This window comes from Berghia stephanieae, chromosome 1 (genome assembly GCF_034508935.2).
Source record: "Berghia stephanieae isolate SIO BIC M18660-M18661 chromosome 1, UCSD_Bste_1.3, whole genome shotgun sequence".
In the NCBI taxonomy this organism is placed as follows: domain Eukaryota; kingdom Metazoa; phylum Mollusca; class Gastropoda; order Nudibranchia; family Aeolidiidae; genus Berghia; species Berghia stephanieae.
Genome location: NC_088360.1, coordinates 44,135,163 through 44,207,251, shown reverse-complemented (window position 1 = coordinate 44,207,251; position 72,089 = coordinate 44,135,163). Strand labels below are relative to the sequence as shown.

Genomic DNA, 72,089 nt, shown 5'->3' with positions numbered 1-72,089 from the left:
ATTTTTCAGAGACGTAACGATTCTTCTGTATTTGATACTAGATAGAGTAATGAAAACTAAACGCTCGTTATGATATGACATATCCTTGAGTTCGAGAAACCTTACTGTCGCTCGTCTTTGATACTGGACTTCAGACACTGCTCCCGAACATATGTCTTATGATACCTTTAAAGAAACAATAGAGACATGTTTTTGGCCAAATAAATAAAAGAAGTGTAAATGAGTCCCAACGTGCGAGCGCCTTTAGTCCTAAAATATAGAAGTGCACATTGATATCCAAACAAGACTTTCAATTGTGAGAAGCTTCTCATTATGTGATTCAAAATAAAATATCAATACATTGGCCATCACCAATCACGATATAAGAATAATGGACAGGATATCACTTGCTGTGTTTTTGTCCCCTTAATTATATGTTGTCCGAATGACCTGTTATCTCTGTCTCGGAATTAGATTAATTGATTTGTCCTGACACTGGTCGGAGTCATGGCTACGGGGAAACAGTCAGATGTATAGTATTAGTTTTAGCAGTATATGTTTATTATTAATTTTTATGTCTTCCATTGTAAAATAATCTCTCAATAATGAATTGTAATACTTTTTTTTCTTTCTTGGTTCTTCTATTTGATATGATTTGTTAAAAAAGTGTTGTATTTCACTTGTTAGGACCCTTTGCTTGTGTCTTTGACTTCTAAGCGATTTCTATCTAAGTACACCGAGGGGTGCTCTTGGTGCCCTATCCGCACCATTTACCTTTGCCTTATTTATCCACAGGTGCCTTTGAGAAAAGTATACTTTTAGACTACCTTATACATTTTCTGTTCTTTCAATGCGTCACAAACGCCGTAAAATTCTTAAAAACAAAGAAACCAACCCTTGACATGGAATAATTGAAGTACGCAAGCTTGATTCGCTCTAGACTATATCAGTACGGAAAATTACTTAAATGTTTGTGATATTCTAAAAGATTCAATTATTTGTCTTTGGGAATTAATTCTGTAATTCTACCAAACAATACGTTAAACTAATATGTCTAACTTCTAGGCAATGTTCGCAAAATACAATTCTTCTAGACTTTTTATCATCGATAGAATGTGTTAAATAAGTGGTGGGCTATTTATTATGTTGGAATTTCCCCGAAGATAAAGATCACCCAGACCAAAGCATTTTGGAGCACCTAGTATTACTAAAAGTCAAAAACAGAATTACCATGATATAATCCCTATCTTCTTAACTCTTTAGTTGCCACGGTCGCTCCACGGCGACGAGTCAATGACCGCTATTATCGAGGCGAATAATTAATTCTACGAGCAGTAATTAGACTGTTGAACTGCCATATATCTCAGTGATGACTATTGACAGCATTATCTCGTGCATTTATGATTTAAATTCGATTTTTACACTGTTTTTTTTTTTTTCGTAATTTTCCGTTGCCAAGGCTTTGTTTGTATTCCACAATGGAATCAGATGAAGAGATTGATGTGGATAGACATGATAGTGACTCGGGAGATGAATTTTTGATCAGAATTGGAGATTACGGACATTGAATCTAGTTCGGGGAGTGACGAGGAGGGTCAGACAGTGATTTTAGTGATGTTCCAGGGGATCGTGGGGACAATGTACAGAATGTAAACAGAAGGGGGCGTGGCACATTTGCTGTAGGTGATGGTAACCAATGGATTTGGAATGTATTGACACATAAGAGACTCATAATCCAGCTGAATGGCTCATTGAGGTTGAAAACAATTCTGGAGTAAGGAATGTTGGGTTTAATGAAGAAAAGGTTATGCCTGTGAAGTATTTTCAGCTTTTTCCCCCCGATATTTTGAAAGAGAAAATATGTTACTTATTTTTCTCCCTCCCATCCCCCCACACAAAGAAGAAAAAGACACAGTAAATGAAGAGATATCAATATGATATTTTCTGTACCTGTTATTCAATCATTACTCAACAACATACAACAAGAAAAATACATTTTTATTCGTATATGGCGAAGATACAGGCCCATAAACAGATAAATGCATGAAAAATGAATATTAATTAGATATCCAAGATGGCCGCCAAGGTCATGTGACCTAATTTGCATATCACATTACGTCAAACTGTACCTACATCTATTCTTATATACTTATGAAAAAATGAAGTATGTGTGATGATTAGTTTTTTTTAGTGATTTTTTTTCTGAAAGCACTCAATTTTTGTCCATTTTGGCCAAAAGGCTTGGCAACTGGGATTTCTTTTACTGCCAGAATGCTTGGCAACTAAAGAGTTAATTGTCAACGAATGGGATATAAGCGTGGTCCTCATTTACAAATACAAAACTAGATATTATTGCTGTGGCGCTTCTGTTATTATTATTATTATTATTATTATTATTATTATTATTATTATTATTATTATTATTATTATTATTTTTTATTATTATTATTATTATTATTATTGTAAGTATGGGTGGTATTACAATGTTGTATTTTTATGATTATTTATGGTATCATTTATGCTTTGGTTTCATTTACCTTTTTTTCTCACTTTCATGTCTGTTGTCATCAAATTGTATGGATTATTGATTAAAATAAAAGTTATTTTTGTTTGTCTTATTTTGACTATGGAACTGATACTTATAGCAGACCTGCCTACTTGAAATAGGAAAATGTAATAAGTAGTTTTCAGGGTAAATAACATCGTAGACATTTTAACTACGGTACCCTTAAAAATCACCAGTTTGTCCTTATAATGTGTGGGGGAAAATATTTTTAACTCTATGTGATAGCTCTGGGACCAGAACTTCGTTTTCAAGAAATGACATTTAATTAAAAACCTTTATTATATCCAGCTCGGGATTTAGCCGTAGTACTACGGGAATTTTCGTGGTAGTGAGGAGGTCTGTTGTGATGGGTAACAATATTTTATTTTTATTTATTTATTTTTTTTAATGAGAAAAACTGATTGGAAATGTAAAAGTGATGGTGATAGTGGTAGTGATAATGGTAATGGTGGTGGTGGTGGTAACGGTGATGATTGAGGTGTAGTGATGATGGTAATATTATTATTGTTATTATTATTGATATTCTTCTTCTTCTTCTTCTTCTTGTTGTTGTTCTTCTTCTTCTTCTTCTTCTTCTTATTATTATTATTATTATTATTATTATTATTATTATTATTATTATTATTATTATTGTACGCATTGATGGTATTACAATTGTTGTATTTTTGTGTGGTGTATCAGTTTATTTTTTGGTTCCATTTACCTTTTTTTTCTTTTTTTTTCACTTTCATGTATGTTGGCATCAAATTGTTGATTTATTGGCGAAAGCCTAAGATTGAATAAACTTTGAAACTTTGAACTTTTGTCTTGGAATGAGATTACTTGGTTTTGTCCTGGTCCTGGCCAGATCCCCTGGCTGAGAGGGAAACAGTCGAATGTATAGTTAGTTTTGGGAGATTATATTTTTTAAATTGTAAATCATCTCTCTGTTATGCACTGTATTATGCTTTCTTTATATTATATATGATTTGTAAAACATTTGAGTGTGTTCCACTTAGCGGGGACCTGTGCTTGTGTCTGGATGAGACTTTTAGTGATCTCAAACTAAGTACTTTGATAGAGTGCTTTTGGAATCTACACCTGTTTCTTATTTGAACCAATTTCCCTTTGTCTTCCCTTTTCTTGGATGCTTTATTGTAATTCTAGAACGTTTTACTATCCCATTTTCTTCCTTTTTACTGGCGCTGATATGACCTTAATGTGTTGAAAGCGCCGTAAAACCCTTAAAAACAAAAACAAAACTGTGTCTTCTATCCCCCTTTATCTGTTTTCCAACTGGCTTTCTATCTTTGTCTTGGAATGAGATTACTTGGTTTTATTCCTGGCACTGGCTGGGAGGGAAACAGTCAAATGTATAGTTTTGGGAGATATTTTTTTTTCTTGTAAATCATCTCTCTGTTATGCACTGTATTATATTTTCTTTGTATTATATATGATTTGTAAAACATTTGAGTGTTTTCCTCTTAGTCGGGACCTCTGCTTGTGTCTGGATGGACTTTTAGGTGATCTCAAACTAGGTACTTTGATGGTATGCTCTTGGAATTTATATTTATTTCCTATTTGAACCAATTCCCCTGTCTTACCTTGTCTTGGGTGCTCTGATTGTAATTCTAGAACTTTCTACTAACCCATTTTCTTCCTTTTTACTGGCGCTGACCTGGGTGGGGTTCCTGACCTCCCATAGTGGGCAGGGAGATACATACTGCGTCTTCTATCCCCTTATATCTGTTTTCCAACATGCTTTCTGTCTTTGTCTTGGAATAAGATAACTTGGTTTTGTCCTGGCCCTGGCCGAAGCCCTGTCTGGGAGGGAAACAGTCAAATGCATAGTTATTGTTTTGGGAGATATTTTTTTCCATGTAAATCATCTCTCTGTTATGTATTATTATATTTGTTATTTTAAATGTATAATGTAAGCATTTGAGTGTATTCCTCTTTGTTGGATTTTGTACTTGTGTCCGGATGAGACATAGGTGATCTCAAACTAAGTACATTGGTGGTATGCTCTTGGAATCTACATCTGATCCCTATTTGTTCCCAGTTCCCCTTTGTCTTACTTTCTCTTCGCTGCTTTAATTGTAATTCTATAACTTTTTACTATTCCATTTTGTTCCTTTTTACTTGGGCTGATATAACCTAAATGTGTTGCAAGCGCCGTAAAACCCTTAAAAAAACAAAAACAAAACAACTGGCGCTGATATGACCTTAATGTGTTGTAAGCGCAGTAAAACACTTAAAAACAAACAAACAAACAAACAAACTATCCCATTTTCTTACTTTTTCTGGCGCTGTTATGACCTAAATGTGTCGCAAGCACCATAAAACCCTAACAAACTTACTTATCTTACTTATCCGAACCAGCGACCACCTGAGCTCTAGCCCTTCGGTCTTGTGCCATGAGTAGAAGTTAGATGTCTTTTGTAGTTGTTCCAGGTGAATATAAAGTGTGTTACTGATGCTTGGATTTGGTGGGAGGAATGTGCATCTCAGGTCTTCAAGAGGTTGACATTCAAGCAAGTGGTGTGTTATTATTTCATTAAACCCTAAAAAACAAAATCAAACATTGTGGTCCTTTGCGAGTCTTGGGGAGCGTTCACATATTACGTCATCAGCTAGGGGGGGAGGGGGGGTCTACCAAATGTTGACATGTGTTGACATGGGGGAGGGGGGGGGGGCAGACCCAAGATGATGTCATCAAAACAGGCAAATCGACGTCATCAGCAAAGTTAATGGACAAATCAAACCCCTAGTATTTGTTTCAGTGGATGGTGGTCCAGATGAGGCTCCAAAAAACGGACAGACACTCGCCGCTTGGGAGAGACATTTCAAGGCGCTGGATATTGATGCTGTATTTGTCTTTACACACGCCCTAGGTTTCAGTGCTTATAATGAGGTGGAAAGAAGAATGGCACCGCTTTCAAAGGATACAGCATCTGTCATCTTACCATTTGATATTGATATTCATGGACGTCATCTTGATGGAAGCAACAAGACTGTTGATGTTGATCTGGAAAAAAGGAACTTTGAAGCTACTGGAAAAATATTAGCCAATATTTGGTCCGAGTGGATAATAGATGGATACCCAGTAGTTGGAAAATTCATCCCTCCACCTGAAAATCCAAGACCCAAACTTCAATTTCAAGAAACAGATGATTGGAAGATAAAACACATTCGTCAATCCCAATATCTGCTGCAAATAGTGAAATGCAGTGACAACTCATGCTGCAAACCTTAGCGTACCAGCTATTCATCTTTTTTTCCAGAGCGTTTTCTGCCACCACCTGTACCACTTGCTTCATGTGATGATGGTTTGGAGATAGGCAATAATGGAAGATTTGAAAGCCTATTTCAAAGTTTGTTCCTTTCAAAACAGCTAAAGATAAATTGCTATGATGAGTATTGCCCATCTCTCAAGAAGCAAGATGGGAAAGGGGTATCACTTCTCAAAAGGCGAACTTGCCCTAAATGTTCATTGTATCACTCCTCGATCACAGCAATGAAAGACCATTAACGAAAATGCGGCATACAAGAAGAACAGCAAGTGGGAGAAAGTGATGACGATGAAGATGAAATTGATGATACTGATACTATTTATAGTACATTGCCAGAGGTCCAAGGCAGAAACATTTTTGAATCAATTAATTTTATGTTTGGAAATTGAAACAGAAATTCATTCCACTAAAAGACTAATATGCTATAAAATAATTTGCCTCCTATACTATTTTAAATTACACTTTCTGAAATTTTTTTAATAGCACCTGCACCAAGTAGCCTAATTTAAATAATGTTTGTTAGATTTTATCTTTGCAAATTTAAATTTTATGTCCCCATTGTATCGTAAAACATAAATTATCAACAGTTTCTGAAATTAATAAAATGTCTGAATGTGTTTTATCAAACGTTGATAATCAATGTTTATGGTTTGAAAAATGAATGGGAGCGTTCACATATTACGTCATCAGCTAGGGGGGGGGGGGGGGGGGGGGGGGGGGGGGGGGGGGGGTCTACCAAATGTTGACATGTGTTGACATGGGGGAGGGGGGGGGGGTCAGACCCAAGATGATGTCATCAAAACATAGGCAAATTAAGCCTATTTCAAAGTTTGTTCCTTTCAAAACAGCTAAAGATAAATTGCTATGATGAGTATTGCCCATCTCTCAAGAAACAAGATGGGAAAGGGGTATCACTTCTCAAAAGGCGAACTTGCCCTAAATGTTCCTTGTATCACTCCTCGATCACAGCAATGAAAGACCATTCACGAAAATGCGGCATACAAGAAGAACAGCAAATGGGAGAAAGTGATGACGATGAAGATGAAATTGATGATACTATTTATAGTACATTGCCAGAGGTCCAAGGCAGAAACATTTTTGAATCAATTAATTTTATGTTTGGAAATTGAAACAGAAATTCATTCCACTAAAAGACTAATATGCTATAAAATAATTTGCTTCCTATACTATTTTAAATGATACTTTCTGAAATTTTTTTAATAGCACCTGCACCAAGTAGCCTAATTTAAATAATGTTTGTTAGATTTTATCTTTGCAAATTTAAATTTTATGTCCCCATTGTATCGTAAAACATAAATTATCAACAGTTTCTGAAATTAATAAAATGTCTGAATGTGTTTTATCAAACGTTGATAATCAATGTTTATGGTTTGTAAAATGAATAATAAATATTGTGAAATTAAACTTATCTTTTAGTTTTTATTAAATTAGATGACGTCATCTGTTGGGGGAGGGGGGGGGGTCAGGTCAATGATGACAAGTGATGACTTGGGGAGGGGGGGGGGGGTCTAAAAAGGGCAAATTTTTGATGACGTAATATGTGAACGCTCCCAATAATAAATATTGTGTAATTAAAGTTATCTTTTAGTTTTTATTAAATTAGATGACGTCATCATCTGTTGGGGGAGGGGGGGGGGTCAGGTCATGATGACAAGTGATGACTTGGGGGAGGGGGGGGGGTCTAAAAAGGGCAAATTTTTGATGACGTAATATGTGAACGCTCCCTTGCTTGCTGGGGAGGGTTCCTGGCCACTCATAGTGGGCATAAAGGTCACTTAATGTGTCTTCTATACCCTTCTCTCTGTTTTCCTGATTGCTTTCTGTCTCTGTCTTGGAATGAGATTATTTGTGTTTTGTCCGAGCTCAGGGCGGAGTCCTTGACGGGAAGGGAAACAATCAAATGTTTTGGGATATGTTTTTTTCCTTATAAATCATCTCAAATAGTGTTACAATTTTTGTTTTAAAGTATATAAGGGTTTGTATTCCTCTTAGCGGTGGCTGTTCTTCACACTTATACTGTGTGGGGTTCCTGGCCTCCCATAGTGGGCAGGGAGGTACTTTCTGTGTCTTCTGTCCCCCTATATCTGTTTTGTCAACTTGCTTTCTGTCTTTGTCTTGGAATGAGATTACTTGGTTTTGTCCTGGCCCTGACCGGGGACCCTGGGTGGGAGGGAAACGGTCAAATATATAGTTAGTTTTGGGAGATGGTATTTTTTTCCTTGTAAATCATCTCTCTGTTATGCACTGTATTATGTTTTGTTTATGTATTATATATAATTTGTAAACATTTGAGTGTATTCCTCTTAGTGATCTCAAACTAAGTACACTGTAAATCGATTAATATGATATTTAAACTTCACAGTGTGGCATGAATAAAATGTTACCTATCAATACCATGTACATTCTGCTGTTCATTGAAATGTTTTTTCTTCATTTTGTCAGGAAGTCTCAGGTTTCAATTTTTGCTGTTCCGAATGTTCAGGTTTTCAGGGCCAAAATAAACTGAAAATTTTAAGGCTAAAAAGAAAAAAATGCATTTTTTGTCAGAGCACAGCAGTCTAAACTACGATGTTTAAACACAAAGTACTGAGTCCGGCGTCATGTATCATATAAATAAAAATTATGATAACTTAATAACAGCTATCACTGGTTGCACTCTTGTTATTCTTTAGGCTAGTTTCCTTCATTTTCCTTTTTCCAATTCTGCCTTCGGACAATTTTGATATTCTTATTGCTGGTGCGGAAGCGATCCTAAACTGTACATTTTCTGTAAAACAAAACCACAACACTGATTCTCTACATGGTTTATTTCAGACTGATCAGTTGGAGTCCCACCTACAGTCAGTTACTAGAAATAGAAACATTTACAATAATACAATAATAAGACAAAAGGAAGAACAGAGTAAATACAGGATATGTGAAATGTCAAAAGATTCACACATCGTTTCTTCTAGTGATTTAGAACATACTTCTTCGTCATCTCACTCTCAATCTGTACACAGGATTTCCGAAGTAATTGAAAAAACACAAAGACAATGAAAAAGGAGTAAGACAAGTTAGTGAAACTTTACAAGCAGACAATACCAAAGAATGTCCACCCAATGAAATTGTAACAGATAGAACTGCGAATGGAGTAGAAACATTGTCTGGAGATAGCATGAATGACAAGCAAAAATCTCAAATTGAGCCTTCCATAAGTTTGCAGGATGGTGATCTTGACCAGTTGCTAGATATGGAAATAATTGGACAGGAAAAGGACATTGATGCTGGAAAGGAAGATACTCGTAATAACATAAAGAGTGGTAATGATAACGTGAGGAAAATCTCCAATGAAAAGAAAGGTGAGTGGTTGTGTTTAGTTTGCATAATGTGAATAATAAAGAGAAAAAATAGATGATAATTATTTCTTTTTAATTTATTATCATCATCATTATTATTATTATCATCATCATCATCATCATCATCATCATCATCATCATCATCATCATCATCATCATCATCATCATCATCCTCATCATCATCATCATCATCATCATCATCCTCATCCTCATCATCATCATCATCATCATTATTATTATTATTATTATTATTATTATTATTATTATTATTATCATTATTATTATTATTATTATTATTAATACATTTTGTATTATTATTATTATTATTTTATTTTCATTATTAATTATTATCATCATCATCATCACATCATCATCATCATCATCATCATCATAATAATAATTATTATAATAATAATAATAATAATAATAATAATAATAATAATAATAATAATAATAATAATAATTATTATTATTATTATTATTATTATTATTATTATTATTATTATTATTATTATCATTATTATTATTATTATTATTATTATTATTATTATTATTATTATTATTATTATTATTATTATTATTATTATTATTATTATTATTATTATTATTATTATTATTATCAATATTATTATTAATATTCTAATTCATCTTCTTCTTTTTCTTCTTCTTCTTCTTATTATTATTACCACTATCATTATTACTATTATCATCATCAATATTATTATTAGAACTATACTATTTTTATCTACCACAACCCCCCCCCCCCCTCCCCCTTCTCTCTCCACGCAAATATATTCCACAACACATCACATACACTCATGTATACACCACATACACACACACACACACACAATAAGAACACACTACAACATGTCACAGCATAACAATACTAATCACCACCCATTCAATAGCATACACACCAGAACAAAGAATAAGGACGAAAAACAGCAACATCGAACTCATTTAAAAAGTACACTACGGATCTATTGTACTATTGTCGACTGAGGAGATGGAAACTCATCAAAACGATTGTATCGACATAAAAATGTGAGTGTCGTTACTTATTTTACATGCTCTAGCCAACATTATCGAGCACTCTCGTACCTACAAGTACCCACCAACACTCATAAACACACACACACACACACACACACACACACACACACACACACAATATATATATATATATATATATATATATATATATGTATATATATATATATATATATATATATATATATATATATATATATATATATATATATATATATATATATATATATATATATATATATATATATATATATATATATATATTTCAACACGAAGAATATGATAAAATGACACACAAACAAATCCATATATAAAAAAATACAGAACACACAGAACCGAAGAGATCACAAAAGAAGATAAGAATATAGCGAACAGACTTGACCTTAGCGATCGAATCGATACAGCACCAAGAAGAGAAGCGTTCATCACATTAAAAGATCACAAGCCTGACTTCAAATATAATCCAAAATGTAGACCATACAAAACTGAAATTGGATAAATCAGCAAAAAGATATTAGAAAAAAATAAATAAAAACGTCAAAGAAGCAACTAAATTCAACCAGTGGAAAAACATCGATGAAGTCATTGAATGGTTTAAAAATATCCAAAACAAAGAAAATTGCACCTTCATCTCTTTCGACATTTGCAATTTTTACCCCTCCATCACCCAACACTTACTAAACAAAGCATTGGAATTCGCAGCAAAATACACCAACATCACAGAAGAGGAAAAACACATCATCAAACACACCAAGCACAGCACACTATACTATGACAACACCCCGTGGACAAAGCGACATAATGATTTCGACGTAACAATGGGTTCGTTTGACGGTGCTGAAACAGGCGAACTGGTCGGACTCTACATCCTGTCACAATTGCAACATACACACACATACATCGGCCTCTATAGAGATGACGGACTCGCTATAACCAACAAACGACCAAGAATGAACGAAAACATCAAAAAACAAATCTGCAAAATATTCCAAAACAACAATTTGAAAATCACGATAGATGCAAACAAAAAAAACCAGTTCACTTCCTCGACATCACATTCAACATAAAATCCAATTCATTCCAAACGTTCAGAAAACCATACAACACCATTAGCTACATTAATTAAAAAAAGCAACCACCCCCATTCCGTCACTGAAAACATACCAAAAAACATAGCACTGAGGGTGAGCAAACTTTCGGAAAACAGAGATATTCAACGTCGCAGCCACCCCCTACAAAGAAGCACTCACAAAAAGCGGATACAACACACCATTTGAATACACAGACACCCCCTTCCCCCCCCCCCCCATCCCCGCCTTCTCATGTAGACCTCAACACATAAGTGAAGGACGCAAAACAAGAAAACGACGTATTACTTGGTTCAAGTTCAACCCACCTTTCGACAAAAACGTCAGCACAAACATTGGACAGCAGTTCATGAAGTTAATTGATACACACTTTCCAAAAAACCACAAGCTACAAAAAATTATCAACAGGAATACCATAAAAATAAGCTACTCGTGTATGCGCAACATAGAACAAATAATTTCAAGCCACAACAAAAAAATATTAATAAACCAACCGACAAGAGCAAAACCCACCCACCAGAAAATGCAACTGCAGAAATAAGGAACATGGACCGCTAAACAAACAATGTTTAGAAACAAGTTTAATTTACCAAGCCACAGTCACCAAAACTAAAACAAACAAGCAAGAAAAATATGTAGGACTAACGGATAATACTTTCAAAACAAGATACAACCTTCACACCTCATCATTTAGAAACACTAACAAAAAAACATCCACAAAACTCAACGAACATATTTGGAAATTAAAAGACAACAAACTAGACCACAACATTTCATGGAAAATTATATCTAAAGCAACGGGATACACACCAACATCAAAACAATGTAGCTTATGCCTGGAAGAAAAATATACCATAATCAAACAACCTCATGAAGCCACACTCAACATGAAAAATGAGATCTACGGAAAGTGTCCCCATCGGCGCAAATCCCTCTTAATTAACTTCAAACCAGAACCACTTCAAGAAACAACAACAGTCAACAAAACAACTCAGTCCTGAAGATTGCAAATTAAGCCTGAAACATCGATGTAGACTGCCCCAAACATTGTGGTAAATATTTTAAAATAATATAATATATATATATAATAGAGAGAGAGAGAGAGAGAGAGAGAGAGAGAAAAGAGAGAAGAGAGGGAGAGAGAGAGAGAGAGAGAGAGAGAGAGAGAGAGAGAGAGAGAGAGAGAGAGAGAGAGAGAGAGAGAGAGAGAGAGAGAGAGAGAGAGAGATTTTAACCTATATATTATCTCTTCTGACCTCAAGCCCTATAAATCTGTAATACATACTTTATCATATCAAGTCATTGCATAATTATCAGAGCAAAAAATGGACCCATTTATTGGAAATTATAAGATTCACAATCAAAGCAATATTCTCCTTTCAAGAAAAAGCAAAACAAAATAAAAACACCAACCCCCCCCCCCCAAAAAAAAAACAAAACAAAAAAAAACAACAAAACAACTAAACAAAAATGAGCTTTTACAAAGTGCAATATCCACTAAATGTGTTCAAAGTGTTTTACAATGAGTCCCTAGCCAACAGCAACATTTAACATGTTTAACGAGGCATGACAACTGTCCTGTTAGTGTTAGGCTATATCACAAATTTTTTTCCGACAGAGACAATGTTGTTAACGGCCAAGTAATCATTTTACACCTGAATGCGCCGAGAGAGTGTGAGTAAAAAGCTTTTTCCAAATGCTCAGCTATGCGCTGCTCAGAGCGGGACTTGAACCTAGGACCTTCAAATTCGAAAGCGAGAGTCAAACCACTAGACCACATAGCCGCAAAAGTTGATTGTGTTGAGAAGGCAAGGGGGAGTTAGGACATTATGTCCCACATCTCCGCGTCTCTTTTTTTTTTTTTCATTGACTCGAATCTCAACACTAGTATTTTCAGTATTGTTGGTGATTTATATAAGTTTAAATACTCATTGTAAACATTTTCTTATTTTTCATGTTTAAAAACTTATTCACATTGAGAGAATTTCTTTATGTCTTGACTTTTTTCCATCAAGTATGACTCATGTGCATTAGACGTGCATTGTGATGTGAATTGTTTGTTTTTGTTTTTACGGGTTTTACGGCGCTTGCAACACATTTAGGTCATATCAAATCCAGTATAAAAAAAAGAAGAAAATTAGATTGTAAAAATATTCTAGATGTACAATTAAAAGGACTTGATGAAAAAGTAAGACAAAGGGGAATGGTATAAATAGGGAACAGATGTAGATTCCAAGAACATACTACCAGTGTACTTAGTTTGAGATTTCCTAAAAGTCTTATCCAGAGACCATCACAAGATCCCACTAAGAGGAATACACTCAAATGTTTACAAATCATATGTTTAAAAAAACAGTGCATAACAGAGATATGAATTACAAGAAAGAAAAAAAAATCTCCCAAAACTATAACTATATAATATATATTTGACAGTTTTCCTCACAGCCAAGGAATCCAGCCAGGGTCAAGACAAAACTAAGTAATCTCATTCAAGGACAGAAAGCAATTAATTGGAAAACAGATACAGGGGGAATAGAAGACACAACAAGTACCTCCCTGCCCACAATAGGAGGTCAGGAACCTACCCAGATTGTGATCTGAACAGATGTATCTTATGCTCATTTGATGCGTAGAGTGTAGTAAGACGCCTGGCATAGGCAATAGCAGTTGTTGATATTTTTTTTAATCTTCAGAAAGCTGGAGCAGGAACAAAAACAAAGCAAGGTGAGATTGAATTTACAAAGAAAAGACTAGTTTCACATATCATGGGCTAGTCGAGGTAAATAATGTGGAAGGTGAAATGAGTTTCAAGTATGTACCTATTTTGATCCATCCACCAGTGTGCCTATTTATACATTACCTAAAACTATAAAAGGTAATAAACAAAAATGAATATAACAGCTTCAAAAAGAACAAAACGCCTAACACGGAACATTTCGGGCTCAAAACCCTTCTTCAGCCAACAAAAAAGACAGAAACATATATTGTAGGGCCCCTCTGTAGAAAAATCTTGGAAAGTAATTTTTAAAAAGTGATATTTAACTAAGGAGTTCCAAATAGAGCAGAATTAAAACAACGCATAAAATTTTGGTGCGCAAAAAAATAGGGAAATCCTGAGTAGTAAAGAAATACAGTGGACTCCGGATAAGACGATGCCCAGGGGAACCGAGAAAAATCGACTTATCCGAAAATCAACTTAACCGGAGTGTAACCAAATGAGCAAAAACGCATGTGAACAAAGCAAACCAATCTAGAATAAGTATGTCCCTTCATATCGCGCGGTTTCTGTAGTGGTCATGAGAGGCTCCTACCCCAATAGCCCCATAGAGGAATCAAATTACATAAAAATCGGAATTTGAGATTTTAAAAAAGCGGAATCAACTTACTGTTATTGACTATGACATGCTTGGCAACAGAAAATGTAATAGACAATCCAAAAGTACACTCAAATGATTAAAAATATAAAATGTGTAAAAATGTACAGATTGCGTAAAGACTAAGAATGGGGTCAAATAATAATAGAGAACACACAGGTCCTGGCCGCCTGAGAGCAAAGCATTGAACGGATGGATTTAACCTTGTCAGGACCCTCCCCCCACACCTAAACAAACAAACGCGCGTGCCGTTACACACACACACACACACACTTACACAGGGCTAAAATTAAATAGGGGAAGAAGCTGACCATACTCAATAATATTATTACCGATTGAAGCCAACATATATTACCAAGGTCATTGACCTCACAAATTGGAGTCACCATAATAATAATAATACTTCGGTCAACCCCCCCTCCCAAACATATAATATTATCCGACATCAGCAGAATTTGAAGGGACTAATCAGACACACAAAATGTGTGTTGATTGACCATAGGAGATGCTGACGAAATAAGCCATAGCTCACTTTTTTTTTCACTAGAGATTTTTTATTTTTTATTTTCCTCGATTGGAAAGGTGAAAAGCGGAATTTTTGCCTTGAATGTGGAATGTATACCAATTAAGTGAAATTATTCCGCGAAAAGGGGAAGGGTAGGAGCCTCTAGGTCAAGGTCATGCTTCTTGTATATCGTCGAGACAGAAATAGCCGGTATGCCAATTTCCTATACGATGATTTTCTGTCGCATGCCAGACTTTCCATATGCATCGAATCTTCCTTTTGCGCGATAGGTTTGCCATTCTAGATGTACAATTAAAGGGACTTGATGAAAAGTAAGACAAAGGGGAATGGTATAAATAGGGAACAGATGTAGATTCCAAGAACATACTACCAGGGTACTTAGTTTGAGATTTCCTAAAAGTCTTATCCAGAGACCATCACAAGATCCCACTAAGAGGAATACACTCAAATGTTTACAAATCATATGTTTAAAAAAACAGTGCATAACAGAGATATGAATTACAAGAAAGAAAAAGAATCTCAAGTTGTAGACTTGACTTGAATTCTTGATTAAATTAATACTAATTAAGAGGGCCATTACATAGGATGGCCTGGGATTATTGTTTTTGTTTGTTTTTAAGGGTTTTACGGCACTTGCAACACATTTAGGTTATATCAGCGCCAGTAAAAAGGAAGAAAATGGGATAGTAAAAAGTTCTAGAATTACAATTAAAGCACCCAAGAAAAAGTAAGACAAAGGGGAACTGGGAACAAATAGGGATCAGATGTAGATTCCAAGAGCATACCACCAATGTACTTAGTTTGAAATCACCTACAAGTCTCATCCAGACATAAGCACAAAATCCAACAAAGAGGAACACACTCAAATGCCTACATTATACATTCAAAATAAAAATAATAATACATAACAGAGAGATGATTTACAAGGAAAAAAATATCATCTCCCAAAACCATAACTATGCATTTGACTGTTTCCCTCCCAGACAGGACTCCGACCAGGGCCAGGAAAAAAACAAGTAATCTCATTCCAAGACAAAAGCAGAAAGCATGTTGGAAAACAGATATAAGGGTATAGAAGACACAGTATGTACCTCCCTGCCCACTATGGGAGGTCAGGATCCCCACCCAGTGCCTGGGATTAGAACCCAAAAAAAAATCTTGAACTTGAAGTTACGACAATGTAAAATTTGAGATGGAGAAATTAAAGTTATTCAATACTGCTTATGTACATTGAACACGGACGTCAGGCAAAGCACCTACATCACATCGATGTGCGCCAATTGTTCGCGGATATTCTTAACTACTGAAAATTCTTACTGGTAGCTTTTTTAACCAATGGAAATACTTGTTTATTTGTGATTTTATTGTAGTCATGAGTGATAAGAACATCGACTTAAGCGACATCGACTTATGTGGAGTTTTTTGTTTTTTTTAATAATGTTATATAGGAAGAAGGGGGAGGGACCAAGAAAAAAATCGACTTGGGTAAAAATCGACTTATGCAACGTTGACGTATCCAGAGTGCACTGTAGCTGTAAAATGTATCTGTGCAATAAATCCATTATAGTTATAGTGGCGAAAATAATAATCCAGAAGCATGAGGAATGCACAGTAATCCTTAAGAAATGGATTGATCATGAATGTGAACTAATCTTGGTAATATCTACTCCAACAATGAATGAAATAACACAAATCTGAGAAATATAATATAAAAGTCAGAAACACCTCAGAGGCAATAATTAAGTAATATTCCAGTCTAGTGTTGAGTCCTCGGGGGTTGAAACATCCAAGGGTTTTAATCTGGCCCCGCAGTTTTATGCATTTTAAAAGTGAAAAATATGCGTCAAGAGTAAGTGAATATGCATGCAAAAAGGAGCAAAATATGCAAAAAATATGCAAATCACTCGACCTATAAATTGCCCAAAAAATCGCATGCGCGTTCAACCAAACATTCAAAGGTTAAGGGGGCTCGACACCCAGAGACAATTCCACCATTTCAACATCTTTTGTCCAATCTGATCCAACTTGGAATATACTTGGTAGTGTTGTTACAAATAGCTGGCTAGTTAAATCGTATATAGTTCATTGACTTTTCATTTTATGAAAATTTTTAATAATTTGCCCCAAAAAGATGCAGAAATGTGAAAACTTTCTGAATATAACCATTTTTTTTAAAAAAAAGAAAGAAGCCATTTATCACAAACCTAAATAGCCAGCTATTTGTAACAGTAGTAGGAGCAAACACATGCCAAATCTCAAAGCTCAAGCTTCGAAGTTTCGAGAAAATCAAGTCCAAAGATTGAACTACAATGCTATTTGAGAAATATGCGTTTACGTATATCAATAAACTGGGTTCATATTGATGAAACATACATTTTATGTTGCAAACAAGAAAATACTTTGTATATTGCATTCCATTTTAATATTTTTTAGAACAGTTTAAAAAAAGCGAAGTCCTAAAAATCGAGCGAAAAATGGGGGGAATTTTTTTTTTGTTTTTTTTTTTTCAATGGCTAGTAGAGGGTCATAAATGTTCGAATTTAGACATTTCTGTTGATTTTTATGTGAAAGTACAATGTTTTTATAATTCTAAGATATCAATATGTTCCCTAGTACAAAAATCTCAAAATCGAAGAAACGACATAAAAAAAAAAATAAAAAGATTGTAACAATGCTACAAGTGGTCCGAAAAGAAGTCAATGACAAAAAAAAAATTACAACAAAAAATCACTACCCACAAAATTATCACGGTCACAATTCTATACGGTCAGGCTATTCTCAGTATTCAGCGGCTAGGCAAGGCGTCTTTAATAAGTCAGTTTGGCAAGGGAAGCCACTCGCAATTACCCTTTTGCTTTGTTTATTGTAAGTTTAGCATTTATTGTTAAAATTATTTCGTATTTTTAAAGCAATATGTGCGCATATACAGAGGAACACAAAAATGCAAAAAATATGTGATGGAAGGCGAAATATGCGGCCGCATTTTTCTGGAGGGCCAGTTTAATCAGACGTCTTTCCTGTTTGCGTTGAGATATAGTGTCTGTGTAGCAGAATTTCAATACACAAACTTGAGAGGCCTTGGTGCCAGGATGGCCAGGTAGGTTGAAATGTCGGGCCACAGCTGTATCCGATGTGTTGGCAATGTTCCGTAGATGTTGTGCAAAGCGATCACCCAATCTTTTCTTTCGTCTTGGCAACGTAACATGTTACAATGTGCGCATCTATGGCATACACAAAGTTGCAATCAGTACAAGTACAAGTAAAAGAGCTTGTGATGGTCCAATCTTTCTCCGGAAATATAATGGTCTTGTCTTCATAAAAGTGCTCACATGTCCTACATTTAGGCCTCATACATCTGTGGGCTGTAGGCCCATTGTCTTGAGGTGGCTCAAGACGGCTGCGTCCCAGCAAATCCTTTAAGTTTCAGTCTCTTCCATATGCTACCAACGGCAGTTGAGAGAAAGCCTTCCGGGGGTCCTCATCAGCTTGGAGGCCATAATTGTTCATCAAAATTTTTTTGACTAGGTTAGCATGAGGATGATGCATAAGGACCAAGATGGGGCGCTTGTTTTGGGTGGCTGTTCATGCTTACAAGGCTGCAAAACGGACTCTCGTTATGCCATGAGTTTTCCCAATGTCTCTTCTAATACTAATACTCGGTCAGGGTAATGGCGATCCCTGAAGAAGTCTAACAGGATGTTTCACTGTCTGATGAATTCCTCATTATCCTGACATAGTCTTCTAAGACGGAGTATCTGGCTAAATGGAATGGAGTCCTTGCATCTTTTCGGGTGGCACAATCCATAGAGCGTTTCAGATGTGTGATACCAATTCAGTCGTCTAAGTACCTTTTATAGAACTCAGCCATAGGTCCAATGTACTGCAAAGCAAACGTCTCACATTCATGATCACTCCATTTCTTAAGGATTACTGTGCAATCGTCATGCTTCTGGATTATTATTTTCACAGCTATATTGGATTTATTACAGAGATGCATTTTACACTATTACTATACTACCCGCGATTTCCCAATTTTTTTGCAAACCAAAATTTTATGCGGTTTTAGTTCCGCTCAATTTGAAACTCCTTAGTTAAATATCGAACGTTTTTTTTTTTGTTTACTTTCCAAGATTTTTCTACTGAATACCTACAAAATATCTCTGTCGTCAATCTGGAATTTAGTAATGTATTTTATGTCTTTATTGTTTTTTGTTGTTGACTGAAGGTCATTGAGCATGAAACGTTCTGTGTTTGGTAATTTGTTCTTTTTTTAAGCTGTTATATTCATTTTTGTTTATTTCTTTTTACAATCCACAGCTTTTAGCAGCCTAGTATCACTAAAACTATAAATCCCATTGAGGCACAAGCAAAGGATCCCGCTATGAGAAACACACTCAAATGTTTCCAAAGCAAACTATATTCAAAACCATTAATTGTGTATAATAGTACAAAACAGAGGGATCATTTGCAAGGGGGGAAAAATCATCTTTCCAAAACAGGTACTCATTTTACTGTTCCCCTCCCACCCAGGGCTGGGGGGAAAAACCGAGCAATCTCAATCCATAACAAAAGACAGAGAGCAACTTGGAAATGGAAAACAGATATGGGGGATAGAAAACACAGCGTGACCTCTCTGCACATCATGGGAGGTCAGCAGATCCCACCCAGACTGTGGAGAGCAAAAACAAAGAAAATAGTTATACAAATTTGCATATTTAATAAGAATGTGAAAAGTTTATAAATTGCCTTTTCTATTTTGAAGCAGTATGGAATCAAAAAGTTGCAATGTGCTCATTTTGAAGACGTGAATTAAATTAACAAGTTAGTTGTAACAAGATTTATTATATCACATTACATAAACTTCATTTTTGACATAATAAACACAAACTCTCTCTCTCTCTCTCTCTCTCTCTCTCTCTCTCCCTCCCTCCCTCCCTCTCTCTCTCTCTCTCTCCCTCTCTCTCTCTCTCTCTCTCTCTCTCTCTCTCTCTCTCTCTCTCTCTCTCTCTCTCTCTCTCTCTCTCTCTCTCTCTCTCTCTCTCTCTCTCTCTCTCTCTCTCTCTCTCTCTCTCTCTCTCTTTTCTGTGGATATCGGCACCCTACCAGTTGGTCTTATTCTTTCAAATTCGTTGTCTAGATCTGATGCATAGTGGTGATGTGAAATTACAACTGCAGGTGTTCTAAAAATAAATCTAATTGAAAAATATTTTGATAAATTAATTGTAATAATTACAAAGTAATGTGTTCACTTGAATTTATTTGCGCTGGCGGTGGAAACAACCGGGCCCATTCTTATATGGGAGGACTAAGGACAGTCCCTGACTTAAGAAAAAGACTTCCCCAGGTTGTTTCCCAACTCCTCATAACAGGTCTGGGGCATAATAAAGTTATGAGGCCGAAAGGCGAATTGCAATCGCGACAAATCTACTTCTGGCAAAGACTATAAAACCGCATTTTAAACTGCTGAGAACTATAAATTAGTTTGTTAGAGCAGAGGGGCACTCCATCCTAAACGAGGATAAATTAAGAACAGTTGGATTAGCAGCCCTTTACATGCTTTAAAGTCAGCCAACATTGCTGATGGGAAAAAGCTGAAATTTCTGGCAATCTTCAACAGGACCTTGATAAGGCTATCTGCATTTTCACATGATCTCCAGCGAAATGCATTTATGTGTACATCAAGCAGCCTCCTGTAAGTTATAGATTTGACAGATTTGTCATACTGACTTTGAATGCCACCATGGGATATAAGTTGCCTTCCCCTCAATTGATGTTTTATGTTAACCTCCCTTGCCTGTCTGTTACTCTTCACCAGTGGAGTTAATTTAGTTCATTTCACAGAGCCTTTTCCTCTTCCAGAAAAATATGCATTTGTTTACAGGAGCAGTGCATGCGATTGAACCTTTTCATCGCCTTCAAAGTCAAACTTTGGTAAGTGATCCAATGATTATCTTAATTTCTAATGATGCTTTTAGGCCTACTATTACCTGTGAAAGCTATATTTTCGCTTTATTTAAGATATAACATGCAGATATATTTTTTCAATTTTGTATGTGACAGATCTGTCATACTGAGCACTATGATCAGGCCGATGTGACAGATCTGTTATACGGGGCAGTGAAGGTAGCATGGTTTTTAGATAACTTTTTGGAGAGCGAATTTATGTATATTATTCTGTAATAATGGTAATGATGAGAATGATAATATTCCTTCTTAAACCCTTTAATAAAACTGTTTTTTCTATTTCTTTTCCTTTTGTGGGCCAGATTACAACTGACACCATGGAAATTCATTCTGAAGTAGACTTGATGCATTTTGTTGATCCTAATACAAGTGACTTCTTTGAAGATTCTGATGATGAATATCAACCTAACAAAGATGACTTTGATGATGACAGCGACGATGATCATCAACCCAAATGAAAGAGGAAGAAAACAAAAGCCTATCCCGCAAATGCTCAACCCTACTTGAAAGTGATAGTGATTCTGAACTAGTTGACGAAATGCTATTGGCAAGACTACGAGAACACTTTATTTGAAAGAAAGAACGAGAAGTCGACATAGACGCGGAATGCCAACTGCTAGATGAAGAGGTGCCATGGTGGATGGATGGTGATTTGTTCCTATTTGAGAAGTCATTTAAAGGAGCTGTAGAAGAAGCACCGTAAAATCTTAAAACACTGCACCAGTATTTCTGTGAATAAGTGACAGATGAAATGATTAATAACACTGAAGTCCAAAGCAATGAATATGCATTGGGTACATTTGGGATTGAATTAAAAACAAGTGACAGTGAAATTCGAAAATTCATTGCTCTATATTTCAGAATGGGGTTGATGAAAGTGCATTGCACTTGTGCCTACTTGGCAAATGGAACACAATATCCACCAATTGCCGATTATATGCTGAGAAATCGATTTGAACTACTGTGTAGGACAATTCATTTTTGTGACAACGATAAACCTAGCAATGAAGATCGAATTTGGAAATTGAGACCATAGCTCCAAGATTTGAAAACTAGCCTGACAAAGATTCCATATGATGAAATGCAGAGCATTGACGAAATCATGATTGCCTTCAAGGGGAGAAGCAATGTGAAGCAAAATATTTTTTAAAAACCCAATAAATGGGGAATCAAATTGTGGGCGTTCAAAGGAGGAGGACTTCAGCGTAACTATTCTGAATGCTTTGTATCACACAAAGTCTTCCTGCGTCCTCGTCACACCCAGAACAATACTGCCAACCAAAGGCAGAGCGACGTAATGGATTATAATCTAATTCTTTAAGGTTATTTTTAGTTACAGATTTGCTCTCTAAATTGATAGATAAATTTTTAATTTCCTCCCTTTTTAAACAGGAGACAAAGCTCGTCTTTTCATATACAAAAAGGAAGTCAACAGATTGACAGATGCCAGAATTCAGGACTTTTATTCCAATGTAACAACATATGACCTGCCTGTTGTAGAGTACCTGTGACCTAATCTGTCATTTCAGGACTGTCATCTGACGCAGATTAGTGTTTGTGATCCATTACGAATGCCGGTTTTGTTAAGGAAAGATAACATATGGTGACAACAGGGGTAACAGTAACAAAGACAAAGGCAGGTTCAGATGAATTTGACAACCTGGTTTAGTCATCTAAGAGACTTCATACATATGGACATCATTGTTGATGCATATGTTTCCACAGACGGCTATGTAAAGATGTCCAAAGTCCTGACATTGTTGCATAAGAAAAATAAAACGAGGATGACAGCAATGATGAAGATGAGCCCATCGCACAACCACCACCCACATTAAAGGAAGTGAAGAGGGCTATTGGTACCCTCCAACCTTATTTAGACTTGAAAGTGAAAGTAGAGAAACAACAATCTGTAGAATTGAGGTTCTAAGTTTTTTGGTTTGTATGTTTTTGTTTTGATTTTCTAATTTAAAAAAAAAATGTTTTTATGCACTCCGTTCCATGTTACTGAAATATTTTAAGACATTATTGCTTGTAACTACAAATATCAAAATCAAATTAAACCACCCAAAGTAAAAAGAAAAGGAAAAAAAACCAACAAAGAAAAACACAAAGCAAAAGAACAAAAAAGAAACTCCCGACAAAACCAATTAATAAAGAATGGCTACTGACGCGGTTCTTGTCATGAAATTAGGGAGACAACCTTATGTAATCAAAATGATTCAAGATAGGAAGAGAGTGCTTTAAAAATAACTTATTGAGGTATGCCTAAACCGAAATGAAATACCAAGTCCCTTGCATTTTGGTTTAACCCATTATTACTGCGTGAGCTTTCAAAACTTTAAATTTAAGAGGAAAAAAAAGCCATAAAAATACAATTTATGTCACTCAATTGATGAACAGCTCTCCTCCTCTTGCTGAGTAAATGCCAACATTCCCCCTTCCCCAAAGCCTTTATTCTCGTAAAATCAAAAATTATTTACTAAACCTCCAAACTAGCCACTGTACATCAATGAAAATCATAACTTTATACCAAACTATAACCAGATGACTATCAAAATCATGAAATATAACCAAACTGACTACATAAATTATGACTCTTTCACCAAAGTGCAAAATAATGATGTAGAAGTTGAAAATAAACTTCTTGTTTAATCAACGAAGGCCATCCGGATGATTTAGGTAGCCCAATTCCATTCCTTAACAGTGTACACAAATGATGAGTTCAACTTGTTCAGATGAATTCAACATACATCTGATAATCAGCAAACCTATCAGAATCTTGCAATTTTGCCTCAGATAACATTTGGTATCAATCAAGAATGCTGTCTAACCAGTCCTCTAGCTCATCTGCCTCTTTATTTGCAGCATCTGTGAAAACAAAATAAATCACAAAAATAATCACCATCCTTAAGATAAACATCAATCTGTCACTAAAACATTCCATCCTAAATACATTAATTATCTTACTTATGATTCCAGTGCTATTTTAATTTAATGTTTTTTCCTTATCATATTGATTAAATATTTCACACATTACATTATTCCTATAAACATGATTTTTAAAGGGCAATGAGTATTGACTGTGTCCATTGAAAAAGCAAACAATTGCAACCGCACTTGCTGCTACCACCAATCCTCAAACAGGCTGAAATATTATGGGAACATACCATAATCTCTTAGGGTAACAATAGCTAACTGGTAAAAGACTCAACTAACATGCAAAGGGACCAGTATCAATCCTAGGTGAATTCAAAATTGTTTACTGACCCCTCTATCCACTTGGCAGCTACTGGGTAGCTGGTTCATTTGATCTGGAGGAAAGTTTGCAAGCCAGTGTGTCATATCATATCCAAAGATAGTGAACTATTGCTACTATCCAATTAAGGCTCCAGAAACTTGGATAAAAACCAGCTCGAAAGGATGTTCTGTTTTTGTTTTCAAGGGTTTTAAAGTGCTTGAGACACTCTTGGGTCATGTCAGCGAGAGTAAAATGGAAGAAAATGGAATACAGTGCTCTCCGTTTATAAGCATACTCGGGAGACAAAACAGAATTATTACTAAATAAATTTACCCCTTTATAAGCATGCTCACCAAAAAGACTCCACTTATAAGCATGATGTTGCATTACTTTGAAGCACGAGTGCAAGTAGGTAAGGCCAAAAAAGCCTGAAATCCAATTTTTTTTTAAATCAAAAAAAGCCGGAAGCTTATTTCGAAATGAGACCTATTGCCTCAAAATGTTATTATGTTGAGATAATCTAGATGCCAGAAATAAATTAAAATCCATTTCAAAAAGCCGGAAATCCAAATTAAGCTGGAAATCTTGCACCCATGTTCAGGGTTCCATCGACATAGGCCAAATTTGGAAAAAGACTAAAAGCTAGCACAATTTTTCTTTATGTCAAGATCCAGCGTTGTGTTCATAAAGAAAACAGATGAATGTTGCATCACTTTCAAGGTTCAATTGTGATAAGTCAACATTGGAAAAAAGACTAAATAGCTGGTAAGTGTTGCATGGAAGTTTTGCAACATTCATAATTTTTCATTTTCTATTTTTCCTGGATATATACATCAACTATAATACTAATACTGTTTGATTGAGACTGGATTTATAGAAGAACAACACTCCATGCTGATTTATAGAATGAGGTATCAAGTTTACACAAACAGCATTCTCTAAAACGTGTTCTCTTATTCTTTAAAAAAGATAAATTAAACAAATTGGCTAATCTCAGTTAAATTTCTGAAATTTAATCAGACCCCTTTTACTACCACAATCATAACAGCAACTAAAACAGCAGCAATAATAATAATAACAATAATAATAATAATAATAATAATAATAATAATAATAATAATAATAATAATAATTTTTTTTTAAAAATAATAACCATCTTTTTTTCTCTATATTATTCACCTTATGCAAACTAAACACAACCACTCACTTTTCTTTTCATTGGAGATTTTCCTCACGTTATCATTACCACTCTTTATGTTATTATCTTCCTTTCCAGCATCAATGTCCTTTTCCTGTCCCATTTTTTCCATATCTAGCAACTGGTCAAGATCACCATCCTGCAAACTTATGGAAGGCTCAATTTGAGATTTTTGCTTGCCATTCACGCTATCTCCATTCGCAGTTCTATCTGTTACAATTTCATTGGCTGGACATTCTTTGGTATTGTCTGCTTGTAAAGTTTCACTAACTTGTCTTACTCCTTTTTCATTGTCCTTGTGTTTTTCAATTACTTCAGAAATCCTGTGTACAGATTGAGAGTGAGATGACGAAGAAGTATGTTCTAAATCACTAGAAGAAACGATGTGTGAATCTTTTGACATTTCACATGTCCTGTATTTACTCTGTTCTTCCTTTTGTCTTATTATTGTATTATTGTACATGTTTCTATTTCTAGTAACTGACTGTAGGTGGGACTCCAACTGATCAGTCTGAAATAAACCATGTAGAGAATCAGTGTTGTGGTTTTGTTTTACAGAAAATGTACAGTTTAGGATTGCTTCCGCACCAGCAATAAGAATATCAAAATTGTCCGAAGTCAGAATTGGAAAAAGGAAAACGAAGGAAACTAGCCTAAAATGTCCTAAAGTAGGTGTAGAAATGTTTTATAGCTCTAGTCTGAGATCACCCAAAAGTCCCACTAAAGCATAAGATCTAGATTTCCACCAAAAGGGGTGTGATCAAAATGTTACAAATAATTGCTCACCTGTTCATACAATATTTAACAATAACATCCTAAAAATGATGATTATCACCATACAGAAACAAGCACCAATCTTAGTCTTCCTCTCAACAAAAGACCCCAGGCAAGATCCAGCCAAAACCAAATGATCTCATTCCAGAACAAGAAAATGAAACCATGCAGAGATTAAGGGAGACAGAAAAGACAGTAAAGATGAGCAAACTCATAAACTTCTGGTCGACGGAAAAACCACTTTCCAGCATCAAAGGGATTTCACCCATTACAAACAGCATTATCAATATTAGTTAAGTGCAACAAATAAAAACTCAGTAAAATATTTTTTAAGAAAAACAAAATACAAATGTAGCTTACTGATGGGCAGAAAATTGTTCTGAAATACAATGCCAGAAGAAATTGGAAGATAAATACTCGTATTGAATTGAAAATGATCATTTTCTGAGATAATTTTCTCCTACTGCAATCAATGGCATTTTTTCTGGCATTATCTATCAAGTGATCAAAAACTTTTTTTTTTAATTACAAGGTGACAATGATGCACTAAAATTCATTACTTACCTTTATAATATTCAGAAAGAACAAAATTCATCAAAATCAAAATATCAATGTATAGTTTGTTTAATTACATTAAAACAAAACAAAAAGGCTTTGATATACTTTAGACTTCAAAGATAGGTAAATCAGCATCATTTAAGACTAAATTCATCAGATACTCACGGGAAATAAACTCTGATCAATTCCTAACAGTCTGTGTATGGGAATGCATGACATAGAGGAACTGATCTCTGCCAAGTCTACACCAAAAACACCTGATCCACCTAGATTCTCGTCTGTTCTGTCTCCATCTCCCACTTTAATAATGTCTTCTTCCCATTCAAGTTCATCCTTAAAGCGAAAACGGGACATGGCTTCGCCTGTCATATGATAAGAAAAAAAAAAAATTTAATGCATCATAGTATCATGTATTGTAATATATTGGAGTTGTTCGGCTGTGTGTAATTATATTAGGATCCCTTATAGAGTTATGCATTTTGTGTTGTGCATATTTTGCATGTGAGTATGACTGTTGACTGTGCAAACGTTTAAGCACTCTTTGTTCCTTAGGAACATTGTTATACGATTGTTTTGTTTTAGTTACTGAAAGAACTCCGTCCGAGCTGGTCGTAATATATATGTATTTTAAATTAACTATATTATGATTGATAATAAATAAATTGAATTAACAAAGTCTTAGCGGAGTTGTTACATTCATACCCAATGACAAAAAGTTTCCCCAAATCAATATAATTTTCATGTTACATAAAAGCAATTCACAATTTGGTAAAAAAAAAAAGAAAGAAAAAGAATACACTTGAAGCGTAAAATTGTCAATTTCTCAAAACTATCAATGATTTTCTGTTAAAATTTAATTTCTTAAAAAACGTTTTATTCTTTAGCCTGATAAAGGCAGTTCTTTATATCTATAAATGATGCCACTCTTTTCATTCTTTCAATTCACAAGGACATCAAAAGGGAAGAGATAGAAAATGGAAGAAAATATAGATGCTCCAACTAGAGACAGATAAACAATAGTGTAATCGAAACTTTTAATTGAATTACAGTAGATAAAATGCTTAGTATAAAAATGGGCTGAACATAAGGAGAGGTAAAGTGTGGCTCAGCCGTACGGTCTTTGCTTCGTACCCAAAAGGTACCAAGCTCTATCACCCGCCGCTGCGCTGTGTGGCCTTGAGCAAGCCATCTCGCCCTTGTTCAATTTGCGGCGCTGCACTGCGGCTGATGCCTGGGTTACTCCAGTCTCCCCTTGGAATAGACCCTAGAGAATAATTTCCCCTGTGGGATGAATAAAGGGAATTTTATTTTATTTTTATTTATTTTATAAAGTTACACTACATCAACAACAACAACAAAAAAAAGCTTTATGACACTTTACAATTAAGCACTTGAGTAATTGTGATAATAAGCCATTAGAAACTGTGTAGTGTACAAAGTAATGAACAAAAATGAATATAACAGCTTCAAAAAAGAACAAAATACCAAACATGGAATGTTTTGGGGTCAAAACCCTCATCAGCAAACAATAAAAACATTAATACATGACTTAGAATACAGACAGCTGATAAGTATTTGGTATGTCTTTTCTGCAAGTAATTGGATCTTTAAATGTATACAAATAGAAGTGTCTGCATGGCGCACTTGTGCGGAATGTAATGGATTATCAAACAATGCATAAATTTTGGTGTGTAAAAAAAAATAGATGAGTAGAATAAGTGTCAACAATATGAGTAGTCCATATGATCGTAGTTTGAAATGTCCTTCCCAAGGAATAACAATCTCTGCAATACTATAATAAAAATGAATCCAATAAAGCAGTAAAAATCACAAATGTACTGCATGATATGAAAGATATATAAAAATATAATGTCAGTCTTGATTGAAAAAAAAATAGGCTAATGATCATAAATACAAAATGTAATGCTACTCTTCACAATTAAGGAAATATCACAAACTTAGAATCCAGCTTTAGAACTTGTTTCTCAGAAACCATGATTTTATCCAACAAAGGAACTCCTCAAGATAACAACACAACTGGTGAGAATAACTCACAAAAAAAAGGAGAAAAATTTTCTTCAACCATTGTGATAGAGAATAGCTTACCAATTTCTAAATTCCATTGTTGATGCTGGTGGTGGTTTGTAATAGTGGTGGTAGGGGTGATGGTTTGGTGGTGGTTGTAGTAGTGGTGTAAGAAAGATGATGTGGTGGTGGTGGTAGGAATGAGGAGGTGTTGATGGTTGTAGAAGTGGTGGTAGGGATTATGTGGTGGTGATGGTTATAGTAATGGTGGTAGGAATGACGATGCGACAGCGGTAGTTGTGGTAAATGGTAGTAGGAATGATGATGATAATGTGGTGGTGGTGGTGTTTATTGTAATGGTAATGGGAATGGTAACGTGGTGGTGGTGGTTGTTGTAGTACTAGTGGTACTTGAGATGATGATGTGGTGGTGGTGGTTGTTTTGTTGTTGTAGTAGTGATGGTAGAGATGATGATGTGGTGGTTATTGTAGTAGTGGTGGTAGGAATGATGATGTGGTGGTGGTGGTTTAGTAGTGGTAATAAGGATGATAATGATGTGATGTCACAGTAGTTCATGATTGTATTAACTTCTTAATTCCAGATGGTAATATAATGGCAGATTTTTTAAATTTCCAGGACAAAAGGAAAACTTCTGTATTTTCCGGGACAGCCTTTTTATTTTCAAATTTCCCTGACAAATCTAGAAATTCCAGGACGGTAGGAATGCTTGCATACTTGAGTCCTTGGAAAAGGCTCTTTACTCACATTCTCTCAACATACACAGGTGTAAAATGAGTAACTGGCAGTTAACAGCGTTGTCTGTCAGAAAAAAATTGTAATATCACCTAACAGGTGTCATGTCTCGTTCTACATGTTATGTTTGCTGTTGGTGAGAGACCCTTTGTAAAGCACTTTGAGCACATTTAGTGGATAATGCGCTATATAAAAGCTCAAGTTTGATTTTTTGTTTGCTTCTTATTATGGCTGATATTCTGATTTTTATTACAATTCCATAATCTGTCCACGTCTGAGTCTTTTGTTATGGTCGGTTAGGAAGGAGTGAGCAAAAGTGTTTATTTCAGTCTTTATGCGTGGAATGTCTGCCAACCTTCATAAGGAAATCCCTTTCTTTGGTTTCTTGTGCCTCAGTGGATTAGCTAAGTATTCTAAGAACACATCATCATGATCACCTGAGTCAGACTACTACTTTATGTTCTGGATCAAGTTAGGGAAGTTTGTTAAGAGCAGATTCAAAGTTGAGTTTTGTCTTGTATTTCTGTAAATTACTTGTAAATATAAATCTTGTGTTGAAAAAAAGATCCTTTGTTTCCTTGCTGGATGTATCATATGCGCCTTCCTCTCAGTTTATAAAGTCCCCACCAATGTGGAAGGAGTATTTATTAAATTTAGAGAGTCTTTTTAATTGTTGTCATCATCATCATCATTGCCTTTTTCACCCTGGGTCAGGGTATAGGCCACAGACAAACAGTTTCCATCCTTCTCTATCCTGAGCCAACTTTTTTATCTCATTCCAGGTCTTACCACTTCTCTGTATATCAGCTTCTTTAATTCTTCTCCATGTTCCTCGTGGCCTTCCCCTTGATCTTCTGCCCTGAGGGTTCCAGTCCAATACTTTCTTTGTTATAGTTGAGTCATTCTTTCTAAGCGTGTGTCCAATCCACCTCCATCGTCTTCTTCCTATATCCTCTCCTACTGGTTTCTGCTGTGTTCTTTTCCATACTTCTTCATTTTTTATTCTATCCATCCATTTTATTCTGAGTAGCTTACGCATGCACCTGTTTACAAAAATCTGTACCCTCCTTATACATGCCTGTGATGCGTTCCAAGTTTCACATCCATACAGTAGGACAGACTTCACGTTTGAGTTGAAAAGTCTTAGCTTTAGTTGAAGGGAGATATCTTTAGTTCTCCAAACTCTGTTCAAAGATGTGAATGCAGCCTGTGCCTTTCCTATTCGTGCTTTCACCTCTGCTTCCGTGCCTCCATCCTTGTCAATTATACTTCCGAGATAGCAGAAAGTGTCTATATCTTCGAGTTCCTGATCTTTTACTTTGATCTGCTCCCTTTGACGCGTACCTATCCTCAAGACCTTTGACTTTGCAGGGTGTATTCTTAGACCAATTGATTCCGAGAGGCTGTTTATAATTGTGGTTTTTGTTTGCATCTGGTCCTGGGTGTGGGACAAAAGAGCCAGATCATCTGCAAAATCCAGATCATCCAACTGTGTCCAGGGGGTCCACTGTATCCCATTTCTTCTCCCTTTGGAGGTTTCCTTCATTAGCCAATCAATGGCAAGGATGAACAGGAATGGAGAGAGCAAGCATCCCTGCTTGACACCAGTCTTAATTTCAAAGCTGTCAGTCAGCTGATCTTCATGTACAACCCTGCAACTTGATCCTTCATACATTTCCTTAATGAGGTTTACTATCTTTTCAGGGAGTCCATAATGTGCCAGAATTTTCCACAATGTTGCTCTGTCAATACTGTCGAAAGCCTTCTCGTAATCCAGAAAGTTGACAATAAGAGGAGAGTTCCATTCTATAGACTGTTCCACTATGACTCGCAGAGAGGCAATTTGGTCGGTGGTTGAACGGTTTTTCCGAAAACCTGCCTGTTCGTCCCGCAGTTTAGCATCTGTTGCATTCTTAATTCTCTCTAAAATAATACGGTTGAAAACCTTTCCTGGGATAGAAAGAAGAGTGATGCCTCGATAATTATTACAATTACTGAGGTCCCCTTTCTTTGGAAGCTTGATAAGATGTCCTTCCTTCCAATCCTTTGGGAATATCCCGTCATTCCAGATTCTCTCAAATAGTGGGTGCAGGGCCTCAGCATTTCTTTCCGCATCAACTTTTAGAGCCTCCGGTGGAATCTGGTCTGGTCCAGCAGCTTTCCCCCTTTTCATCTTGTTAATGGCACCCACAATCTCTGCTATCGATGGTGGATCACAGCTAATTGGTAGCTCATTCCTTGCAGGCAAAATTTCTGGCTGGTTGTCTGGTGGTGGTCTGTTCAGAAGGCAGTTGAAATGTTCCCTCCATCGTTCAGATTGAGCCTCTTTTCCAAAAATAGTTTTCCCATCTTTGTCTTTGACTGGTACCTCTGGTTTCCCATATTTTCCAGCAAGTGTCTTGGTAGTTTGATAAAGGATCCTCATGTGTCCTCCAGTCGCTGCTGCTTCTGCTTTCTCTGCAAGTCTGTTCATGAATGCTTCCTTGTCTTTCTTCACAGATCTTTTGACTTCCTTAGCTATGGCTCGATACTGCTCTTGTGCATCCAGTCTTGAAGCCCTTGTTCGGCTTGCATTCACTTGTTCCTTCCTTGTTCTCCTCTTTTCAATAAGGTCCAAGGTGGTTGGACTTATCCATTCTTTATGTTCCGATTTCTTTACCCCCAATACCTCGTGGCAAGTTGTTATGTAAACTTCCTTGATCTTTGCCCAATGTGACTCTACATCTATGTCCTCCTCGAGCTCAGTAAGAGGTTGGAATCTATTACTCAATTGTAGTTTGAATTCCTCATTCTTTTCCCCATCAAGTGCATTCACCTCGAATTTTCTTCTTGTATGTGATCTGGCCCCGTGTTTTCTGAGTCGGAGCTTAAGCTTTGCCAATAGCAGGTGGTGGTCTGATCCAACATCTGCCCCTCTCCGTACTGTCACATCTTCCAATGAACGTCTGAATCTACGAGAGATACAAAAATGATCAATCTGATTCTCTGTCACACCATCTGGTGAGACCCAAGTTGCTTTGTGGATCCTCTTATGGGGGAACACTGATCCTCCAATCACCAAACTGTTGAATGCACAGAAATTTGCAAATCTCTCACCATTATCATTCATTTCTCCCATGCCATGACGTCCCATGATACCTTCATAGCCTACGTTATCCTGTCCCACTTTTGCATTAGCATCTCCCATCAATATGTTGATGTCTTTCCTTGGCAACTTGTCAATGACTTGTTGTAGCAGACCATAAAATGTATCTTTGTCCTCATCTGTTGCATCATTTGTTGGGGCATAGATCTGTACAATGTTCATGCTGATCTTCTTACTCCGTGTTGTAAAGGACGCCATGATGATCCTTTCTCCGCATTGTTCCCATCCTCTCAGTGACTTCTGGGCAAACTTGCTTAGAATTATTCCTACTCCCTGTGTATGAATCCCGTCCCCTCTCCCTGAATATAAAATCTTCTCCCAGACTTGAGGTGTTTCTGTCCGGATTGTATCCAGTGGGTTTCGCTTACTCCAAGTATATGCAGCCTGTATCTTCTCATCTCAGTCACAACTTGAGAGCTTTTTCCTGCTTCATACATGGTGCGAACGTTCCACGACGCAATTCGAAGCTGCTTGTTTGGCGAAGACGTCATCGGGTCAGCAGAGTCCTTTCGGCTTTGTCTGTTGTCCTTCATAAATTCTGTAATTCCAGAAACTCTTCGGTCGCCCAAGCTAAAAAAAAGGATTTGGTTTGTCTGTCTGTGTTTCTGTAACGGTTTGAGTTTAACGGAAAGGGGTGTTAACCCTTTGCCAACCCCCAACCTGGAGGACCAGGTGACTCAAAGATGGGGGAATCACACACCATTAGTCGCCTTTTACGACACGCTGGCTTGGCGTTGGGCTATTCTTGACCCTCTCAGTTGAGGGACCCCGGACACCACACGGGGATTTAATTGTTGTACAAAGCTCAATACTGTTGATGACAATAAGTAAAACCCACTATTACTAATTGTTTATTTCTATTTATTGTCTTTTTTGCAGTCTAAGTGTTACTCTCAAAACATATTTTCTCATTTATAGGTGCTCTTTTTATATTACTGTTGTTTATAAGGAGCAATATATGGCTATATCATCTCACAAAATATAGAAAATCAAAATGTGCTTACCTGCCATAGTAAGTAATTTCTCAAAGTTTTCACCCTTTGATGTGACTGTCCCCTCCTCATTTTCAGGCTCTAAATCATACTTCCTCCAATTGCTGACTACTTCCCTCCGTCGGAAACTTTTCTTTTCGACAACCTTAAATGAAATAATATAATTTCTTCGATCCATTCTTACCTCGCCTTATTAATTTTCTATTTTCTATTAGTTATAATTTGATTTTTCAGATTGATGCCATGGTAATAATCTCTGTCCTTTTCACTGCCACCAATCTCAACCTCTTTACATGGCAAGAGTGTATAATAGTCACCAAAAGTTATGTGTCAAATGAAGTCGAACTTATGTCAATCAAAAGCAGGAATAAAGAACCAGGCTTCCGCCATTTTACTTTACCCATTATTCCATTATCTTTTCTTGTGCTATTCAATTTCATATGGCATGTTAAAACATGAATGTTAGAAGGTTGTTTTATCTTTCTTACTTTTCATTTAAGGACATAGGCCTATTGATCAGTGGAGGTAATATGTTTTTTGAAAAAAAATCTTCTGAAGAACAAAAGCGCTTGAGTGTGCTGAAAAATAAAGAGTCTGTAATGATTAAATAACATCAGATTTTTACCCCCTTCCAACATTTGCTGTCATGTTCCTTCAAATTCTTTTGATGTGTCATTGATGATACAAGATTAGGCAAAATCCACATACAGTTTAGTAAGCAGCAGCAGTGAGAGTCAAATTGTGACCCAACTCGCCCTAAGAAAGTTGTGACTGGAACTTGCTGTTCGCATTTAGGGGGGTTCAGTTAAAGATGCATAACTTTGTTATAAAGAGGAATGTCGCAGATATTTTGGTATCAGTTTTTTTAATCTTTCAATTTTCTTTTAAATGGTAACAAATAACGAAAAATCCATCTAAAATCTCAGGAGTTATATGAAGTTAAAATTTGGCAATTTTCAAATTTACTGCGTTTGTTCTTGTTTTGTTTTTAAGGGTTTTACGGTGCTTGCAACACAATACGGCGCCAGTAAAAAGAAACTGGGATAGTAAACAGTTTACAAGAATAACAATTAAAGTACCCAATAAAAAGGAAGACAAGCAAGCAGGCAAAGAATACATGTGGAGCAGCAGGGATTATGAGGAATCAATTGCGATGATGGACTAAGAGTAATCCTAAAAAGTTTTTCGTATATTGCAGGGCAAAGACAAAGTCAAAAGATGGAATATCTGATTTAAGAGACGTTGATTCAATGGCTTCTTCAAATCTTGAAAAAGCTAATGTGATTAACAGATCCTTCAGCAGTGTTTTTACGATTGAAGCTTTCAATAACGTATCTACAAATGAAAATTAATCCTTTAGGAGTGCATTGGCAGATATTGAATTTACTAAAGACAATGTGAAAAATAAACTAGACAATCTCAACCAAAAACAAATCACCGGGCCCTGATATGTTTCGCCCATGCTTACTGCACTCATTATCAGACGAACTCTCTGAACCATTAGCTATATTGTATCAAAAATCACATGATTCTGGTATACTTCCATCTGATTGGAAAGAGGCTCAAGTGACACCATTATTCAAAAAGGAGATAAGACCAATCCGGGGAAACTACAGTCCTGTTAGTCTCACTTCTATTGTGTGCAAAGTAATGGAAAGTATTGTCAGAGACAGGATCATAGAACATTCAGTCTAACAGTCAACAAGCTGCTATCAGATTGTCAACATGGTTTTGTCTCTGGCCGTTCATGCTCTATCAACCTCTTAATGACACTAAACGACTGGAGAGAAATGTCAGACAAAGGATCATCAATCAATACAATCTACCTAGACTTTGCTAAGGCATTCGACTCTGTCCCACATCAAAGACTCTTAAAGAAGCTGGAAACATATGGCATTCAGGGGAACATTCTAAGGTGGGTTAGACACTTTCTTACAGACAGAAAACAGAGAGTTAGTGTACAAGGCATAGTATCTGACTGGGCAGAAGTGGTCAGCGAGGTACCACAAGGTAGCGTCCTTGGATTGGACCAGTCCTCTTTGTCATTTTCATTAATGATTTATCTAGTGTCCTATCTAACTAATCCAAGTGCTCAATGTACGTTGACGACACAAAGGTAAAGCAAAGTAAACAAATTGAGCGACAAGGACAATCTGCAAAAAGATATTAACAAGCTAGTTGATTGGGCAGATCAATGTCAACTGAGGTTCAATGCTGGGAAGTGCATGGTACTACATCTAGGAAAGAAAAACTCTCATCTTAATTATGAAATGAGAAATCACCACTGTAACGACACAACAGCTCTCAGTAAATCTAAATTCGAAAAAGACCTGGGGGTGTAACGTTGACAGCGAACTTCATTTTCAAAGCACATTAAGACCCAAGTTAATAAGGCCAATAGAATCCTTGGACTCATTAGAGTCTAATTCTAAATTAGACAGTCCTTTACACTTCTCAATTTGGAGTCCATGACAATAGTTTTTGACTGCCATTATTCGGCCGTACGGTCAGATAATTTTTCTCATTATTCGGCTGTACGGTCGGATTATTTTTCTCATTATTCGGCCATACGGTGCGATAATTTTTCTCATTATTCGACTGTACGCTAAGACAATTAAATTTTCTCATTATTCGACCGTACGGTGCAAAAATTTATCTCATTATTAATATGTTCAGGCGTATGTTGTGATGATATATAAAAAGTAATAGCCCATGCACCACTCCATTATATAATTCGACCAATCAATTTTTTTTTAGAGATTAGGTATCTTTAAGATTGCTGTAATTGTAATCTGAACTTATATTATGGGGCTATGTGGTATGACACTCGCTTTTGGATCGGGGGTCCTGGGTTCGAGCCCTGCTCGAGGCATTGTTGAGTTCTTGGAAAAGGTGCTTCACTCACATTCTCTCACCGTACTCAGGTGTAAAATGAATAACTGACCGTAAACAACGTTGTCTCTGTTAGAAAGACTATAATATCGCCTAACAGGCGTCATGTCAAGTCCCATGTGTTACGCATGTGATGCTGTTGATCAGGGACCCTTTGTAAAGCACTTTGAGCACGCTTAGTGGATATTGCTCTATATAAAAGATCAGGTTCTTTTGTTTTGGTTTTAATCTGCAACTAGATGTTGATTAATAGAGATAATCATTTTAATTCCCTCTATTATCTCTTTTTTAAATACTACTACTACGACTACTACTACTATGATGATAATAATAATAATAATATAATAATAATAATAAAATAATAATAATAATAATAATAATAATAATAATAATAATAATAATAATAATAAAAAATCATTATTGCCCACAAAAATTGAAATCTTTTGGACGTCAGCTAAGACCAACATAACCTTAGAGTTTTTGTTTTTGTATTCATGGGTTTTATGGTGCTTGCAACACATTTAGGTTATATCGGTGCCAGTGAAAAAAAAAAAGAAAATGGAATTATAAAAAGTTCTAGAATTACAGTAAAAGCACCCGAGAATAAGTAAGACAAAATGGAAACTAATTCAAATAGGGAACATGTGTAGATTCCAAGAGCACACTATCAGTGTACCCAGTATGTCCCTTCTCCATCGCCATTTTGTGTCTCTCGTTCCTATATCACCTTTCCACCAGATGACTTCCGCTTTATTTTTTGGTGATCTAAAAATAGTAACGATACGGTCCGATAATTTTTCTCATTATTTGGCCGTACAGTCAAATAATCACTTCGATGATTTTTAATGCTTTTATTCGGCCTCACCTGGAATTTAGCAACTCAGTATTGTCACCAAAATATGAAAGGGACAAGAAGATTAGAAGGTGTGCTCCACAGAGCAACCATAAAAAATAAAGGCTATGAAGAACCACTGAAAATGATTGGAATCCCCAGTGTGGCATATATCCATAGGCGTATCAGAGGCGACATGACAGAAACATATAAATTTGCACATGGCCTGTGCGATGTCCAGAAGGGATTATTTGTGTTTGTTAGCAGTAAAAAATGCATTACACCATGCTCTTTGAAAGGGTCTAATAAATCATTTTTCATGAGAAACATCATCAAATGTGACATTTCTTAGAAGAAGAATAGATAAACTTTTAAGTGATATAATTTTTATCCCTGTAACTTAAATAGAAATATAAATAGCTTCAAATGAAATTGGATGAAAACTAGAGATTTTCAGGTCCGTTACACAGAAATGGATCGGTCTGGAATACCTACTAACACCAGAGGCCACAGTTATTTAAAACGTAGTGTTTTTATGCACCTCCGTTGACGGTGTATCTTAACGGATCGTTTTTATACACCTCCATCACGCATGCGCATCCCACCCAATTTCATCAGCGATATTGTGTTTCTGTATTTGGACATGGCGAAAGTTATACTGTGACATCTGCAGGATGTTTTTGTTAATAAATTTATATAAAAATAACAACAATTTTAAAAATCGAAATATAAAACCAGAAAACAGAAGTTGCATAAGGTAAAATAATGTTTTAGAAAGACCTTATTAAATGTGATGAAGTCAGGTGGCTCCGTAGCGCAGTGGACAAGTTGTCAGACTCTAACCTTGAAAGTACTGGGTTCGATTTCCATTGTAGACATTTTTTTAAAAAGTTTACTTTATTGAGGAAGACATCATTTTTTGGGGGGTTTTTTGTTGTTTTTTTTTTTTTGTTTTTTGTTTTCAAAAACTTTTTATCGTGTTTTTAAAAAACCTCGATTTTAATTTTCTAAAATTATTTATTTATTTGAGATCAGTATTGGTGTGCCATGTTTCTTTTTACTTTTGATTTTTTTAAAATATTGTTATTATTCTTTAATTTATTATCATTGTATAAACGTACATGGATAATCTACTATAGTTAATCACTAAAGCAGCCTGCTAAACTACAATCTAAAACTATTTAAACCTCATGGACGCATGCAACAAAATTTTCATTAATTTACCATCACCGTCAGCGGAGGTGCATAAAAACTGCGTTTTTGTACACCTCCAATGGAGGTGCATAAAAAACGCCACCTATTTAAAAAAGGAAATTGAAAGACGAAAATAATGATACCAACATATCTGAGATATTCCTCTTTAAAACGAAGTTATGCATCTTTAATTGAAACCCCCTAAACGCGAACAGCAGTCACAACTTTCTAATAGGGAAGTTGGGTCACAATTTGACTCTCACTGCTGCTCTCTGCTGACTCTGTCTATATCTCTACTCTACACTACTACGTACTAAACTGCCTACTTAAACCTTAACTAGATTAAAGCCTAATTAAGTTTCAGTCCAGAAAGGCCGGTTGATATTGTCATTGATTTGTTGTATACCAACACTAACCTCTGTTTCACTCCCACTTGATTCATTAGAAGCATGCGTTTTCGTTAAATTTTGAACGTTTTTGAAGTTTGAGTTGGAGGCATGATCATGATGATGGGGCTCGTTCTGCTGATGTTTTAGCCTGTGTTCCTTCTTCGCCTTCTTGTCATCGGGTACCGTTGCATTGTCTGTTGCAGACGGAACTTTGTTACCGATGCCGTGTTTTTTCTTGTAAGCGGCACTTTTTTTCTTTTTATGTTCATCAGGTCTCATATTTGTTTACTTTTTTTTTTCTTTTCCCAATATTATCAATATTGAGAACTAGAACAGGGTTGCCAGATTATTTTTCAACAAAATGCCAGGGGAAGACTCAAAAAATGCCAAAACACTCCAAAAAAAATGCCAAAGTCTGTTGACTCCCACCCCCACTAAGAAAAACTACTCACTTTTGATAGGCAATTTACTATCATATCCTGGTGGCTTGCGTGTTTTCTTTTCTTTTTTTTTTTTTGAATTATACTAAATTTCCTGTTTGGGTAATTTTTTACCTACTGACTACTAAGTGGAGTGCTAAACCACGGTTGGATTTTAAGAATGAAAAAGAAATACATTAACATGAAAGGTAAATACGTAAACAGTTAAATAATTATTGACAATTAAGAAAACTTACTGTTTCGTGTTTCTTATGATGTTTTTTGTTGAATCTGGTTCAAGTGCAGAGTCCAAAGTTTAGAAATAATTAAGAAAAGGTGTCATTTGAACTATAATATACAAGAAAAGAAAATGCCAAATGAAAATGCCAAATGCCAAATGATTTTTCTAATGCCAAACGGTTTTCAAAAATGCTAGATTTTTGGAATCTGGCATTTAAAATGCCAAACTGGCAACCCTGAACTAGAATGGTTTCCCTTGACAAATAAAATCCGACGGATATGACCTTTTATAGATTGGAATGCCAGATTGCCACGTTTTAAGTTTGGTAAAATTGGCTACACATAAAATCGTGGTTTTATGTTTAATTATTTTTGTTTGTTTTGATTTGTTTTAACATATTTAGTCTAGTTAATCTTAAATACAAATAAATGAGATTTTAATTAAGGGTGTCAGAGAGCAGCCTTCGAATTGTTAGCAGTGTTTGGCTATGTGAGATTATATTTGGCAACTTTTGATCTCTAAGTGCTTCTTGTCACTTTTCACTTGTCACTAGTTCTTGAATTTAGAAGCCCGTAAGATGTAAGGCAAGGGCTTTAGCCTGTTACTATTACAGACACTTCGCTTTATTTTTGGCAAGTTTATTTGATTAATTAAATAAAATTGACGTCTTTGGAATATTAATTCATAAGGTCCAGTTTATTGTAGGTAAGTGGGTTATTAGTAGTTAACTGAAGTGAGTGAAGTGGGTGTGGCATTTGATTTTGACTCTAGACGTCTTCTGTCTTCTTGACGTCTGTAGTCATCTCTACTCTATAGATTCTATGGCTGTCTAATCTAATGGATCTGCCTGTCTCTGTGTACTGCAATTGTTACAAAAATAAAGAAAATGTTTTCGAGATATTCTCAATTATTTTGTCAACGTCTGTCCAATCCAATCCAACTTACTTAATTTTGTTTTGTTTTGGATTATATTTGTATTTTTAAATTATAAATTGACCCCAAGTTTTATGTTTGTGACAAAACCGTCACCAGCATCAAGCTCATCTTGACATAGATAATACTCTAGACCATCTAATCCTTTTTTGGGAGGGTGGGTCACATATAGTCCGTGATAGATGATTAAATTTTATCAAGGATAAATGTGAACAAATAGCTTTCTAAAAGCTAAGGTTTCAATACATTTTGGATAGGGTTATTCTAGTGCCGCGCTGAGGACCGGTTCCAAAGTGGAGAACCGTTGGCGGTCCTATCTTCTTATAACCTTTCAACAGTCAGAGCGATTCTCACGCCATACTACTGCCGTTTCTTTGTCCCAGCGATTCTTTGCCTAGGCTCTTTGCCTTCCTCCACCAATCACCACCCATCCCACTTAATTAAACTAAAAGGCACAAACAACTATCTCCCACCTCTCCGCAAACCGCCCTTTCGTGTAGCCTATGGGATGGGGGAAGCAGGGGTCGAATGACAATCATCAACGCCTTGGACGTTTCCATTATACGGGGTAAATTTCAAAATTTACTGCACCATAATGGTCGCAATGACAATGATCTATGATGAAGGCATGACCCCTCTTCTCTAATGGGTTATTGTTTGAGATGAATGTGACTACTAAAGATGTGTGTGTGTGTGTGTGTGTGTTTCGAATCTAGCAAGTCCGATTTTTTGTTTTCTTTTGTCTATCTCTTGTCACCACTCCTTTTTATCGCATTGTTGTCATTAAAAATAATATAATAATATTAAAATTTTCAAATAATGTGACTTTCACATATTATATCTTCCTTCCAAAATAACAGTTATAACGTATGGATTTTTAAAAACCTCAATATAATATTTGGGGGGCCCAATAGATCAGTTGATAGAGCACTCGCTTCACACTCATAGGGACAGAGATCGATCCCGGGTGCAGTAGAGATTTTTTCTGATCTCTCTGTATACTCAGCAGTGAATGGGTAGCTAGATCTGTTAGATCTGGTGAAAAGTACTTTGCGATAGACGTGCGTCCTATCCAAAGGTAGAAATATATATTTTTTTAAACAACAAAAAACCTTGAGCTTTTATATAGCGCAATATCCACTAAATGTGCTCAAAGCGAATTACAAAGGGTCCCTGACCAACAGCAACACGTAGCATGTAGAATGAGACATGAGACCTGTTAGGCGATATTACAATTTTTCCTACAGAGACAACACTGTTGACGGCCAGGTACTCATATTACACCTGAGTACGATGAGAGAATATGAGTATTGAGTCGTTTCCAAGGACTCAACTATGCGCCGAGCGAGACTCAAACCCAGGACCTTCCGATCCGAAAGCGAGTGTCATACCACAAGACCACATGCCGCACAAAAAGAGGAGAAAAAAAAAGGAATGGAGAGGAAAAAAGAAACAAATCAAAACAAACTCGTCCCATACTTTCGGTTCAGCATGCCACAGACACAAAATATATTAATAATCCCTTTTCTTTTCACTCCCTAACATTGACCTGACCAGCTCCATCAGTCTTCGCACACAAACACACACACACATGCACACACACACACACACGCACTATTTTTATGTTTTGAGGCAACAAGCCTTCTCCGCTCTCACTTACATTTAGCAGTTCTACTGTCAACTACTGCAGGCACGGTCCCCATCGTTTGACGGTCCCAACGATTCCTTGTGAATGTCTAATGTCGAAAAAGAACCGGTTCTTGGAACCGGAACTGGTCCTTGCGGCTCTTATTTCTCAGGAACCGTAAAACCGCGGTCCTTAAACATGATTGGTACAGCTCCGCACTAGTCATTACTAAGGAGATTATTCTAAAAGTTTGGGGACATTTTAAGCAAGCATCCACTTAGCGTCCCTAGAATCCCTTGCTGGAGACCGGTTGCTACAACACCAATAACACAGTCTTCCATTACGATCGGTGTCTTGCGTCCCAATCCTTTGATTTCAAGACCATTGAGGAGAGACTAACAGATGCCATGGAGACACTCTGAGTATTATTGTGTAAATGAAGTCGCACCTGCTATAACTTCGATTGCAAATAAGATGGACAGTGTTAAGTGTTAGGAAGACTTACAACTGCTGCACTCAGAGGGAGAAGGCATCTGTGCAACCTCAGTTAATTATGAAAAAGACCTTGGTGCTCGAGTGACCATCTGTAAATCCAGACCCCAATCTCTCTGAGATCTCCTCAAAAGACCGAGAAGGGAACATCAATGCCAAGCAAGGAATGCTTACGAGCTTTAGAATATTGTTGAATCAAATAGAATACATCACAGCAGAATGGCATAAACCCCTTGATAAACTCTAGAGGGCAATTTGTCTGAGCAATGATTGGAAATCGTGATTTTTTGCATCGAATGTGTCCTCTTTTCCCGAAGCAGAGCAACAAAACTTGTGTCTTGGGCTGTCGTTACTTTTAGGATTATGCATGTGTTGATGAAATTTAGATCATATAAATTAAAGATACTACTGATTTCTGTGATATTACATTTATTTAATTTTGTCTCTTAAAACTCAAATAAATTACTTCAAAACAAGTGTAAAGTTATTTCTGCACATGTGTGTATAATTTCGACTCTATTTGGTGCTTTAAGATCTTTTTAATGTTTTAATGATTTTTTGGTTAGTAAAGGTTTAATGAACAATTTCTGTCAACAGTTTGTCAAAATCGAATGTTATCATCAATTTTTAAACTCATGTGATTTAATCTACACAAAATAAGAATCAAATTCAACTCACAAGCAAAATATATTTATTTCTATCACCTCTGTCACCTTTTCTTCTCCTCACAGCTCATTCACTCTTGTTTGTTCAACTATCGTTTTCACACCAACTCGCAACTTTGTGCACATCACTTAACAAATCATCACATGTCAGAAGGTCACATATTCAAATTATGCTTAAAAATCTCTATTGCATTGTTTTTACAAATATGCTTGATATATTTTTTTTTTTTTGGTGATATGAATTTAAGTTGGAACACAGAATGGTTTTAGAGTTATGGCTACTGTCAGTCAATATTTTAACAGTGAAGGATTCTAAGAACTTGACAAGTAATTTCTTGATTTACTGAAGCACTTTTGAAATCCATTGAATTTAGATGTTAATCTACACAAAACTATCTTTTTAATATGCTCTAATCTTTTGGTTAACTAAAGTTCTTAGGAATATTATCTTAAAAGCTAACCAATTTGTCCACTTTTCGTCTTAGAGTTCTTAGACTTCAAATTCAGTCACTTATTTTCATCATGGCTTTATGAATGTCATAAACATACATAAGCAACTATCAACCTTAGCTTTACAAGAGCTCGTCTCATTTAGTATGGGAGACAGTCAACTCAGATTGACTTAATATTAATACTGTATCAAACTCTTTAAAAATCAATTTTTTTTTTTTCACAACCTACGAACAAGGGCTACTGCAGAACTGGAACAAGGATGGATGATAAAAAGTTGGTGAGATCAATATCTTAAATAAGACACTTATTTAACTCATAGATGGTTTTATTCAACTGTCATAACTGTTGATTACTAAAATCTCAAACTTTTTTGATATGTTGAGAATATTGTTTCATTCCAGACTGACCATTTAAATATGTCAGACACCAATGTATTAAAGGATGAAGATCTCGTAGAAGATGAGGAGGATGGTTATCTTGCTCCTGGAACAAGTCATCCATCTGGTTTGAGAATGTCTGCAACTACTGATACTTTAGACTCTGTTATCTTGGAGACCTCACCTGATGATAATCCTGAAAAGGTAGAATGATTCTTTAGTAATTTCTGAACTTGTTTAATTAAGTTTTGAGATTCTCTAGAGAGTTAAGATAATCTGCTAGATGATTTCATGCTACTACCATTAAGTACGGAAATGCCACACTCCACCAGATGTGAATTGATTCATAAATTAAGGTTTATTTACTCATATTTATATTTCAGGAGAGAAGTTATTTCTGGGCTCATGTTGGAGATTGGTAAAATCCAATAACATAAAACCAAATCAAATGGTTCTTATAAAATTTGTTTTATTATTGCAATCCCGAGCATGTAAATCAACATGAATAATACAGCAGAGAAAGGATAGATGTTTTATGTAGATAAAGTGCAAACCTTCTATGAGGACATCCACTTTCTAGCGACATGATGCCCAAGTCCCAATTTTTCCCTATATATATATATGTATATATATATATATAATATTATATATATATATATATATATATATATATATATATATATTAGTAATAAAAAATCTTACCATTATGGCATTTTGAGTAAAAACCCTGTATTGATATGATGATAATCATCACTTTTAATTCCACAATTAAGGCAAAATTTCTTGTTTAAATGATGATACACCTCTGTTTGACACTATTTGATGGATCTGTAAGGATATCAATCCGTATACAACAGCTTGTGTGCTATTTTACAAGAATTGAGGAAAAAAGCAAAACATATGGACATCTATTAAGTGTATTTTGATATTAACACTACAAATATAATTGTGCCGGGATAAACTCCAAAGGGAAAATGGCATTCAAACATTTTGTACTAAGTGGAAAACAGTAATGTTAATCATTTGTCATGTCTTATTAATTTGGCCTAAGATATTCCACACATTGAATTGTTGCTTTTGTTGGTACTTTCACCAACCTGTTTTTGGTTGCTCTGTTATAGTGATAACTCTTTGTAATGACATTATTTTCTAAAATTCCAACAATGTTGTTATAGAGAGGTCGCACCGTGCCTTAGGCCATAATAATAGAAAACTAAACTCTTTTATTCAGAGCCTTCAACAAATGTTTCTTGCTTCTTTTTTTTTAAAAACTTCATGGGTAACTGTATTAATTCGTAGAATATAATCGTTTTATGATAAGCAAATCATTGTTACTGTAGAGAGCGCGTTTCATCATATTTTCAACTCAAGTCATCATTTTTTCTTTAGATTTTAAGTTGATTAGAATGATTATCGCTTAATATACATGATCGGTTTTTTTCTTGGTTCATTCCTTCATATCTACTTTTTCTAACGACACACAATTTACAATGAAGAGAAATTTCTCTTTTGATTTACTCTTTTTTTTTTTTTAATCAGCAGGATGCAAATATATTATCTCTGACAGAAAAACATGAGCAGGCTGATCACTCTACATTAAATGCTAAAGCTGAAGACATTCAACCAGTCATTATCAGCTTAGGAGCAAAAAATGTATGTTGTATTTTACACTTGTTGCAACTTTGTTGTAATAAATTACACCACGCAGGAAAATATGAATTAAGTGTTTATATGGAACACTATCACTCCTACATTTTTTATAATTTATTTTTTTTAATTCAATGTGCCTTTTCCTTTACTTACTCTCTCACTCACTGGTACTAACTTACTGGGGGTACGATGATGATAAAGGATCATCCATCTCTGTCCATAATAAACATCCTATTGGATTTCCAGGTCTGAACCCTGTCTTTTGCCTTGAAGTTGTTTCGCTTCTTTGTGGAAAATGTCTTGTCAAAGTGTCGAGGAATACAGTGCTTTTTATCACCCATTTATTTTAATACTGTTCAATACCATCGAACAAAATCACACTTAAGGGCCCACTTCAATTTACATTTATTGTAGAACTGTGAATTGTAGTATAGACATTATGTGATATATAGTGATAATTTTAATTTGTTACATGTCATTTGTAAATTGCTTTTTGATTTATATCTCATTAATATCCCTTTTTTTTTGTTGAAATATCTTCCCTTTTGCAGGAAACTGGTGATGACATTAAAAATGATGGCAATCCAGCCTCAAATCTTAGCAGCTATTTTGGTGGGGCTGATTCTGGTGACAACTTTTTTGACTCAATTGGAAATACAGGTGAAAACGATGATGGGAAATTAGGCAATGACATTTTCATGTCTATCACTATATCCAAGTCTGAAGAAGACATTAGATTGTCAGAGATGAATGCAAGGGAAATAAAGGAATCGGATGTTGTCTCTGAGGGTAATAAGTCCATTGACACAGACGACTTTCCAAATCTGAGTAGAAATCAATCATTTCAAGATGTTTCAGAGACATTGAGTATTGAGAATCTGGCTTTGAAAGATGGGGAAACTGGAAATATTGACCAGGTTCAGGAAGAGGGAGAAGAAGAGGATATTATTCATATTCATCACAGAGAACACAAGTCATCCACGTCAGAACCAGAGCCCATTTCTTTCGAAGGTAATTACTAAAAGATAATTATATAATTCAAAATTTTGTCATTTACTCATCCTTTTCTTTATTAACTGTACTTTGGAAAGACACGTATTTAAACATTTGACCAGAAAACTTATCCTTCAAATATAGATCGAAATGACCCTCATCTTGGCCTCCAGTACACTAATCATCCCGAGGTCCCCAGTTTGAGAGGTTTTGCCAAGGTGAGTGTCAGTTAAATCAATCAATATTTGAAGAAGTTTTCGGGCCAAATTTTTTCATATGTATCTTTCCAAAGTATGACAGTTAACCGGTTAATTATGGATAATTATTATAAGAATAGAATCATCTGGTGGAATTATACAACTGAGTGTTATACATCTGTGTATTTATGAAAATTTACGGTAAGGTGTTCCACACGGATGGCCCAAAATGAGAAAAGGATCTCATTCCAGCTATTGTGCATATTTGAGGGACAACTAATTTGGTGGAATCACTGGCCGAATGTAAGGGAAACAATTTTGAATATTTTTCAATTAGTTTAGTTATTATTATTCTGTTTTGTTTTTTTGTTTTTTTTTAATTATTATTATTATTATTACTGTTATTTTTATTATTATTATCATCATAATCATCATTTTTATTAACACCACTTCAAAACACAAAGCTAAACCATCCTCAGGTGGGGTTTAAAAATTTATTTTCTTTCCTTCAAGGTGAATCAGATACGTTTAATCCTGGTCAAGATGGATCTACCACATTAACAGATCTTGCAGAAAATAAAGAGTTTGAAGAGATTGTGGCTCAAGCAGAGGATATAGTTCAGCGACCAGATTACACAACTCAATTGTCTTCAACATCAGACAAATCTGAATCACCCCGTCATAGCACCACTGGCCAGTTTAGTGTGCCCAATCTTGCTCCTTCGTCTTCTTTACCATCTACTGATTCCAAACTCCATCCCGCCGGTCCTGTTGTTGGCACAACACCATCTCAGATGTCTCCCATGGGCACACCAGTCCACCAGTCATCACATGATACAACAGCTACAGTGACAGGTCCCACATCTCCACAACCTGTAGATCCTCCTGGTTACCACTCTCAATCATCTGTTCCTGGAAGCCCCTTTCATAATCCAATTTCTCAAGACGTTGGGAGCGGCAATAATTCCTCAGTTTTTACACCCTTTGGCAACACTTCTGGGACAGATGATGCCTTTTCGTCTATTTTAAGCATGAGTGATTCTGACAGACGCCATGATGCCTGGATTCCGTCAGACGCAACCAGTCATATTTTGTACACCATGGCAACTAACCCACCAGGAACATTCATCCCTGCTCAAGAACAGCTCAGTACTCCAGGCATTCTAAATAATGAAAGACAGGTAATATAATAATAAATCTGTCTTTTGTCTCCATGTTTTTGTTATTCTGTCTATTGTACAGATGCCAAAATTCCAGTTTCATTGGGAAAAAATTCTGGTTTGGAGCAAAAAAATTCCATGTTATGGGCAACTTCCTTCAAATTCTGGTGATGGCGTATGGGTCAAAGGAAAGCCTCCATGACTTCCAATGTCATCACAACCACCGGAGCATCATCTTCACTGCCACCATCACCACCACAATTATCATTATTATCACTATCACAACTACTGTAACCACCACCACATGATCATCATACCATCGCTACGAAAAAAAACACCATCTACATATTACCACTACTACTGCTAAAACCATAACCACCACATCATCATCACCACCACCACATCATCATTCTTTTCTAACACTACAACAACCACTACTACATTTTCATCACTTTCTCCATTACTCAAATTACCAATACATCATCATCACCACCATCATTTCAACAACCACCATATCATTATCATCATCATCATCAGCATCATCACCACCGCATTATCTACTCTAACACCCTTACTGCAACCACCACTATGAAAACAACCACCACATCATTATGACTTTTACTACCATCACCACCACTACTGCAACAACAACCACCACATCATCATCACTACCACAACTACTACAACCACCACCACACAACTTCTACAACAACCTCATCACCATCATCACTACCAAAACTACTACAACCTCCTTCACTACATCATCATCATCACCATTACTTCCACCACTAACGCAACAACCACTACTTCATCATCACTACCACAACTACTACAACCACCACAACATCGACATGATGATTTGGTAAAGATTGTTGTAGATGACGATGTGGTAGTTGTTGAAGTTGTGTGAATCACACAATGCATCATCATTACCACCATATCATCATCATCACTACCACCACTTTTATAAACTTTGCCACTACTACCAATCATCACCATCACTACCACCATCATCATCATCAGAACCACCACTACTACAACCACCACCATATCATCATCATCACCACCAACACTGTCACAGTATTCCTCTGTGGGGTTCCAGACATCCCATAATGGACAGGTAGGTCACTTACTGTGTCTTCTATACCCCTATATCTGTTTTCCAACTTGCTTTCTATCTTGGCTTGCAATGAGATTACTTGGTTTTGTCCTTTCATTCGTCAGAGCCCTTGGATTGGACGGAAACAGTCTAACGTATAGTTTAAGTTTTGCAAGATATGTCTTTCTTTGTAAATCATCTCTCCATTATGTAGTTAATTATGTTTTCTGTTTTGGACATATTATTCTGTAAGAATTTGAGTGGGGTCATGTGCTGGTGTCTGGATGAGACTTTTAGGTGATTTCAAACTAAGTACACTGATGGTGAGCTCTTGGAATCTACATCTGTTCCCTATTTGAACCAGTCCTCTTTGTCTTACTTTTTCTTTCACTCGTAATTCTAGAATATTTTTTCATTATCTCATTTTCTTCTTTTTACTGGTGCTGAAATGACCTTAATGTGTCGCAAGCGCCATGAAACCCTTAAAAACAAAAACAAACTACTACAGTATTCATTTGATTTTTAAATTTTATGACAATATTGGGTTGGAAGCTTTACTTGATTTGATAAAAAAAAGGGGTTTTGATGTTGTGTTTGCATATCGTATAGTCCTAAATAGATCTGAAATTTCTGTTTTGGCATTGAAATTCCTTCAAGCGACGTCTGAAATTCTTGCAAACCAAATTTTAAGTTGGGTCTCTACCATTGGAATGTTTTGCAACTATAGATTGATACGAGATGAGGTCAAAAGTATTGGAAGTATATCTGTAACAGCCACGTTTTTGAGATTTGGAGACACAACATTTTTTTTCAATAAATAGGTTTCTTACAATTCAAATTTTCTTATTGAATTGGTGACTTCATTTCATGTACAAAGATCAAAATTTTGTTTTAATTATTTTTTTTTTCAGGCAGGTCAGTCATATAAAAAACTCCTCAAATGAAGATGAACGAATCAAACATAGAAAAAGAAATTATAGAAAGATCATTAGGCAAATAATTATGGCCATGGGGGGGAGGCATGCATTGTGTGATTCACACAGAATTCTACTCCGAGGGAGGACTATAAACTCAAGGGCGTACAATCAGATAGTTAAATGTCTGAAATCAGTTGTGATTTTAAAAAGTAGAGCATTTATATAGCGCAATACCCACTAACTGTGCTCAAAGCACTTTACTAGAAGTCCCTGACAAACAGCAATGCATAACATATAGAACGAGATATGATGCCTGTTAGGAAATATTACATTTTTTTACAGTGACAACACTGTTAACGGCCAGGTACTCATTTTACATATGAGTACGGTAAGAGAATGTGAGCCTTTTTCCAGGACTCAACTATGCGCTGAGCGAGGCTCGAACCCAGGACTTTCCGATCCGAAAGCAAGTGTCATACCACAAGTCCACATAGCCGCACTTAGAAATGTGTTTGTGTTAAGTGCTTTTTCGCATGACAATGCCTGTCATATTTAAGTTTATTGACAAGGGAGATAGTTGCTTTAGTTTGTCTGAGAATCTACCCAATCCATCAGACTTCCTTTTGGTTCAAAGGAGCTATGAGAGATCATTGATACGAAGACAAAGCTGTCAAATCTGCTATCGAAGACTGATTGAAAAACCTATCTAACTAGCTTTACAAAGATGGCATACATAGCCTTACAAAAAGGTGGAATATGACTCTTTTGTATAAAGGAGACGATGTTTGAAAAATAAAAATTTGACCCTTAAAAATTCTCCTTTTGTTTTTTACATAATACTAACTTACTTAAGCCTCTTGATTCTTTGTGGAACATAGGGCTGCACGACATAATACACTTGTTCCTTTATTATTTAGATTTCCTTAGAAACCAAAATCCGTCATATTTTGACTGCCCCTTGTTGTAGTAAATAGAATTTCCTATCTTTGATAAGAAAGGATGTGGGATCAACTTTTTTATAATGATGGTTTAAATGTAGAATGTTCTTGTCATTTCTTTAAGCAAAAAAAAAATTTAATTAACCTAGACCGGTACATTCAAATGTAAAGTCGCTAAAGAATGAGAAAGAAAATCATGTATATATGTGGAATATACTTGCCAGTCAATTTATGACCAGAAAACTGTTTCAAGGTTAATTTTGATAAAATAGAATGATATGCATATAATAGATCAAATATGTTTTAAAACATAAAAATTTATTTTGCATGTCTTACCATAGGGAGATCCTGTGAGAGATTTAGTCCTGCGATACATGGGAGAACAAGAAGCCATAAAGCGATCTGTCCTAACTGTTGAAAGTGTCACCCATGATGTTGATGGATTAAAGAAGCTTATTGTGAGTGGTAAAAGTGTAAAATGCAAATCTTGCTGCTTGATACTTGGGGAAAAATATGGAGGAAGTTGAATATTAGTTCCAGTTTTAAAACACAGAACATTTGTATCATTTGTCTGTTTATATAAAAAGGAAAATTACATTTAATTTCATCTTTTTTTTACCTGGAAATGCCAATAAACTTCTTGCCACAAAAACTCAGTAAACAATCAATCTTTATCAATAGTCCTTGTCCGTGTACATGTCATAATGTAAATTACAATGTTCACTTTGCTTAAATTCTCCAGGAAGCTGGTTGTTTACGTGCAGCCATTGACTTGACAGGGAAACTATTGGAGCAAGTGGGCCAGGGATATGGGAAAGCAAACACACTAACAGTTCACACTCCTCACTCCCTGCAATTATGGTTTGTTCGACTGACTTTAATGGTCAAGCTGAGGATGTTTGAACAAGCAGAAGCAGAGATGAGACCATTTCAAACTCTGGACACACCTGATCTCTACTTCCAATTTTACCCAAATACTTATCCTGGACGAAGGGGTTCGTTTATTTAATTATCTTTAGATCTTATGTTTTCTACTTCATCTCAATTTATATTCTTACACTTTGTTTTTTGCATTATGATTAATCATTTATCATTATTCCATTGTTGGGGTCCAAATAATAATTGGTAGAGCCCTTCCCTACAAGCAAAGAGACTGTTATGTCCCGAGTGTAGTCTAGACCCCTCTGTCAACCCAGCATAGATTGGGTCGCAAGGTTTGTTAGTTCTCGTGGAAAATACTTGTCCATAGATTAGCATCTTCTCCAAAGGGTGGCTAGCAATTATTACCATTCATATCACATCTTGTTTTCAATAATGACAATGCCAATCATGGCTTTAGGCCCCATGACATATTTTCCAAGATTTTAATATAATGTATATCTCTTTTTGCATGGAATGTGTTTCTTTCCAAAGGGACTGCAGTGCTTTGCCAGATGAAATAGTATTAACACCAACAATAGAACAGTTTAAACTACTACTACTACTACTACTACTACTACTACTACTACTACTACTACTACTACTACTACTACTACTACTACTACTACTACTACTACTACTACTACTACTACTACTACTACATCATCATCATCATCATCATCATCATCATCATCATCATCATCATCAGCAGCAGCAGCAGCAGCGGCATCAACAGCATCATTATTAATATCCTCCTCCTCATCATCATCATCATCACGATCAAATAACAACGTTATCATCATGTTCATGTTCTTATATGACACACCATTATAATTTAGTCTCTAGATTAAGTTAGTCTGAATACTTATTTTGTTATCCAACAAGGAAATATACAGGATGTATTTACACATCAATTGTGAAAAAACCTTTCATTAAAAAATTTTGAAAAAAAATACCATATTAAAGGTAGATTATTACTCTTATAGTCCCCACTATTGGTTAGGGTAACAAAACTCATTAAATATAAATTTGAAATCTTTTGTTAATATGAAATATTTTTCATGTTGATTTTTAAAAAAGAAAAATATAGATTTTCAAGGAAGAATAAAGTACATTCGCCATTTCTTGATATCAATGAAAATAATTGCGTCTTAAAGGTGAAAATGCGGCCGTTCTATCCATATTAAATAGAAAAACATATATGAAATCAATGATTTTATGAAAATCGTCCTATTTCCTGGCTGACAATGAAACCTGCAGGGATAAATTATGTTATTTCCTCACATTCTGGACATCTGTTACATGACATAACTACATGGTGGTCTCCCCCTCATTGACAGTGGGTCGTTTGCATAGATTAACTGTTGGGAGTGAGTGGAGAGAAAACTAAAGTGAAAGATTTCTAATGAAATATACGTGCGTGTGGCATCAGTCTAGACAAACTGGCGCCAGATGTCAAATTCGAGACAAGGCAATTGATGGTCGAAAAGGAAGGGGGTGGGGTGAGGGGCAAATGAGTCTAGATTTTCTTTATAAGTAGGGCAAGAGTGGTAGTACAGCTATAGGTCCGTCTAATAAAATAATTATTATAACTTCCCTTTAATTACAAAAAAAGCCCCATCAATTAAACTACTCTCTCTCTCTCTCTCTCTCTCTCTCTCTCTCTCTCTCTCTCTCTCTCTCTCTCTCTCTCTCTCTCTCTCTCTCTCTCTCTCTCTCTCTCTCTCTCTCTCTCTCACACACACACACACACACACTCCCTCTCTCTCTCTTTCTGCCTCTTTCTTTTTCACTCTCCCTTTCTTTCACTTTCTTTGTCCCTCTCGCTCTCTCTCTCTTTCTGTTTCTCTCTATCTACCTTTACCTTATCCACATATCTCTCTCAACCATTCTTCCATCAATCTTCATGTTAACTTTATAAACGTTATCTGGTTGTAGAGATGGATGATATTGGTCTGTTACAATGATAAGGTGTACTCAACTTACTTACTCGTAGTTTACTCTTTTTACCTTTGTTTTTACAATGTCTAACAATTTTAATCTATTAAAGATACTTTAGTCTTATTTGTAAGATCCGTAACCACTGAACTACAGTAACAAATATAAAACAAGTAAAAACAAATACTTTCAGGCCTTTTGACCAAAAGTTAATTTTAAATCTCTTGAATAGAAGGTATTTTAAAAAATCTTTTTAAGGAAAGGACAATTCATTAAAAATTTACATAAAGTAAGAATGTTATATCTCTACAATTAATAATAGATGTACGCTAGCAGTCGTAATATAATATAGGACTATGAAATGATTATGTTATGTTTTTGTTTGAGTTTGACCGATGGACTGATACATTTTCCTCCTTTTTGATAAATTGCCATTGTCATCACTGAGTCCCAAAAGTCAAATTCAAACTGAAAACTCATTATCAGAAAGTCAAGATAGAGGAATTTTTTTAAAAAAATGATTTTTAAGGCAGAGAAAGTTATTTTCATTTATGAAAGAATTTTAGAGATGAGGATAGAATTAATTTTTAAAACGCCTAAAATACTTTTTTTTTTCTAGATTTAAAAAGAAAGCTGTCTTCACTAGTCATTTCCTTTGTGAGGAATGAATGAAATGCACTTCTAACTATTTTTATGCAGAAATCAACTAGAACTAAATGACACCCAAACAATGATGTTGACAGTGGAGAAAGGGGGGGGGGGGGGGCAGAACAAACCTAGACTAGCATTGGAGCACACCTAAGATTACAGATATTTCAAAGAAAGACACAGTGCATAATTATAGTTGTATAGACTCACACCGGTTCCATATGTGTGTGTGTGTGTTTGTGTGTGTGTGTGTGTGTGTGTGGTTTTTAAAAAAATAAGACCAGCATTCGAGCAAAAGTCACAAACAAAAAGTGCATAATGTGGAAAAGTGGGAAAAGGCTCATGAGTGTTACCTTGATTGTAGGCACTTTCTTTAACCTTCACCAATGTCAGAATATGATTAGCTTTATTTTTAATTGAAATCCCACCTTATCAAATTGTTCATGTTATGAAAAATTCATCCTCTCTTCCCATCCTCTTAGGGTCTATGGTGTCTTTCTCCATGCGTCTGCTTCATGCAGAACTTCCTTTGTTGTGTGGACGGAGTCAAGAGAGTCTGGATAGACTTTACTACATGATGGCTGTTTGTAATAGGGTAAGTGTTTATATATGACATAATGTTATCTACTTGTGAAAAACTTGAAGCAGATACTTAAAAACTTGGTTAATTCCTGTAACCTTTCTCCTGGTGAAAGCAACTAGTCTGCATTTATGACCTAATAAAAACATGTGAGAATTGTATGGTTTTAAAGCAATGTCTTTCCATAATAGTTATCGAGTTACAGAGTCAAAGGGGTTCTTGACCTCCTAAAGACAGGGAAGGAAGGTCTATTACTGTGTCTTCTATACCCCTATATCTGTTTTCTGGCAATTCTGACTGAAATTTTGCCAGATAAATGTCTTTTTTTCTCTATATATTTTTCACTTATTGGTAACATTTTTTGAATTACACCAAGGATACATAAATTGCTACTTATTTGACAAGATTTGTATTGTGACAAAAGTAATCAGTAGTTTGCACCAACTGGATTATTAAATATTAATGATAGATACAACAATGCTCAGAGATTTGTTTTAGTAAGGATCACTTTAAGAAATGACTGAAGACAATAAAACATTATGGCTTGGAAAACCATTATATATTTCTGATGATATCATGAAATGTCAAAGGAATGTAAAAGGATATTATTAAAATAATTTTATACTTTTTTTCCCATTAATGAACATTTATTTTTAATTTGTAACTGAGGAAAACCTCTGTTTTTCCTTAATTCCCTTTTGTCAAACCCCAAATAGAGAACGACATGGCAAACTAAAACTGATTGTTATATGAAGTACAAGTTAAACAAATTTAATTGTATTTTTCCAAAAGATCAAGACCAATTTATCATCCGACTTGAGTGAAGATGGAAGTGCAACTCATATGACCTATGAAGCCCGCAAAGGTATATCTTTTCTATTTTAATATCATGTTGTTTATAATTATCATATTGAATTTGAAATGGAAAATTAAACATGATAAATTATGTATTTGCATACATTGGTTATTATTTTTTGTTTTGTTTTTCGTTTTCTTCTTCTTCTTCTTCTTCTTCTTCTTCTTCTTCTTCTTCGTTCTTTTTATTTGTTTGTTTTTAAAAAATTACGTAAGCCACTGATTTTGGCTGGATGGGGTCTCCTAACTTGTCATGGAGAGGTCACTTTTGCTTTGTCTTCTATCCCCCTATATCTGTTTTACCTTTCCCTGTTACTCTCTTTGTCCTGGATTGAGATTGCTCGGCTTTTTCCTGGTCCTTGTACCGAGTGATTTGTATAATTGAATATGCGACAGAACTCATTTATCCAACATACTGTCAGGACATGGAATGCAATGATTTTAATACCAAAGATGCTGAAACAATAAATGCTTTCAAAAATTCAGTTGATAAAGAACTCCATGCCTTAGAAGTATATATACGATAAATGAGATTTTTTTTAAAAATCATAATTATAATAAAAACAATATTATTGATAATGATGTAATAAAGTTTATTTTTTTAAGCACCACCTCTGTTCAAATGTCTCTTTGAGGCCAGCAATTATCAACATTTTCCATCTACTACTTGTGGAGCTTTCTTAATAATTATAAATGGAGCACGGTGTAAATTGGATTAGGAAATTAACTAACTAATTAGGGGACGTTGGTTTATGACTATTTTCTACTTTTGATATATTGTTTTTGTTTTGTTTTTCATTGAATAAAAAAACTTCAATGCTATTTCTCAATTGTTGTGCGGCATGTTGGTTTCTGTTTAGGTTATTCCTATTTTTTTTCTTTGAAATAGACCCTACCCAAAAAAAATGCCAGTGGGATAAGAAAAGAGAATAATTTGATTAATTAATTTATTTATTTATTTATTTATTTTTCAAATTTAATTTGTTTATTCATTCATCTAATTTGTTAATCATTTTTATTTCAATTATTTATTCTTTTATTTTATCCTGACAGTTTCTCAAGAACTTTGGAATCAAAGAGAGCTCCAGATATCGTACAAAATAGCAGCTACCATGTTGTCAGTAAAGGTAATCTTTTAAAATCTCAATTTTTATATTAATAATTTACGATGGAATGATTGTTAGTGTCACTTTATTTTGTTTTGTGTTTGTTTGACTTCTGTCTTTTGTTTTTTTTCTTATTGTTGCTTTATGTTGTTTATCTTCATTGAAGCGGATAAGATTCTGCCTGAAGACTAGGATGGTAAAATTGTCAAGAAAAAGGTGAAATGGAAAGGCCTATTTTAGTTAAATACCAGGGTGGCTGAAGTCGTGGACTATAAAATTATTTTTTGAAATTAAAACTTGAACTTTTATATAGCGCAATATCCTCTAAACATGCTCAAAGCGCTTTACAAGGGGTCCCTGGCCAACAGCAACACTTAACAGGTAGGACGTTACATGACACCTGTTAGGCGATATTACAATTTTTTTCAGGCAGAGACAACTCTGTTAATGGCTAGGTACAGTGAGAGAATGTGAGGAAAGAGCCTTTTCCAAGGACTCAACTATGCGCTGAGCGAGGCTCAAACGCAGGACCTTCCGGTCCAAAAGCCAGTGTCATACCACAAGACCACATAGCCGACAAAAATAAATATATTGTAACTCCCAAAAAGAGCAAAGCATCTATAAAGGAATGTTTCAGACTCGAGACCTAAAATAAAAATAAAAAATAAAAATAATGTAAAGGGTATTATAATATTGTATTCAGTCTGGAAAAATGGATTCATTGGTCTACAGACTAGAATACCATTAGTTAATAATAACTTCTGAATCTGTTGTAAAGTAGTCCTTTCGACCTATAAGGTCCATGAAGCAAGAGCTAATCCCAGTTTTTTGTAGTGTTGAACAGTTAACAATTATTTATTGCTACCTTTTGGATAGGATGCTAGTCTATTTCAAAGTACTTTCTTCCCTTTTTTAATAGACATGGGGTCAGGAGAGAAAATAAAACAACTGAACCTTGGAACCAATACCGCAGATTGTAATTAGATAGTGGAAATAATATAGCAATTGTTAGTTCAATTCAATAAGTGCTTCTTTTATTGTATATTTATACGAACTCTGAACTGTTATGTTTTATAGGACTATGAAGGAGCATTGGCCATTTACACTAGTTTGTTGGAAAAGGAAAAGACTGCTCAGCTTGAGCTTAAAGCTGGTATAGGACGTATTCACCTGCAGGTAAAACATCTTCGATATTACATTTAATGAACAGCATGATATGTAAGGAAATATTCCCATTATCTCTTTAGAAAATCGTTTGATGTTTAACATTTCTATTAGGCCTACATGTTATAAATATCCTAAATTTTCATCTTGTAGCACAGTGCGTGGTAATTAAATTACAAATTGATTAATGCTATTCCAATATGATAGATTTTATGCTTAAATTATCAATTTATTGTTGTGTTTTATTTGCATTGTAAAGCGCCTCTGAGCACATTGTGGATCTAGGCGCTATATAAATTCATTCATTCATTCATTCATTCATTTTGTCTGTCTGTCATCTAGTCTATCTGTAAGGAGAAAAACGTTTTAAAGAAGGCCAATAAATTTAACTTTAAAATATTTGCCTGAAGAAAATCAGCAAGACATTGTGAAATGATCAAACTCGGAATCTTTTCTGTCTTTGACCCAAACACAGGAGAGAATTGGTCATACTCTCATAAAGCCAATAAAAAATATGAATAAACGGAAACAGAAGAATAAAGATTAGGCTAAGATATGGCTTGAAATACTCGACAATGGAGCAATTTGAAGAATGTGAAACACTTGGAGAGAATTAGAGAGGATGCTTTTTTTCTGGGGGGGGGGGGGGGGGGGGGGGGGTTCTTGCCATAAGTTGTCGCTTAGGCGCCTTCATTTTCTTGATCAATTTTTTTGTTCTATTGCCTCCTTGAAAAATCTTTGATAAATTTTGATTTTCTTTTGAATACCAAGCAGCTTTAGTTGAATCCAGTGAGAAATTATATTTCGAAATTTATACAGAATTTTGTCCCGAATATATTATACATTGTAGCAAGGAACCATTGGTCACATAACACTTGAATTTATAGGATTTTTGGACATATTTTAAATCCCTGTATAAATGTCTGCATTTTATTTATCTAAGCATCATGACTGCCTCAAATGGATATCATTTTCTTAAACATATCAATGATAAAATTCTGTGACGGTGGACATAATGTACTCACTATTTGTGTGTGGCAAAATGGAACAGTTGAAAGAATAATTTTACTGTAGTTTACTTGTGATGTGTTATCCTTTTTTGACAGTGATATGACAATGACAATGCTCAGATTTTCTCTTATGACTTTCAATACTCTGTCACACTCCACTGTATATTGTTGACTTAGTTTCAACCCCTAACCGTTCTCCTCATCTCTTGAGACTGACAAATAAAAACTTGCTACTCGTACCAAAGTCCAGGCTGAAACGTTATGGTGACAGAGCATTCAGCAATGCTGGGCCCACTGTTTGGAACACTCTTCCTCTCTCCCTTTGGTCCGCTACTAACATCTGCAGTTTCAAGAAACATCTCATTGTTATCTGTGACCTTGTATGTATGTGTGTGTGTGTATATGAGTGTTGTATCCATGGAGAAGTGGTGTGCTATTGAGTTCACTTGTGTGTGTGGGTGGGAGTGTACTTGTGATGTGCATGCATTAGTGAATTTTGCTTTATTTATCTCTGTAGAGTGTTATGGGTGTTGAAAAGTAAGTTTATTATTATTATTAGCCATAGAAATTCTATCATTGTAATGAACTTTATTTTTTTTTACTTTGTTTTTATTTGGCATATCTTTGAATGACTCAAGTCTTACACCTATGATTGTCCATTAAATTGTTTGTCATTTTAAATCTTCAGATGGGGAATATTAATGAAGCTTCAAGGCTAATCAAGAATGTAGAAACCGAATCTTCAAAGGGAGATGGTTCGATGCCCTGCTTTAATCTTTTAAACAAGTATGTTCTTTATTTGATTTGGGTTTTTTGTTGGGAATATAATTCTTCTTTAGTTTTGATTTTTTAAGATTTAAAAAGAAAGGATTTGAAATGGAATTTATTAGTACACTCCAGCACGGTTTCCTTGAATTGCTCGGGAGATACAAAAACGGGTGGGGAAACCGTGCTTGCCATAACAACTTGGTGTGGAAAAGCGTGGGGGGGGGGGGGGGGGGTGCAATAAGGCTCATCAGCAGTATAGGCTTTGCTACACACCCAAAAGATACCTAGTTCGATATCCATAGTTTTATGTGGTCTTCAGGAAGCTACTTCTCCCTTAGCTAATTTTGCGGCGCTGCACTGCCATTGACACCAGGGTTATTCCAGTCTTCCCTTGGAAGAGACCCTAAGACAAATTTCCGCTTGATGATGAAAAAATATTATTATTGTTATTATTATTATTATTATTATTATTATTATTATTATTATTATTATTATTATTATTATTATTATTATTATTATTGTTATTATTATTATTATTATTATTATTATTATTATTATTATTATTATTATATTATTATTATTATTATTATTATTATTATTATTATTATTATTATTATTATTATTATTATTATTATTATTATAGCAATAATAATAATGATGATGATGATGATAAAAACAAGAATAATAATTTTTAAAATATTTTTTAAATATTTGAACAACTCGGCTGTCCAAGGGTATTTGAGACCTTCATATTTTAGATAAATAAACCTTTAAGGCCATGCCTCTTCAAATTGAAATATGAATGCTCTGATTGCTGTGTAAAATGTGACTCTCCACATCAATATCTGTATAGTGTGAGGGATGAGCGAAAAGTTCTTATACTCATGAAGCTTTGTATTGTTTTGTTTTTTTGGGGGGAAGGGGGGGGGGGGGGGGTGCTGGGTTTTATGTGTGTGGTTTTTTTTTCAGTTTAAGAGACCACTTTCCATTATTCTCGATGAGAAACTCATTGATTTAATCACATTTGATATCAAATTCATTTCTCAGCATATAAGTCAAACCAACTTACAATGAAATCCGCATAAAGTCACCTTCTGCTTGAAGTCAACACCACTCGCTGGTCCCAAATTTTCTGTTCATTATCTAAGTGTGTTCCATTGATAATGGATAAAGTCAGCCAACCTTTCTGGCCCGCCAGTGTTTGGCTTTATCATGATTCCACGGTAATAGGAGATGACAGTTGCGGGACACAACTATGACGAAAAACCCAAGGTCCTATCATGGCCAATGGTTGGCAAGTCTATTGAGGCAAACATTGCTCCAAATTCAGTTTTATTTATTGTCATCTTCATCAACTCCATTTCATGACATTAAGCGCTTTAAGGTTTTGACATAAAGCGCTCTATAAATGTACTCTATTATTATTATTATTATTATTATTATTATTATTATTATTATTATTGTTGTTATTATATTATTATTATTATTATTATTATTATTATTATTAACTCTTTTACACTTTAAACATTTTAAACTAACGTGAAGACATCAATAAGAGAGCAATAACATATATAGGCAACTCTGAGCTCTCATGCTCGAGTATCATTGAAGCTTTTAGTCATTAATGCCTCGTTTGCCTAGCCATTACTGCTCTCTAGTTGATATGGCAAGATATTTTGTGAGACAGCGTTTAACTGAGCCTTTTATTCAAGCAATATGTTAATAATCAAGCATTGTATGAAAACATATACTTTTTAATTTTTTCAGAGGTCTTGTCGCAATGTGTTCCAATAACTTCCATGATGCATACCAGCATTTTAAGTCAGCAGTACAAATACAGCCGCACAATACTTGTGTGAGTGAGGAATATTTATTTCATTGTATTGAACTTATGTTCTGTTTTCTTGATTTGTGTACTTCTTGTTTTATTTTTTAACGTTTAAGCATTTTAAAACATTTATTTCAAATATAATTGTAATTTTGTCTAGTCTTTTTTTGTTTTGTTTTGTTTTTTACCTATTGCCTCTTTCTTTTTAAAATGGTATAATACGTTTGTTTTGTGAATTCAATTCCTTTTTGTTTCATACCATGGACCATATTATTCAATTTAAATTTTTTTACTCCCATAAAGGAATTTGTTTTATTTAAAAAATAGATAGTGATAGCAGTAATATGATGTCAAGGAACAAAAGTAGTTTTTAAATCCAGTTTTTCCTGATTGGTTTTTAAGAAATCTAGGTTGGAGATAAGTTGAAGTGAAAAATAGATTAAAAACATTAGAGATCCTACAAAATATTGGTGAAAAATCAAAACATTTAAGTCTGCGATCACAGTCTGTAAAAGAGTTTGTACTAATAAAGAAACGAATAGCAAGGCAAGTGTGGATGACTGAGGATATCTTAGATATGATGGATGTAAGAAGTCGGAAAACAACAACAGAGAGGACTATGAAGAACTTAATAATACTATAAAAGCAAATGTAGAGAGAGAAAATTAGATGCCAAGGGAAAAAATAAAGTGATATAGAAATGGTTTATAACTTGAATCCAACAGACATGACTTGAAGAGTAAAAGTTAAAACAAAATAAGCAACAATAAGAAAAGGATGAAATGTTGAATGGATGGTCAGAATATATTGAGGACTTTATGAGGATGAAAGATCTGAAGAAAAATAATTAAGTCAAAATTTTGAAGGACCACCAATCATGGAAGAGGGGGTAAAACATGTAATGAAGAAGATGAAAGCAACTCAGAAGCTTGACGATTCACGATATAAATGCTTGAGCGACTCAGACATCTTGGAGTGTCAGGGTTTAAAATACTGCTGAATGAGATACGAAACACATCATATCTCAACTATCAAAATCAGTATCCATCCCTCTACCGAAGAAACCAGCAGCAACATAATGCAAGCTTCACTGCACAATCAGCTTGTAATGTAACCAAAATATTGTAAGACATTATAATGAATAGAGCAAGAAACAATATAAAGCCAGAGATGGGAGAGAAACAAGTGTGGTTTTATGGAGGGAAGAGGCACAATCAACGCAGTTTACATACTATGAAACCGAATAGAAGTTTAGAAGTCAAAAAAGACCTTTATGTATGTTTCAGTGACTATACCAAAGCATTTGACAAAGTGAGACATTCTGAACTAATAGATTTACTTCACGGCTTTGATGAAAAAGACCTAAGAATCATAAAAGAACACAAAAAGACATGTACTGTACTGGGAACAGTCAGCAGCAGTGATAGTAGAAAATCCGCCAAGTGAATTCCAACCTCTAAAAAAGAGGAGTGTCAAGAATGCGTACTCACCCCAGACGACTTATTCCCTATTTACAGTGAGAAAATAATGTGACAAATTATAGATATGCCAGTAATAAAGGTCAATGGAGAAACTATAAATACTGTCAGATATGCAGATGACATAACCCTTGTGCCAGAGAATGAAAGAGGCCTACAACATTTGGTTATAAGATTGTCACTGAGAAAATTGGTATCAGCCTAAATGAAAGGAAAATGGAAATTATGGCAACTCCACCTCATACCCCAATTCCGAATTGTGACTGTCAGTTTACGTTTGACTGTTATGAAGGCTAGGTGCATCTTGTTTTGTCTACTTAATTAATGCAAATAATTGTGGGGGTTTTTTTCCTTATTCTAATTGGATTTTTATATATTAGTGAATTTGTTATATACTATTTCCCATTGGAGTATATTGTTATTGATGTTGTGGAAATGGTTCTTAATGATTTAAACTTCTAAGATTATTCTTCACTTACTTCCAATGAACAATGGTTCCTGATACTGTTGAAGTTATGGATAGGAAACTTTCTACCCCCACGCTGTAAAAATTAAAACAGTTCCCATAACATCTCCAGAGGGAGTGTTAAAAAAACAAACAACCCAATCTCTTCTCCTGCCGGAGAGAAAAAAAGGGATAGAAGTGGAGACTGTGAAAAGGGCCGAAAAATATATTATAAAAGGAAATCAGAGTCCAAAACAAAGACAGTGGGAGGATGAGGTAGATAATCAGGGATCATCAAATTTAGTGTTCAGGGAAACCCACTCTAAAACCAATGCCTCAAATTCCGAATTGGGACAGTTAATTGCAGAGGGCTTCAAGTCATAAACACATCTGCTAATGACCAATCATGACTCCAGCTAGTCGTCAGCAAAGAAATGAAAGCCAAATGAGAGTTAGAAAAGGGGTGAAGACACTATGACCTCGACCAGTGACCTCAACGAGTTAGAAATACTCAATAATGATATGACATATGAGGATAATAAAGAACAAGATTTGGAAGAAAGTGGGGACCAAGATGGAATGGAGAATGTGATAAAAGAACTGGAGGTTTTTTAATGTATCAGAATCATTCGGTGAAGACTATGCAAATCAAAGAAGAACACAATAACGGAATCCCTTTTCAGGGATAATCTGGATGAAAGCATAAAATCAATAGATGATACACACAAGCTCTTGAAAGACGTGACTAAACCCAATGTGTCTCACTTTGACAGAAAACGTAAGAAAAGCATACCACCTTGCTCTATAAAAACAAATGGTAAAGTCCTGAAACAATTTAAATATCTTGGCGATAGCTGATGGAAAATGCGAATTCGAGATAAAATACCGGATTGGTTAAGCGAAAGCAGCCTTCCAAAACATGATCAGCATTTTTTGAGACAGAAACATTTGTCAAACACTAAAAACGAGGCTTCTGCAATGCTTTATTGAAACCTTATTGACATTCTCATGTGAATCACGGATGCTGAAAAGGCAGATAGTAAAGAGAATGAAAGCTGATGAATTGTGGTTCCTTTAAGAATGTTGAGATCCCGTGGAGAGGCTGACAGACAAGTAAGGAAGTAATGGAGATGGCAGAGTGCCCACGATTGTTGATAAGAAAGAGACAGGCAAAATTCATTGGGCACATAATGAGAAAGAAAAAAGGATTAAAATGCTTGATATCAATGGGAAAGTTGGACAGAAAAAGAGAATCTGGTCGGTAGTGACAAAAAATGCTGGAAGGTTTGACAAAATGGATGGTGACAGAAAGGAACAACATGGTGCAGAAGATGCAAAAAAGAGTAGAGTGGAGAGCTTTGATAGTCAATGCAGTGAAGCACAGCACAACATGATGATGAGATAAGTTCATTGGTTATCGAAAAGATTTTGACTGAGCCTACAAATGTTGAATAAATAAAAGAAGTTAACATCATTTTTTTAAATTAATCTTTTCTAATTTTTCCTGTCTGTATTGGAGTGTCCTTCAAAAAATGATCGGAAATATATGTGTTTGTGTTTGTTGTGTGAGTGTGTGTGAAGACAGTCCATCCCAATACAAATTGCCATTGAGTCTTAACGGGTTAGATATTCTAATTTTTTTATGCTTACAGTTGCCCATTTTCCTTGTCTTATCCAAATCTTCTTGTTTTTTGACACTACTCCAAAATATTATAATCATTTATTCCATAACATTATATCACGTAAAAAATGCAACTTATATACGCAAGAAGATCTATATACATGAAGAAAAATTGGAGACAACACAAAAAGCAGAATATCTTAGATTAACTCTTGACAGCAAAATGTCTTGGCAGCACCACATTGATAAAGTTTGTAAAAAGGCTAATACAAAACTTGAATTCTTAAAAAGAAATGTACAAAGTTGTCCAAGGAGCATCAGAGAAACCTGCTATAAAGTCTTCGTACAGCCAATTTTAGAAGATAGTGCATGCATTTGGGACACCATAGTATAAAGCAGATAGAATAGCATGCATTTGGGACACCATAGTATAAAGCAGATAGAATAGCTCAAGAAAGTTCAAAACAGAGCATGTAGGTTTCTTTGTAACAATTACAGGACTGAAAATGTCAGTGATATGCACAAGAGCTTAAACTGGTCACCATTACATGAAAGACGCACTATACTAAACGCCAAAGTCCTCTTTAAAGCCTGTCAGGGACTGACAACAATCCCTATCAATAGCTTTATTCAAAACGAAAGAAATCAGCACTCAAACCAGGTCCCGCGGTCACGAGTTAATGCTCGTCTTAAATCGTTTTTTCCACGCACCATTCAAATATGGAAATCTCTGCCAGAAAATGTTTAAAAAATAATAGCCAAATTGAATTTGATAGAGAAATTGAAAAAATCAAAATAAAAGCTTAAGCACGTCCATTTGTCCTCACCATACTCAGTCGCAATTATCTTCGAAACAGAGTTGCAACTTAATGACAAGACAAGACAAGACAAGACAACTTCCATCTAAAAAATAAAATTTTATAGCAAACAGATGAAAAGGTTTTTTTTAGAAAAACCTTAAATGAAATTTAACATTCATTTTTATATTATTTAATTTTGTTTATTTACTTATTTATTTATTTTACTTATTTTTGGTATATACAAGCAAATCGTTTATTCTACGTCTTACAGGCTGTAAACAACATGGCTGTCTGCTCACTCTACCTTGGACGTTTAAAAGATGCTCTGAATACGCTGGAACAGTTGGTACACAGTGACCCAGCTAACACACTTCATGAGGGTGTGTTATTTAACTTGTGTACCTTGTATGAATTGGAAACATCCCGGGCACTTCATAAGAAACAGGCTATTCTGGACCTTGTCAATAAACATAAGGGCGATGGGTTTCCTGTTGCTTGCCTGAAAATGGCCTAATTGTGCAATTTAACTTTTTAACTTTTGATAATTTATTAAAATTCCATTCACTTATCTAGACAGATCATAATATAAATGACAATGCTTGCAGGCAACTTATTTTAACATTATTTCTGTATTTCTGTTACTATAAGCAGTTAGACTTAACCTTGTATGATTGAGATTGGGTATTATGCAACATCTCATAATTATTGCAATAGCACTGGACCATGCAAGTTTAAACTCTGCGGTTTAAGAGATCCTCAATCATACATTGTAAAACCTTGTTTAATCCTCTCGTTTAAATTATTTTTGAGGAAGAGAATAATGAGTTTCCCGTAAGGCTTTGTCAATCAAAGGGGGGGGGGGGGGGGGGGGGGCAGAGTGGCCCAGTGTTAAAGCATTGCACTGTGACGTAGGAGGTCTCGGTTTCAAGCCCCACTTCAGACACTTTCGGTTTTTTTCCTTGGGCAATATTATTATCCCCCAAATTTCCCACATGGACAACATGGATGATTCCTGTTGACACCAAACATCTTGTTTGATTAATTATCTATTTATTCCTTCGTGGTATGCCTAGGCGACGATATCTTATATTAGATATCCCAAACTACTGCTATTAACAGTTGAATGATTCTTCACAAATCATCAAAAATGAAGTCTCTTTGAACAGTCTTTCTTTCTCTTGAATTTAAGTTATTGGTGAAAAACTTTTACCATTAAAATCAGCAGCCTTTGAAGATTATAATATCAAAACTTGGGCCTGCAAGTTTTTTTCAGTGCAAAGCGTCATCTATGTAAACAAAGCCTATTTTTTTCTTTCCCTAACCAAGATTTATTTTTCTTCACAAATCATCAAAAAATGAAACTTTAAAAACCCATAACGTTTTTATTTATTTTCTGATTGTGATAAATAAAGTATTATATTCAATGGTTTGGGAAATCACATGTGGCTTTGTAATTTAATTTTTGCTGTTTGTATAGCGAAATTTTTGTTTGGGATACTTACATGATGTCGTGGTGGAAGAGCATAATTATTTATTTTTGTCAACCATGTATATATCCTTTGATGTTTTGTTTTTTTCCTTCAGAGCCATTCGGCCCATGGAGCTGTTTATCCTGGTTTCTATAGCGTGAAACAGACAATAGCAATTGCTTGGTACCCGTTGGATAGAAAGCTAGTAAATTGCAAAGTACTTTCCACCGATCTAACAGACCCAGCTATCCAATCACTGCTGGGTGAACAGAAAAAATCTCAACTGCACCCGGGATTGATTTCTGTCCCTTTGCATTTGATGTGAGTGCTCTACCAACTGAGCTATCAGGACCCCATTTGATGTTTACAGCTGTGTTATGGTTTGCAATGGTCACTCATGACTAAATCTTGCACAGAAACAATTTGTCACTCATGACTAAATCTTGCTCCGAAACAATTTCATAGGTCTGTCCTTCACCATATTTCAAACTTTTGCTCTCATTAGTCATTACAAAGTGCAATGTCAATTACTCCATCCTCAAATAAAATTGGAATAAAATCATAATTTCTACATTTTCTTGACGGCATATTTACACTCTATCAAAATAGAAAATGTCAACGATACTGACAAGCCTCTCATTTCCTTCACAGCGATGAGTTTTACTTAACACTTGAGTCCACTACTAATTGTCCCGCCTATGAATATTTGGCCATTGTCAGTTTTTATTGAGGGTTTGCTATATTTAGGATGCTTCCCTGGGTGGGCTTCCTGGCCTCCCATTGTGGGCAGGGAGGTGCTTACTGTGTCTTCTATCCCTCTATATCTGTTTTCCAACTTGCTTTCTGTCTTTGTCTTGGAATGAGATCACGGTTTTGTCCTGGTCCTGGCCGGATACCCTGGCTGAGAGGGAAACAGTCAAATGTATAGTTAGTTTTGGGAGATGATATTTTTTTCCTTGTAAATCATCTCTCTGGTATGCACTGTATTGTTTTGTTTACATATTATATATGACTTGTAAATATTTGAGTGTGTTCCTCTTAGTGGGTACCTGTGCTTGCATCTGAATGAGGCTTAGGTGATCTCAAACTAAGTACAATGATAGTGTTCTCTTGGAATCTACATCCGTTTCCTATTTGAACCAATTCCCCTTTGTTTTACATTTTCTTGGGTGCTTTAATTGTAATTCTAGAACTGTTTACTATCCCATTTTCTTCCCTTTTACTGGCGCTGATACGACCTTAATGTGTTCGAAGCGCCGAAAAACCCCTAAAAACAAACAAAACATGGTTAAAATGAAATGATGGAACTAACAGACACATATATCTGAGATCTGCGTCCAACAAGACAAAAAAACAACAACAATCTCATTCCAAGACAGAAAGCAAGTTGGAAAAGAGATATAGGGGGATAGAAGAATACTAGACAGCAATAGTGTTATTAGTGGTCCCCTGCCTCCGCTGTTAAGATATTGAAAAAAAAAAAAAATTAATAGAGAGAGAGACACAAAGATAGAGACAGAGAGCGAGAATGAAAGTGGGAGAACGGGAGTGGAAGGATGCGTTTCAAAGTTATATTTAAAATAGAGGAGAGTGATAAGTTAATTTTTAAAAAGTAGACCTTAAAGTTATCTAAAGGGCCTTTGATTCATGAAGTACAGGGTTTTTGCTACACATATAGAAACATGAATGGACTATTATGTCACTTTTATTTTGAGAAAAAAAATTGGCACCTTTTGACCTTGGCTCATATATATATATATATATATATATATATATATATATATATATATATATATATATATATATATATATATATATATATATAATAATAATAATAATTAAAAACCACAATGCAAACTATATTATCTTGAAATTCCTCGATGAATCACTTAGATGAAATTGGTGTAAATAATCTTGTCGTCAAGATAAATAAAAGAATTATTTAGTTACTGTACAATTTGGTGTTGATCAAAATTAAATATAGAAGCAGAGATGCGAATGCTGATTATAAAATAATAAATAAATAATTAGATAAAAGGAGGATGGTGATGATGATAATAATAATAATAATAACAATAATAATAATAATAGTAATAATAATAAGAACAATAATAATAATAATAATATTAATATCAGTAATAATAATAATAATAATAATAATAATAATAATAATAATAATAATAATAATAATTAATTAAATATATCAGTAATAATAATAATATATCAGTAATAATAATAATAATAATAATATTATCAGTAATAATAATAATAATAATAATAATAATAATATATCAGTAATATATAATAATAATATATAATAAATAATATATCAGTAATAATATATAATAATAATAATAATAATAATAATAATAATAATATATCAGTAATAATAATAATAATAATAATAATAATAATATAATAATAATATATCAGTAATAATAATAATAATAATAATAATAATATATCAGTAATAAATAATAATAATAATAATAATAATAATAATTAATAATATATCAGTGATAATAATAATAATAATTAATAATAAATAATAATATAATATAAAAATAACAAATGAAAATCTAATCCGTAAAAAATATCATTAAAAAAATGTACTAGCTGCACTCATTAAAAGGGAAAGATAGCTGACACTACCTACTGGGCCGTTGCCTCTGGTAAAGGGTCATCGCACGGGCCACAAGCCTCATCATTAGAAGTATATTTGGCATGTATGTATAAAAAAAATTTTAAAAATTTAATAATAATTAAATTCTTTAATAAATAAATAAATAAATGAACTGATGGAATGGAGGAACTCAATGAAAAGATATTTTATATAAATATATATTTTTTAAAAATATATATCTTTTTTAAGAATTGCCATATAAAGGAAAGGATGGGATTTCCTTCCTGTAATATGAATGATGAGTCTGTACCCTATGCGGAGAAGTTAGAGTGTACATAACAAGGCAACGGCCAGGGCTATAAAGTCAAAAAGAGAATATATGTCAAGTATTATTAATATTAAATGAATAGATAAATAAATAAGTAATAATAATAATAATAACAATAATAATCATGATAATAATAATAATAATAATTATAATAATCATGATGATAATAATATTAATACTTATGATAATATTATTATTAATGATGATAATAATAATAATAATAATAAAAATAAAAGTAATAATAATAATAATAATAATAATAACAATGGCAATGACAATAATAATATATAGATAGATAAGTGTGTGTTGCCAAAACGAATGAAACATTTAATTGTAAACAGAATAACCGCACACTTGTTAAAAATATGTATATGGAATTAGGAGAATGATTAATTTTTGAACTATACGAGAATGATCTCCTTAAGAAATATATACCGTATATAAATATAAAGAAGAAACGCTGCAAGGATGAGAGATAAAGGGAGAGGGTGAGAGAAAGAGAGAGATGGGGGGGGGGGGGTGAGGGAGAGTATGTTAAGGAAGGGAGAGATAGGGGAGATAGGTAGGGAGAAAAGTTTTTAAAATGTGAAGACTAATGTTAATACCCTTTGGCTTTAAAGTGCCTCGTCGGATAATAAGTTTCCTCTCAGTGAGGATTCGACTCCGAGTATCGGAACAGTGTCTCAGTATGAAAACTGACATGTCTGATTGTTGGTGTCCAGGAGATGTGAAATGGTCAGAAACAGGTACATGTTTTTGCTGAGATGTATCACTCAGATGCTCTCTAAAACGGTCAGACAAGCGTCTGCCTGTTTGACCGATGTAGAACACATCACATTTTCTACATTTAATAGTATATATAACATTCCTGGACGTGGAAGTGAATGAACCCTGAATAGTCCATTCACTTCAGGGGAAATGGAAACTTGCTGTTCTGTTAATGTAAGGGCAAGTTAAGCACTTCCTACTGCAGGGAAACGTACCAAAGGCGGAGGTTAAGGGGGACTGTCTTAAGCGGCTATGTACAAGTTGATCCCTAATATTGCGATCACGGCGATAGACAACAAGAGGAGGGTGAGGGAAAGCGTGTCTAGTAACTGGGTCCTGTTTAAGAATATTAAATTGTGCTTTGATGCTATGAGCTAGTTGTTGGTTATGGGGATGATAGGTAAGGATGA

At 34.9% G+C, this 72,089-nt stretch overlaps 2 protein-coding genes across 4 annotated transcripts; one reads left to right on the top strand and one right to left on the bottom strand.

Moving 5' to 3' along the window:
* Window positions 1–20,295: 20,295 nt before the first annotated feature.
* Window positions 20,296–39,534, bottom strand: LOC144975520 (uncharacterized). The gene is made up of 5 exons (XM_078919689.1): window positions 39,199–39,534; window positions 33,877–34,009; window positions 27,115–27,311; window positions 25,627–26,128; window positions 20,296–24,049 (listed from the first exon to the last, which is right to left on the bottom strand). Exons 1-5 carry the CDS (start codon window positions 39,448–39,450, stop codon window positions 23,991–23,993), a joined length of 1,143 nt encoding a protein of 380 aa, XP_078775815.1. The 5' UTR covers window positions 39,451–39,534; the 3' UTR covers window positions 20,296–23,990.
* A 585-nt stretch (window positions 39,535–40,119) lies between these two features.
* Window positions 40,120–68,531, top strand: LOC144975505 (trafficking protein particle complex subunit 12-like). Of its 3 annotated transcripts, none has more exons than XM_078919678.1 (14): window positions 40,120–40,536; window positions 44,403–44,582; window positions 45,921–46,031; window positions 46,580–47,039; window positions 47,732–48,399; window positions 51,674–51,790; window positions 52,075–52,327; window positions 55,319–55,431; window positions 56,209–56,281; window positions 57,325–57,398; window positions 58,455–58,553; window positions 60,240–60,337; window positions 62,087–62,174; window positions 66,763–68,531. In XM_078919678.1, exons 2-14 carry the CDS (start codon window positions 44,418–44,420, stop codon window positions 67,003–67,005), a joined length of 2,562 nt encoding a protein of 853 aa, XP_078775804.1. In that variant the 5' UTR covers window positions 40,120–40,536; window positions 44,403–44,417; the 3' UTR covers window positions 67,006–68,531. The 3 variants fall into 3 exon arrangements, with proteins under 3 accessions (XP_078775804.1, XP_078775797.1, XP_078775811.1); XM_078919671.1 differs by having other exon boundaries at window positions 40,366–40,536; window positions 45,918–46,031; XM_078919685.1 differs by lacking the exon at window positions 45,921–46,031 and having other exon boundaries at window positions 40,373–40,536.
* The last annotated feature ends 3,558 nt before the right edge of the window (window positions 68,532–72,089 follow it).

What these genes read in the sequence shown, in the direction of transcription:
- LOC144975520 (XM_078919689.1), bottom strand. Translation starts at nt 39,450, where the DNA reads ATGAGACCTGATGAACATAAAAAGAAAAAAAGTGCCGCTTACAAGAAA. An exon ending in CAAGTGGGAGTGAAACAGAG is followed by an intron (nt 34,010 to 39,198) that starts GTTAGTGTTGGT and finishes ATTTCATTTAAG; the next exon opens with GTTGTCGAAAAGAAAAGTTT. An exon ending in AATCTCCAATGAAAAGAAAA is followed by an intron (nt 24,050 to 25,626) that starts GTGAGTGGTTGT and finishes TTGTTTTCACAG; the next exon opens with ATGCTGCAAATAAAGAGGCA.
- LOC144975505 (XM_078919671.1), top strand. Translation starts at nt 44,418, where the DNA reads ATGTCAGACACCAATGTATTAAAGGATGAAGATCTCGTAGAAGATGAG. An exon ending in TGCTTTAATCTTTTAAACAA is followed by an intron (nt 60,338 to 62,086) that starts GTATGTTCTTTA and finishes TAATTTTTTCAG; the next exon opens with AGGTCTTGTCGCAATGTGTT. An exon ending in TACAGCCGCACAATACTTGT is followed by an intron (nt 62,175 to 66,762) that starts GTGAGTGAGGAA and finishes TACGTCTTACAG; the next exon opens with GCTGTAAACAACATGGCTGT.